Here is a 72,089-nt window from a genome sequence, read left to right on the forward strand (position 1 = left end):
CCTTTGATGTGACTCAAACAACCGACTCCAAATAGAAGCAAGATGAAAACCTTATGAAATCCGATTTTAGAAAAACACACACACAGAGGAAGAAAATAAAACAAAAATGAATGAAGTTTTGTAGACTGTTAGCGATGACTTCTTGACATCGGGGGGGGGGGGGGGGGGGTGCCGGCATGAGAACCAAAGCGTTATCGAACTATTTTTGTGATTCCTTGATGAAACAACGGTGTGCACTCTCTTTTGAGAACCAAACAGCAAAAGCTGTGTGAAGAAGAGGTCTAGCCCCTTTGGTTCCTTTGAATTTCGAGGGATGAAGATGAGAAGAAGGAAGAATTTGGATTTATACCCCGCTTTCCTCTCCTGTAAGGAGACTCAAGGTGGCTTACAAACCCCTTTCCCTTCCTCTCCCCACAACAGACACCTTGTGAGGTAGGTGGGGCTGAGAGAGTTCTGAGAGAACTGTGGCTGTCCAAAATTACCCAACAGGAATGTAGGATTGCGGAAAAATGCCTGGTTCACCAGATAAACCTCCGCCACTCAGGTGGAGGAGTGGGGAATCAAACCAGGTTCTCCAGATTAGAAGCTGCCTGCTCTTAACCACTACAACACATTGGCTCTCTGGGATATGGTCCCAACGCTGCCTACTGTTTGTGCAGGCCCCCTATTGTGTGAGACAGGATGCTGGTCTAGATGTCCCACTGGTCTGATCTAGCAGGGCTTTGCTGATGTTCTTAGGAAGGGCTCAGCCTCTATGCTTTGTGTTGGTGGAGGAACTGGTTGGCCATTGTGCGAGACAGGATGCTGGTCTAGATGTCCTACTAATCTGGTGTTGTAGAGCTTTTCTGGTTTTCTTAGGAAGGCCTTGGCCTTTATGTCTTGCTGTTGGCCTTCCAGAGGATCTCCTGAGGAACTGGTCATTGCATGAAGCAGGGTGCTGATATCCCACTAGTCTGATCTAGCAGGGCTCTTCTGATGTTCTTAGGAAGACCTCAGCCTCTATGCCCCATTGCTGGCCCTCCAGAGGAACTGGTTGACCATCGTGTGAGAAAGGATGATGGTCTAGACGTCCCAGTGGTCTGATCCAGCACAGCTCTTAATATGTTCTTACACTGCTGGTCTTTAAGATGATATTGGACTCCTATTTTGCGTTGCTACCATAGACGAGTGATGGTGAACCTATGGCACTCAGAACCCTCTCTGTGAGCATGCGCAAATAGACTCCCCCCCCCCCACACACACATCTAGGCTGGCCTGAGTCGCTGGGCTTAATTATTAGGGTTAAACCTAAGACCTAGTTTTGGGGAAGCAGTGTAGGTAACCCTGTTAAATGCTGTTAAACCCCACTGATTTTCATACGAAGAACTAAAGTGCAATCCTTTACCTGGAAGTAAGCTCGGTTGCTGGCAATGGGGCTTGCTTCTGAGTAAACCCTCCTAGGGTCGTGATTCACCCATTGGAAGAGTTGCACGGTTGCTTCAAAGCAAAGCCACCAACTACCACCAAGCTTACTCCCGAGTAACGCACGCCTCGGAGCCAACTGTTTTTTCTAAACTAAAACCTCAGTATTCAGGTTACATTGCCGTGTTGGCACTTTGTGATAAATAAGTGGATTTTGTGTTGCAATTTGGGCACTCGGTCTCGAAAAGGTTCACCATCACTGGTCTAGACGTCCCAATGGTCTGATCCAGCAAAGCTCTTAATATATTCTTATGCTGCTGGTCTTTAAGATGACATTGGACTCCTATTTTGCGTTGCTACCATAGACTAACACAGCTACCTCCATGGAATCCTGAGCAGGACTTAGCTCACCTACAGTTTGAAGTCCTGGGAATCTCATTTTAGTTGGGATGAAGTTTGTTTCCACGAACTTCAACAGGACAAACCTGCCATTTGCACAGGCATGTGGTCTTAAGTAATTTGTTGCCCTCACTTTGTCCTCCTAGGGACCGTGCCCTGGTTCCCCCCCACCTTTAGTGGAAAGAAAATTAAATATGATTTTATGATGTGGCAGGGCAACAGCTCCTGCCAGTACATCTGCAGGAACATCAGGCGTACACAGAGCCGGGGAGGGGTGAGCTCCCCCCCTCCCCTGGAAACAGCTGGAACATGAGATCCTCGGTGCTCTTGTATCCCTTCCTAAGTGCCAGAGAGCTATAAAACAAATCCGCGAGAGTTACAGGGAAGAGCATCCAGGAATAATTAGGAGTCTGAAGGGACAGATTTACAAGGAAAGATTTAGCTAGCGGTACACATGCCGCTTTATTGAAAGGATGACAAATGGCCCAGGAACAGATGAGCAGCCCCGGCCCCGAGAGACAAATTATTTGGGGTGCCGCATCAGAGATTGAATAGGAGCAATTAAACGGGAAAGTGCAATTAAGGCAATCTAATTGAGATAAATACCGAGGTAGCCTTCCTGGCCCCTTTCATCATCCCAGGGTCTCCCCAGGGAAACAGCACTACGTTTTGGGGCACTTCCAGATATTCATACCGAGGCTGAGTTGTGCAGAAGGATGCTAAAACTCTGAGGCACGGGGATAGGTCCGTTACCCAGAAGTCAATGGGCATGTTGTTGGATCCTGGTTGCCAATTTCCAGGGGTGGGGCTGGGAACTTTCCCAGAATTTGTTGCCAGAGGATGTAGTGATGGCCACAGGTAGACAACTTTAAAAAGGGATTAGACAAAGTCATGATGGATAGGTCTATCACTGTGGTGGTGAACCTTTGGCACTCCAGATGTTATGGACTACAATTCCCACCAGCCCCTGCCAGCATGGTCAATTGGCCATGCTGGCAGGGGCTGATGGGAATTGTAGTCCATAACATCTGGAGTACACATTCTGATGCAGTAAATACCAGTGTCTTGACCTCTATGCCCTGTTTATAGGCCACTGTGTGTTAGGTCTCGGACCTTCAGCCAATAAACAAACTCTGGATTCTTGACCAGGAATGTTTATCGAAAGGCAACGAAGTACCCAGCTGAGAAAGCCAGTTCTGCCAGACTTGGCTTTTGCTAACCCCTTTATCCAGTGGTGGGATTCAAATAATTTAACGACTGGTTGCTTACAAGCACCATTTTCACAACCAGTTCTGCCAAAGTGGTGCGAACCGGCAGAATCTCACCACTGCCTCTATCCCTGAAGAATCCCCCCTCCCGTTTTCCCAAAGAATGTGTGAAAAGAGCTATTTTGGAGCTTAGGCCCCACAAGGTCAATGACAAGGAAAGATACAGCCATTTGGCTTGTCTACACCTGCAGGGCAACAGACGCTTCCCGTTTTCCCGGGAATAGACCACCAGGGCCAGCACAGAGGTGGGATCCAGCAGGTTCTCACAGGTTCCCGAGAGTAGGTTACTAATTATTTGTGTGTGCCGTGTGTGCCACGTGATTTTTGCCTTAGATTTTTGCCCCTCCTCTCAGTAGTAGCGCGCAGAACTTGAAGCCGTCTAGCAGGAGGTGCACCGGCGTGCGTGGCAGCCTGCGCCTGCGTGCATTCGTCTCCCGCCCAAGGACCGGCGCAGCGGCTGCGTCCTTGCCGCAGCCCCGCCCAGGAATGCCCCGCCCCTGAAATGCCCGGCCACACCCCCATCGTGCCTCGCCCAGCCCCATTGGCGCTACGCCACAGTTTGAATCCCACCACCATGGGAACCTGTTACTAAAATTTTTGGATCCCACCACTGGGCCAGCCTGCTTATCTACAAATGTATGAAGCCATAAAGGTCAGGAGAAAGGAAAGGAAAGTTCCATTGCATATAGCAGGCTGGTTGCATATATCTTGCAACAATTACACTGAAGTTAAAGTACATCTCCACTGCCCAGATGCCATCCCTGTCAATATTATTTGTTACAATATCATTAAGCTAGGAATGCCCCTTAGTCACCAGACGCAGTTTCTGACTGTGTGAGACAGAATACTGGACTAGATGGACCACTGGTCTGACCTAGTAGGGCTCTTATGGGTCATGGGCCATGTCCAGATTCTGGGCCCCGTCCCTCCCTTGCATGTCACCCCTCCCTCCCCTCCCCCTCCCTCTGCTAGGTTGGGTGGGCCATGTCCAGATGCCGGGCTTCCTCCCTCCCTTGCATGCCACCCCTCCCTCCCTCCCTCCCCCCTCCCTCCCTCAGGAACTGCCCATTCCTGGAGGTCCTTCTTCTCCAGGTACAGCTTTCTGGGAGATTCATGGGCTGCTGTGGGAGGGGGAGGCAGGAAACTTTCATTCAGTTAGTGGACAATTTAGTCTGCATCTTTAGTCTGGATTTAGCGACTGCCTCTTTTCACTCTGCACACCCAAAATAAGATGTACGGGCAGAGGTGGGATCCAGCAGGTTCTCACCAGTTCCCGAGAGTGGGTTACTAATTATTTGTGTGTGTCGAGAGGGGGTTACTAATTGGGTCCGCTTTCCCATCTCCATGCCCTCGCCTCCCTGAGAGGCATACTGCCTTTGAACGTGAATGTTCCATATAGCAACTGCGACTAATAATGTCACTCCCTGAACTGGGTTAATCCCTTTCAGGTACTGCAATTCATGGATTCTCAGCCTTTTGTGCCTTTTATCTCACCAGTCTCTATCAAAGAACCTGTGTGTTTCGCCATTGCTGTGTTCAGATTTGTGAGTTGGGGCATTTTCTATAATGTGATGATGATTTAGAAATGACCTGGTGAAAAAAAAATGTTGGGGTCGTGGTGGGGTGGCTGCCCATGGGGGGGTGGCATCCAACTCAGGTTTTTCCCAGGGCTCAGGTTTGCCTAGGTACGCCTCTGCCCCCTTTGCTGAGGCGGGGCTGGCAAGGGAACCTGTTACTAAAAATTTTGGATCCCACCAGTGTGTAAGGGGATGTCTTAAAAGGAGGTGGCTTCTGGGGTGCTTTCCAGACAGCAAAGGCATCAGAGGAGAATAGGGGCTGTTTCCCACCCAACCGTTTTGTCCCCTGGTAAGTTTCACCCTCAGCTTGCACCCAATATTTTGTGGAGTGAAGTGACAGGGAAACCCAAGCTGAGTTTAGGGAATTGGGACCCAACTCTTTATAGACTGTAATGTGTAGTTTGAGCCCAAGGAAGGTGCAACACACACAAAAAAACCCCTGCAATGTGTAGTTTGAATGAACAATAATGTGTAATTTGTATGAACTGTAATGTGTAGTTTGACCCCAAAGGGGTGCAACCGAAAACAGTGTTTTAATTAAAAATGTATTCTGCTGTAATCAGAAGCAAATCCCTGATGCATTTCAGTAATCTTCCGGGAAGGGGAGGGGGGGAATTAGAAAAAGAAAATCTTGAAGAGAAACAAAATCAAAATAACAGAACGAAAATAAGAATGCAAGGTTGCAATTAATTAAGACGGCATTGGGAGTTGGCTGTGTTTGCTGTTGAGAGATTTAGAAATGTATTTTTTTAAAAAATCTTATGTTGTAGCAGTTTAATGTTTTTCCCCCTGATGAGTTATTTTTGAAATGTGTTACGGATTTGTTTCTGATTCTAGCAGAATACATTTCCTTATATTAGCAGCTCCATTTAGGATAGGAAAGAGGAAGAAAGCATGCGGCTGCCTTGCTAGCTTGGAAGAGTCTCTGCAACTCGCTGCTGAGAAGAAGCAAGATATGAGACCTGAGAGTATTTTTATTTATTTATTTTATTTATTTATGGGATTTTTATACCGCCCAACCCCCGAAGACAAGAGGTGACACAAAAGGAGTGTGGTGGAGTCTCCTTCTTTGGAGGTTTTAAGGAGAAGCTGGCCATCTGTCAGGAGCGCTTTGATTGTGTCTTCCCGCATGGCAGGGGGTTGGATTAGATGGCCCTTGGGGGTCTCTTCCAACTCTATGGTTCTATGACTTCAGAGGCAGGACATGCAGTTCAACACTGGGTCCAGCCAGGCCGAGGTCACAGTTTAAAGCTGGACCTGACTATGCCAAGCCCAGTGTTCAACTGTGTGCTCAGTCTGGCTGGGTCCAGCTTTATACTGCTGGCTCTGCCTCCAAAGTCCACATGACTTAAGAAGCAGAGCTTTGGAGGCATAGCACAGAGTTCAAAGCTGGACTTGGCCAGTGTTGAACTGTGCATCCCGTTCTGGTGCTCAGAGTGGCTCGTAGGCACTGAAGGTTGGCACCCCTCTGCCAGGTCCAGGGTGCAGTGGAGTTCTTAGCAGTTCTGTGCAGCCAAGGGCACCCCTTTTCAAGCGGTGCCCAGGGCATTTGCCCTGGCTACTCCACCCTAGATACACCTTTGAATAGAACCCAATGATAATCTTTCTTCAAGACATGGTAGAGTTTCCCATTTTAAAGCCCCTGCTAATATACAACACTAGACTTTCATTAATGCTCTACGGCCATATGCTGTATACATATTTATACCAGTGACACTTGATCCACGAGGCTGCCTCCTGAATTAATAAAGCAAGCAGAACCCGCGTAGAGAGAATTAAAAATTTAAAGCAACAGGAATACATTGGTCTAAAATTTAATAAATGGGAACAGGCTGGGTTTTTTAAAGAGTTCTTTTGCTGTTCTGAGTAATCAAGAGCTGTTCCCCCCCTTGGGAGGATATTATTGGCAAAAGTGCCTTCATCGATCAATCTGGGTCAGGGGACAATTGCAAAGAGGAGGGCGAAGGGCAAGGGGAGAGGGGCGGGTTAGTGTGGAAGCTTCATCTTGAATCAGTAAAACTCATGACACTTAAGAGTTCAGTGTAAGGTACTCTTTGCAGGTGAGGGATGGAGGCCGTGTGTAATGGCTTGCCGGATGATAGAAGTATGTACTGAAGCAATACGTCATGAGTTACCTTCATGGTTCAGCTGCGAATATAGGCATAGAATGGCCATAGAAGGTTTATTATCACCATGTTGTTTGCTGTCTTTTAAAAAGATTAGAAAGTAAATAGGCAAAAAAATTTAGCATAGTAGAAACGTTCCTGGTCAAGTGATGTCCTGGAGAACCAGTGGCGTCCAGAGCAAATCGAGAAGTCAGTGGGCAGGATTGCTGCTGGGCTTTCAAAAGGTTTCTCCACCAGCACTTCTACTTCAATGAGCAGCAGTGGCGTAGGAGGTTAAGAGCTCGTGTATCTAATCTGGAGGAACCGGGTTTGATTCCCAGCTCTGCCACCTGAGCTGTGGAGGCTTATCTGGGGAATTCAGATTAGCCTGTACACTCCCACCGACGCCAGCTGGGTGATCTTGGGCTAGTCACAGCTTCTCGGAGCTCTCTCAGCCCCACCCACCTCACAGGGTGTTTGTTGTGAGGGGGGAAGGGCAAGGAGATTGTCAGCCCCTTTGAGTCTCCTGCAGGAGAGAAAGGCGGGATATAAATCCAAACTCTTCTTCTTCACCGCCTTGAGCCCTCCGGGGGAGGGCGGTATATAAACCTAACCAATAAATAAATAATAAATAAATGTAAGTTCTGTATTCAGGGGGGCAAACTGAGGGTTGTGGGTAGGATTGTGGGTGTCTGCGGCATTGTGTCCCTATGTCACTTCCAGTCACCTGGCCAGAAATTCTAGATCTTGCCAGAGGGATTTTGATAGTGTCAAAGGGTAGCTCTAGGAATTGCCAGCAACTCTATGGTAAAGCATTCCTAGAGCTACCCTCTGTCCCTGCCAATAAGAGCTTCTGGTAAGAACATATTCCTGTACTTTTAAAAAATCTTCTCCCACCATCTTTTGGGCAGCAGAGATCAGCCATTGGTACTTACCCGTGAAGGGCCCTTTTCAGTGCTGGGATTCAAATTACCTACCTACCTACCTACCTACCTACCTACCTACCTACCTACCTACCTACCTACCTACCTACCTACCTACCTACCTACCTACCTACCTACCTACCTGCCTGCCTGCCTGCCTGCCTGCCTGCCTGCCTGCCTGCCTGCCTGCCTGCCTGCCTGCCTGCCTGCCTTCCTGCCTGTCTGTCTGTCTGTCTGTCTGTCTGTCTGTCTATCTATCTATCTATCGTTTAGATTTGTAGATCGCCCCATCCCCAACCTGTTCTGGTGGTGGGATTCAAATAATTTAACAACTGGTTGTTTACAAGCACCATTTTAACAACCGGTTCTGTCGAAGTGGTGTAAATCCCACCACTGGTCCTTTCCTTCTGAGCGTAACAAGGACATCTTGTGAGCTAGAGGACTTCTTGTGGGTTGATTCCCATCATCCCGTTGGGGAGGCAGGAAACAAAATTTCCTCCTCTTCCTGTAGAGAGGGACCACCTGCTTTGCTCCAGTGTAGAGACTCTGGCCTTTTTCGCACACACGGTTTATTCTAGAATTAAAGCAATCTGCCTCGACATCCTGACCTTTTTGTTGTAGTTTCGTCGCTCGATAACATCACCTGGTTGCTACAGATATTCTGGCTGCTTCGAAACTCCTGCGTTTTTGCATCGCCCTGGAATGCGGTGCACGCGACGATTCCGATTGGCTGCCGCGCCGTCCAGGGGCGGGTTCCATGTGACGCTCGGCACCCGTCATCACGTTCTCACGCTGAGAAGCAGTTAGAAACGGAAGAGCCTTGGAGTAGTTAAAAATTCAAACAAAGTAGATCATATGTAACATTGGGTCATCCCAGGATGTGAAGCTGGAATCTAAATAAGGTCATAGGTTGCTGCAACCATTTCGGTGGAAGGAAGTGTGCTCCTTCTGTGGGCGGTTTTTTTGAAGCCGGTTCAGTGATTGGTCTATGCTTTTCTTTGATTACAATTACCATTTTGCCAAAGCTAATTCTCTGAAGTAGCTCGCATTCAATTTAAATATGCAATGAAATCAATAAGATGGATTTATCACACCCAGCTACAGTGGAACAAGAATAGCACAGGTCAACGACAATAGTCGATAAATCATAAAGCGACAGAACAGCACCTAGTAACAATCAACAACTGGTTAGCTCATTATTTACAGATTAGATTTGCCAGCATTTTGTTCTTAAGAACCAACACTGCAGTAGTGAGAGTGCTGGAGTATTTGGATCAGAAAGGTCTGTTGCGAAGAAATGCTTTCCATCAAGGAGATCACATTTACATTTTGGGAGCCAGCGTGGTGTGGTGGTTAAGAGCGGCGGACTCTAATCTGGAGAACTGGGTTTGATTCCCCCACTCCTCCACATGAGCAATGGACTTGAATCTGGAGTCTCCACTCCTACATGTGAAACCTGTTGGGTGACCTTGGGCTAGTCACAGTTCTTTCAGTGCCCTCTCAGCCCCACCTACATCACAAAGTGTCTGTTGTGGGGAGAGGAAGATAAAAGGAGTTTGTAATCCCCTTTGAGACTCCTTATAGCAGTGATGGCGAACCTTTTTGAGACCGAGTGCCCAAATTGCAATCCAAAACCCACTTATTTATCGCAAAGTGCCAACATGGCCATTTAACCTGAATACTGAGGTTTTAGTATAGGAAAAACTGGTTGGCTCCAAGGCACGCGTTACTCGGGAGTAAGCTTGGTGGTAGTCAGTGGCATTGCTTTGAAGCAACTGTGCAACGCTTCGAACGGGTGAATCACGACCCTAGGAGAGTTTACTCAGAAGCAAGCCCCATTGCCAGCAACTGAGCTTACTCCCAGGTAAAGGATCACGCTTTAGTTCTTCCCATGAAAATCAGTAGGGTTTAACAGCACTTAACAGGGTTACCTACGCTGCTTCCCCAAAACTAGGTCTTAGGTTTAATGCTAATAATCTCCCTGAAATAATTACACTATTATCACATGATGAACTCTGTGCACGCGTGCCCACAGAGAGGGCTCTGAGTGCCACCTCTGACACCCGTGCCATAGGTTCGCCACCACTGCCTTATAGAATAAATTCAAACCCTTCTTCAATAATTGGAATGACACTTTGTTTATAAACTGGTGTCTAGTTGCAAGGCTGTAGCTGATAAAGAATAGTACAGAGATTGAGCCATTGTGTCCTAGGGTTGCCAGTTGTAGATTGTGGAAGTGACTCTCGTAATAGGTCAGTCCTCTATAGAGTTGTCCACCTCCAGCTGCGACCTGCAGATCTCCTGGATTTACAACTGATCTCCAAAGATCAGTTTCCCTGGAGTAAATGGCTGTTTAAGAAGATGGACTTCATGACATGTATACTGGGCTGAGGTCCCTACCCACTCCCCCCAAACACCACTATCCCCAGGATCCACCCAGTGGTGGGATTCAAATAATTTAACAACTGGTTCCAGTGGTGGGATTCAAATCTCTCTATATAAAAAGCTAACAGTGTTTTTGTTGATGATAGTATAACTCAGTAACTGCTGGGCCAATTCCTCTGAAAATTCCCAGCCACTATAGTCAGCCAGGTGAGAGTGTTTTTAGATGTTCACATTTCTGAAATTTCACACCTGGCCCAGGTAAACCACCTTTTTCCTGGCGCTCCCTGGTGAAGGACATGCAGCTGCCTGTGTGTAACTGTCACCCTTAGAATGTTCGTGCTGCTTAGAATGTTCACTCAGATGGCCAAATGTGAGCAGTGGAAACAGTACATAGGCAGTAACTCAAGTGGAAGTGAAACACATACACACACACACACACAAGGGAGAGGGAAGGGAGGGAGAGGGAGGGGTGGCATGCAAGGGAAGAGAGGGAGGGAGAGGAAACAGACGGAGTGGGAGCCATGCAAGGGAAGAGAAGTGAGAGAGGGGAGACAGTGAGGGGTGGCATGTAAGGGAGGGGAGGTAGGGGGCCCAGCATCTTGATATGATCCACCCCCTTTAGCGGAGAAAAGGGAAGGGAAGGAGGGGGAGGGGTGGCATGCAAGGGAAGAGAAGGGAGGGAGGAAGAGAGTGAAGGGCGACATGCAAGGGCCGGGAGGGAGGGGCCAGGCACCCTAGATTCCCTGAATACTGCGGTTACAGTTAAGAAAACCAGGCATGCATTACTCAGGAGTAAGCTCGGTACAGCAACCGTGACATACTTTGAATGGCTGCATCGCGCCCCTCAGAGGGTTTCCTCAGAAGCGACACCCATTGCCACCAACCAAACTTACTCCCAGGTAAAGGATCATGACCAGCCAGCCTAGATGCGTGGGAGGGGTGCCTTTCCATCCCCCCCCCAGGGGATGCGGGCACACACATCAATGACATTGTACAGTATCAGGTTGCGTGTTTGCATGAGCATGTACTGGTGGCCTCTGCAATTGATTTGCTGCTACTGTTCCTTTCCCATTTCACCACAATAAGCCACAGCAACACGTGGCCGGGCCCTGCTAGTAATTTAATAATTGGTTGTTTGCAAGCACCATTTTAACAACCGGTTTTGCCAAAGCAGTACGAACTGGCTGAATCCCGTCATTGGTTCCACCCCACATCTCTAGGAATTTCCCAACTCAGAGCAAACAACCATGTGATAATCTGGTCCCTGATTGTTTAGAATCTCACTGGTGTGCTGAAGCACTGAGGTATCTGGTCCAGCCACAAGACAGCTTTCTGGCATCGACTCGCTATTCTTCCAGTTTATCCACTATTTTATTCCAACAAGCTACAAAGAAGGAAAACACCACGACTCTTGTTGAAGCTTTTCATCATGTCGAAAGTCTGACATCTATATCGCCGGGAGATTGGATCATCCTATCGGGATGCCAAACGCCGAGCCTCTTGGATGACTAACTTGGCAGAGTTGAGGGTTGCTACAGAGGTGGTAAATAATAGCATGTTGCTTTCTGCTTGCCCTCCGTGGAGGATGCAGCCTTCAGGGTAGCCATGATAAGATCAAGTTCCTGGAAAGGAGCGAACATGGTATCCTCGTTACAATCTGTTTGCTGACAAAAGTGCAGTCTGAGGAAGAATGACAGGGGTGACCCAGCATGCATCCCATAACAGACCCACAGCGCTATTGCTCCAGGTCCCCCAATCCATCCATCTCAGACTCAGTCAACACACTTGAAACCCCGCCCCTTGTTCCTCCGTCCCTTTTTCAGATGCTCGTTCATAGGAACAAAACTATCATGCTTCAAGGATGCTGCGCACGCTCACTACCACTGTGACAAACAGAACCACATTCTATATTTTCCCTCTGTCAGGCAGAGATCTAACACAGTATGCTGACATCACAGCTAGAGGTTACTCGGGAGAATATGTCACAGGGATGTCATGCGGCAGGAAGCATTGCCCTCGCTTTGAATTACCTTTGCTCGCCCTCAGAGATGTCATTGTTGGGAGAACCACACCTGGTGCGTGTGTTTCCCTTGCAAAAGTAGCAGAGCGGCACAGAGGCCGAACACAGGGAAGCTTACCTGGGCACACACGCGTGGCTGAGCTGGCTAGAGAGAACTTCAGACACAAAAGAAAGTCAGAGTCGTTTGTAGTTTCTAATCTAATAAAAAGAGTATTTATTAGTGAACTCCATTCTGGGTAGAAAGGTGGAGAGATAGGTTCACTATCTAGTCTAATCTAGCTGGATGGAGGTGGATGCGTAGGAGACACATCCTCTCCCTAGGCATGGTGAAGGTAAGGATGGAGAGGTTCAGAGAAGAAGGCGGAAGCAAGGGAGGAAGTCCCTAAGAGTATCAGTCTGCATCAAAGGGATAGAGTCAGCATGATAGAGTAAAGGTGACAAATTCCTAAGTCCCTATCTAGCCATTAGCTCACTAGCAAAAAAACCCTCTGTAGGATGAGACAGGAAACAGCATAAAGTCCCTTTCTTCCAACAGTCATCACATAGTGAAGTCTGATTAGCTATATGATGACATCCCTTCTACTTGGCGAAAAAGAGTTTGGATTCATATTCCCCACTTTTTCTCCTGCAAGGAGACTCAAAGGGGCTTACAGACTCCTTTTCCTTCCCCACCCCCACAACAAAGACCCTGTGAGGTGGGTGGGGCTCTGAAGAGCTGTGACTCGCCCAAGGTCACCCAGCTGGCATGTGTTGGAGTGCACAGACTAATCTGGTTCCCCAGATAAGCCTCCACAGCTCAAGTGGCAGAGCGGGGGATCCAACACACTTCTCCAGATTAGAGTCCACCTGCTCTTAACCACTACACCACGCTGGCTCAATTAAGAAGGAGAGAAGCAGTTTGAAGAAATGAGAAGTGAGACTGGAAGACAAGATAGGCGTTTGTGTATCTGAGTGCCCTGGGATGTTTAGACATAAGAGCGTGGGGGAACTGCGCTTGGGGCACATGCATGCCCTGTGCCCCGCCCAGCCCCTCCACGTCCCCTCCATGCTCCAGCCACATTTCCACACCGGCATGCGTTGGGGGCGTTGCACCCTCCCTTCCCCATTGGCACTACACTTTTGAAAAGCCAACACACATGTCTCCAGGTCCACCAGATGTAGGAAACCTATTTTTCCAAGACTACCTTTTGTGGAAGGTCATGGATAATCTTTCCTACAACCACAACCTCAGACAATCCTGACTAGGATTAAGGAGTGGGGACCATCATAATGACTGCTCAGGTGTATGTAGGTGTGCACGGTGTAGTGGTTAAGAGCAGGTGCACTCTAATCTGGATAATCGGGTTTGATTCCCTGCTCTGCCACTGGAGCTGTGGAGGCTTATCTGGTGAACTAGATTTGCTTGTGCACTTCAACACAACGCCAGCTGGGTGACCTTGGGCTAGTCACAGTTCTTTGGAGCTCTCTCAGTCCCACCTGCGTCACAGGGTGTTTGTTGTGAGGGGGGAAGGAAAATAAGTTTGTAAGTTCCTTTGAGTCTCCTTACAAGGGAGGATATAAATCCACTTCTTCTTCTTCTTCTTCTTCTTCTTCTTCTTCTTCTTCTTCTTCTTCTTCTTCTTCTTCTTCTTCTTCTTCTTCTTCTTCTTCTTCTTCTTCTTCTTCTTCTTCTTCTTCTTCTTCTTCTTCTTCTTCTTCTTCTTCTTCCTTCTCCTCCTCCTCCTCCTCGTCCTCGTCCTCCTCGTCCTCCTCGTCCTCGTCCTCCTCCTCCTCCTCCTCCTCCTCCTCCTCCTCCTCCTCCTCCTCCTCCTCCTCCTCCTCCTCCTCCTTGCCTGGTCTTTCCACAACAATAACACAAATGTCAGGCGGAATAACAATAAAGCCTCCTGCAGGAACCAATACGAGCTCTGCCGATCGAACAAGATGTTGTTTATTTGACTACAATGTATATTTAAAGGTCTGCATTACCACGGGCCCTCGGGCAGCCCCTAACTAGCTGCAGCTGTCCGGACTCTCATTAACTCTAATGGCATCTTCGCGATACATTTCTCTCCCCTTTGGGGTAAGACCTTGTCCCCGCTGTGGCAGCAAGCGCACTAAAACCAAGAGACACCTCACCCTGCAAGGGCAGGCGGCTCTGAACACTGGAGCAATGATAAATGGGCCTCTTGCCCAAAGTGGACAATCCTTTCCTGGAAGAGTCAGCTCTTGTTTATGACAAACTGAGCGTAATTTCCCCTGGCAAAAATCTTTAGACTGGAACCCATTTGCATAAAACAGGTCTGCGCCGGCTATTTTTCCTCCCCCCACCCCTCAATTTGGGATGATAAATTAAGCAACTCGTCACAAAGCAAACCCCTTCCGATGTTTGTTTTTTCCTCGCTGTTAGGGCAACTGATCCTGCAAAGAGTCAGGTGATTTCAAGGATGCCCAGTTGGCTGCACACTAGAGCGATCAAAGAGCGTGGCTGCTTCCCGGCCTGCTGTGTTTTGCGCAGTTTATACTCCATGACAGCAGGTGAGTCCGACAAAGGGACAGCCTCAAAGAAGAAGAAGAAGAGTTTGGATTTATATCCCCCCTTTCTCTCCTGCAGGAGACTCAAAGGGGCTGACAATCTCCTTGCCCTTCCCCCCTCACAACAAACACCCTGTGAGGTGGGTGGGGCTGAGAGAGCTCCGAGAAGCTGTGACTAGCCCAATGTCACCCAGTTGGTGTGTGTGGGAGTGTACAGGCTAATCTGAATTCCCCAGATAAGCCTCCACAGCTCAGGCGGCAGAGCTGGGAATCAAACCCAGTTCCTCCAGATTCGATACACGAGCTCTTAACCTCCTATGCCACTGCTGCTCCAGATAAGAGGACCATTTCAGTTACGACTTGGGTTATTCAGTCCAAGCCGGCGAGTGATTTGTTATGGTCTCCTTACAACTTTATAATTGTGCATTATGCTAGCCTGCCAATTGCACGTGTCAGGACCATGTGAAATGGTATGTCCTTGGAGCAGAAAATATTATTAGTGTCTGTTTCAGGTAAAAATATTATGTGTGCTTATGTGTCATATAGAGAAGAAGAGAAGGAGAGTTTGGATTTATACCCCCATCTTTCTCTCCTGTAAGGAGACTCAAGGTGGCTTACAAGCTCCTTTCAGAGCCATGATGCTCACCAGGTTTAATGTTATGCCTTCTGCCTTGTTACATGGCAGATTGAATAAGCAAGAAAAGGCTAAAAGATTGTGCCTGTGTAATGATGGCTCAGTTGAATCCCTGACCCACCAATTGCTACACTGTCTCAGATTCAAGGAAATCAGATCCAAGTATGTGAATCTTACTCCTTTACATTTACCCAATCTCCCCGATTTAATTAGATTACACTACTTGTTGGACAATCCTGATCCTTCTCTCTGTATGATAGTGGCAGACTTTCTCCTGGAAATTACTAAACGCCAGTAGATTTCCTTCGACCTGTATTGTATATGCTTTTTAATCCGTTTTTATTATTGTTGTACTGTTGTCTATGCCAATAAAGGCTTGCTAAAGTTACAAGCTCCTTTCCCTTCCTCTCCCCACAACAGACACCTTGTGAGGCAGGTGGGGCTGAGAGAGTCCTAAGAAAACTGTCACTGGCCCAAAGTCACCCAGCAAGGATGTAGGAGTGCGGAAACAAAACTTGTTCACCAGATAAGCTTCTTCTCATCCATTTTTATGCATGGGATCTGATCTCCATAGTGTGGAGATGAACTGTAATTCCTGGGAATCCCTAGGTGCCGCCTAGAGTCTGGAAGACCTAAATGGGGGAGATTTCCCGCCCAGGACAGTCTTATAGTTCTGTTACTTTCCCAGCTCTTTAAGACTTCCAGCATTTGTGTCCATTCCTGCAGAGGACTTCAGGAGGAGAAAGGAGGCAGATAATTCTAGGAGGGACCGCATTACCCCATATGCCCCTACTCGCCCTCTGTGTTCAGCAGAGGCTAATTTACTGGTGGTCCCCGACCCCTCCATGATGCGGCTGGCCTCCACACGGGCCAGGGTCTTTACAGCCCTGGCCCTGGCCTGGTGGAACACTCTTCCTCCAGCTGTCCGGGCCCTGCAGGATCTTGGTGAATTCCGCAGGGCCTGTAAGACTGAGTTGTTCTGCCGGGCCTTTGGAGCAACCAGCCGCTGAGTATGGCGCCCCTGCTCGATTACATCTAGATTACCTCCTCCTATGGAGGAGTCCGGCCGCTCCCTAGGGGAGGGTTTTAAGGAAAAGGGTTTACCGGGCGCCTTCTATTATGGTATTACCTCTGTTTTTAATAAAATTTAGTATATTTTAACGATGGAGCTTCTATGGGTTGCTGTTGTTTTAATTGTATAGTTTTGCTCCCGAACTTGTTTTGTATTATTTATTTTTTATTTTATTTATTTATGGGATTTTTATACCGCCCAACCCCCGGAGGGCTCTGGGCGGTGCACAACACAGATTCCATACAATATATATAAACAAAACCCCATTAAATTAAAAATTAAGTTTAAAAATTTAAATATTTAAAACACAGTGGTAATTCAGTAAAAATGGTGTCAGCATACCCCAAATTAAACCCTCCCCAAAGGGGGAAACAAACAGTAACAAAAAGTGGGTCCCCTAGATGACAGGGGACTCAAAACGGAGGAATAGAATAGAAGGGGCACCTTGATCACCGGGCCGACATCTAAAAGCCGGGTGGAACAATCTCAGTCTTACAGGCTCCCAAGGAATTCACTAAGATCTCCCGCAGGGCCCGGACAGCTGGAGGAGAGTGTTCCACCAGGCAGGCCGAAGCTGAAAAGGCCCTGGCCCGCGTGGAGGCCAGCCGCATCATTGAGGGGCCAGGAACCACCAGTAAATTGGCCTCTGCTGGATGCAGAGGCCGAGTAGGGACATATGGGGTGATGCGGTCCCGAAGATACAAGGGTCCCAGGCCGCGTAAGGCCTTAAAGGTCAATACCCACACCTTGAAGATGATGCGGAACTCAACCGGGAGCCAGTGCAAGCTACGAAGCACAGGTTGGTGGTTGATGTATTTCTGTGAGTTTATTGTACACTCGAGCCCCTCGATAGGTATGTATAAAAATCTAAATAAATAAATAAATAAATAAATAAATAAATAAATAAATAAATAAATAAATAAATAAATAAGATTCTGAGTTCTTACTTCCTCAACTCTATTATGTTGTGCCTTTCAAGTCTGTTCGTCTACCTATCCAGCTACAGCACCGGGTAAGAGTGAGCTGCATATTTTTGTGGGCCTGTACCAATTCCTGACATTTTCAAAGCAAAAAGTGCGATTGGGGTGGGTGGCAAGGAAGCTTGCGTGGCCCAGCTCCGTCACAGGAAAGGCCTGCGAGAACAAAGAGTTAGAAGAGGGGAATGCGAGCGGACTGCACAGGCCTACACTGGGCTCCAGTCCCACTGGACTACCAGACACCGTATCTCCTCCTTCCATCTCTCCTCGTGAGAGTTTAAGGGCCGGTCATTAATCATACGAGCCGTCCTCTCCCTGAGAATACAATGACCTTCCTTATCCGACTCTTCAACATATCCGACATGTGCAATAACAATCAGGCTTGGCATATCTATATTGCCCCCCGGGGGGGGGGGGTTATGTTTTAAAGAGAGAGAGAGAGAGAGAAAAAAAAGAAACCTTCACATAATTTCAATCACTCTTTTTTTTTAAAAAATAAAATAAAATAAAACCCACATTATCCCAAACGAGGTTTCTGAAATTTAGATTCATTATCTATCCTTCCCCATTTATCTGGGGATTTTGGCCAGTTGAGGTGCACTTTTTGCAGGGTTGTACTGCGGCCAGCGGTAGAACATCGGCTTGGCATGCGGAAGCAGTGGCGTATCTATGGTAGGGCAGGTGTGGCATGTGCCCTGGGTGCCACTTGAAGGTGGGCGCCATTTCTGCCTGCCATCGCAGCAGCGCTCTCCATGTGCCGTGCCTCACTCCATCCACTATCCAGACCAGTGTTTCCCAACCTTTTCGAGGTCAGGGTACCCTTGACCTCACTCTTCATATCTCATGGTACCCCTGCCATCCCCCCACCTTCCCCTCTCATTGCTCCTGCTTGCCACCCCCCCATCTTCCCCTCCCAGGGTGAAGGGAAGCACTGGGGGGGGGGGAGGTGGCTGCTGACCTTGCAGCAAGCCCTGCCCCATGGGCCAGCTCCATGTCCTTGTTGGCACCGGTGGGAGACACCACAAAAATGAGGGGGGATGGGTGGTAGTGTTGCTGCGGTAGCCCTGGAACATGCTCACAGCACCCCAGGGTACCACGGAACCCTGGTTGAGAATGGCTGATCCAGATCCTTGGTTTTGCTCAGCCACTGGTGGCACCACACCCACGCCGACCTGAGCTTCAGGAAGAGGCTCCTTCCACTACCCTGAGCCAGGAACAAGGCACATGACCAGCCAGCAGAAGGACCGGTTGCCGGGCCAGGTGACTGAGGGGTGTGCCCATGCCATCGGCAGTGTGCACTTCCTATAACTGAAGTGCTTGTCATAGGTGCTGTTTTCTATGGATATGCCCCAGGTTCAATCCCTGGTGTCTCCATTTATATTTCATTGATTATTGTTAATTAATTATTATTTATTTTATAGGATCTGGCAGTAGGTGATGGGAAAGGTCTCCACCTGAGACCCTAGAACGCTGCCGCCAATCTGAGTTGACAATACTGTGTTAGACCAAGGATCTGATTCCTTATAAGTCAGTTTTGTGTCTGTTTATTAGCTCTGCGCCATGATTTCCAGAGGGGGTGAATTTTCTTATTTGGGCAGCCAGAAATATCTACCCGAACACGCTCTTCTCTCCAATGGAGACTCAAAAGCAAAGCAAAGTTCTCTCCGATGGGGACTCAAAGCAAAGCTAACAATATCTTTTATTTATTTATTTATTTTTATTTATTAGTTGGACTTATAGGCCACCTCGTCCCCGAAGGGCGCGAGGCGGCTCACAATACGACTGTTCTACCAAACACCAATCAACAGCATAAAATCAACAACATAAAACACTAAACCCATTAAAATCTATGCAGCGATTGCAAACAGCAAAAAGCTATAAATTAAGACAACCAAAGTTACATAAACAAAAGTTGTTTAAAAGCAGGCGCCTGGTCTAAGGCTAAAAGAAAGGGAGGGAGTAGGCCGGGCCCGCAATGGAATCCATAATCAGGCTCAACCATAATAAAAGATGGAACCCGGCAGCCTCAGTTTCAGTGGGGGGCGGCAGAACCATGGCCGGCCCCCTTTCCTACCTACTTAATATTAATCTTAAAACAAGAACCTGCGAGGTATTTGAGAGAGTTGCCAACTGTAGGTTGGGAAATTCCTGGGAATTTGGGAGGATGGGGTGTGGGGAAGGGAGGGACCTCATCAGGTACTGTGGACTCCACATTCCAAATCCACCCTCGTCTCCAGGGGAGATCAATGGCAGTTCCGGAATATTCCCAGGACCCGCCTCGGGCTTAGCAACATTAGAAACTGACCACATAGCTTACTCAGTGAGCCAAGGCTCTGGAGGGCGGCTAGCAGCCGGGAACAAGCATAGTCAACCCGTAAGAGAGCTTCCAGCAATATAGGGGTCACTCAGCTCAGATCATCAAGCCAATTCTACCTTGAAGTAGGTCTGATCCTCAGCGAACTGGTAAAGCTATTTATGGGCTGAACTATTTCAGGTACAGGTGTATGGGCATTGCTGTGTAAAGCAGTGCCCAAGGCTCACCCTGGGAATGCGCCCCCCCCCACAGCTGCACCCACCCCTCTTCAACTGCACCCCTCCCTCAAACTCCCCATGGAGCTTGGGGCAGGGGCACAGTTGAATACTAGCCAGAGATGTCACCCCAGTTTGGGAGGAGCATGGACCCATTTGATGCTGGCTCCAGTTTACTTGGGTCCAGCTTTAAACAGCAGGGGCTGATGGGAATTGTAGTCCATGAACATCTGAAGCACCAGAATTGGACACCCCTGGGTTAGTGGTAGACTAAGACAGTGGTGGCGAACCTATGGCACGGGTGCCAGAGGTGGCACTCAGAGCCCTCTCTGTGGGCATGCGCAAACAGAGTCTCCCCCCCATCCAATCTGGGCTGGTTTGGGCCACTGGGCTCAATTATTAGCATTAAACCTAAGACCTAGTTTTGGGGAAGCAGTGTAGGTAACCCTATTAAGTGCTGTTAAACCCCACTGATTTTCATGCAGAGAACTAAAGTGTGATGCTTTACCTGGGAGTAAGCTTGTAAGCTTGTAACTTTAGCAAGCCTTTATTGGCATAGACAACAGTACAACAATAATAAAAACGGATTAAAAAGCATATACAATACAGGTCGAAGGAAATCTACTGGCGTTTAGTAATTTCCAGGAGAAAGTCTGCCACTATCATACAGAGAGAAGGATCAGGATTGTCCAACAAGTAGTGTAATCTAATTAAATCGGGGAGATTGGGTAAATGTAAAGGAGTAAGATTCACATACTTGGATCTGATTTCCTTGAATCTGAGACAGTGTAGCAATTGGTGGGTCAGGGATTCAACTGAGCCATCATTACACAGGCACAATCTTTTAGCCTTTTCTTGCTTATTCAATCTGCCATGTAACAAGGCAGAAGGCATCGTTACATGGGCACAATCTTTTAGCCTTTTCTTGCTTATTAAATCTGGTGGGTTTTGGGTTGCAGTTTGGGCACTCGGTCTCGAAAAGGTTCGCCACCACTGGGCTAAGACCAGGAACAGTTTGGAAATACCTGGTTTCACTATTCTGGGCTAACCAATTTGAAGGCTGGAGAAGGGGCAGGTATGTGAAGAATGCTAGTTTCATCGAAGCTAGAAAGGATAGACCAATTATTCATATTTATTGTCACCCTGAAAGAAGAGCGATGTTAATTTGTTTGCCCATGGCACTGATTCCTGGATTACTTGATGAGGGAGGACAGCAACAGCTATGGATGGAGGCAGAAAACAGTCAACATCTTTCATCTCCAACACAAATTAGTCTCTGTGATTGATAGTGCTGTCCAGAGGACAGATTGAAGGGTTCATCCACATAGCTGTCCTTCAGGGCTGGTGACAGCAATCTGGTACTCATAGTCACTTCTTGTCCAAGTGCAAGGGATGATAACGGCTGTACTGATGGTCCATACAGTTAACTAATGGAAAATGGTACAAGTCCAGTCTAGTCCTGGCCAGATCTGTAGGCTGTTTAAGTCTACAGCAGTGGCGTAGGAGGTTAAGAGCTCGTGTATCTAATCTGGAGGAACCGGGTTTGATTCCCAGCTCTGCCGCCTGAGCTGAGGAGGCTTATCTGGGGAATTCAGATTAGCCTGTACACTCCCACACACGCCAGCTGGGTGACATTGGGCTAGTCACAGCTTCTCGGAGCTCTCTCAGCCCCACCCACCTCACAGGGTGTTTGTTGTGAGGGGGGAAGGGCAAGGAGATTGTAAGCCCCTTTGAGTCTCCTGCAGGAGAGAAAGGGGATATAAATCCAAACTCCCTCCCTCCTCCTCCTCCCTCCTCCTCCTCCTCTCTTCTTCTTCTTCTTCTTCTTCTTCTTCTTCTTCTTCTTCTTCTTCTTCTTCTTCTTCTTCTTCTTCTTCTTCTTCTTCTTCTTCTTCTTCTTCTTCTTCTTCTTCTTCTTCTTCATGGCTGACTTCCAGTTCTTTCTCTGAGTACGTTCTGGTGTCAAAGGTTTCTGCCATATGCATGGACAGCTGGACCTTAGAGTTATAATAGAAGATTTGCCCTAACAGAAGCCATTTCTGCACAGACACTTTAAAATGTTTTGAGGCAGGAAATAAAATGTTTCCTCCAAGGAGTTCCACATAGTTTTTACCCAAAAACATTTTATTTCTAGCCTGAAGATGTTTTTTAGTGACTCATTTGCAGAATCATTTTCAAAATGTTTTGACTTGCTGCATAATCTTTTAAAAAATGTTTCCCTTGCCTCTTTGCAGTCCCCAGATTTCCTCCTCGGTGCCATTTTCTGAGCTCCCTCCATTCTGTCTTGCCTGTTTATTTGTATGAGTTCTGCTTTTTTATGTAGGGGGTGAAACCTATGAAATGTCTCCTACACATTCTGGGGCGAATTGCAGCACGAAGCACTGAAGCGTCGAGTCGACAAAATTGTTTTAAAAATGGAAAAAATCACAGCAAATCACTTCTGTTAGTCTCTTGCCTTAAAAACACAGGCATAGGTATCAAACATGCGGCCCTCCAGATGTTATGGACTACAGTTCCCATAATTCCCTGCCAGCATGGGAACTGTAGTCCACAACATCTGGAGGGCCGCAAGTTTGATACCTATGTCTGGGTTGCTCTAAGTCAGGTGTCTTCAAACTATGGCCCTCCAGATGTTCATAGACTACAATTCCCATGAGCCCTACCACTTGGCCATGCTGGCAGGGGCTGATGGGAATGGTAGTCCATGAACATCTGGAGGGCCATAGTTTGAAGACCCCTGCTCTAAGTCGACTTAGACTTGATGGCACTTTACACACACACACACACACACACACACACACACAATGTGGGAAGGCTTTCAGAGAGGATTCTGCTTGCTAAATCCAAACTCCCGGATTTCTTCAAATTTCACAGATGTTTCGTCACTGAAGGAATGCGTCACTTGGTTTAGAATTTCACCTGAGACGCCATCTGATAATTTTATTTATTATGTTTCAATCCATTATCTCTTCCATCATGGAATTCACAGGGTCTAATAGAGGATTCCCCGGAGATCCCCACTCCAGATACTGATCGATTCCGGTCAGCTCCAGCAAAGTTACTGAGTCGGTCTTCAGACCAGACCCCGGAACCCGCTCTAGAGAGAACAGTGTGCCGAATCCATGGAGAAATATCTTATCAAATCCTTTTTTTGGCTTTCCCTCAGAATTCCTCAGGTGTTTTGCCTGGGGATGAATTCCTCGATCCCTGCTAATGGTTTTGGCCCGAAAACCATTTTCTTTCAGCCCAAATGGTTGGCAGGTGGGAAATAATGTTGTGGTTAGCCTCCAGATAATGTGATTTTGGGATAAAGCATAAGTTTTATTGATGGAATATGTAATCAACGTAGAACACAACCTGCATGAAGTCAAGATTCGGCCATTTTTTTTAATACCTTGAGTTTCTGAATTTGGGTTTTCCTTTTGACATCCTTCTTCGAAAGATGTTTTCGGGAGAAACTTAAAGTCTTGGCATTTTTTTAGCACCTCTGTGCTAATTTAATCCCTTTAAATAGCCTAAAATAAAAAAAAAATCCCCGAACCCAGGAATATTCAGAACTGGGCATGCTGAGACTATAACTCAGAAACTATATGCTGGGATTTTTATAAACAAATTTCAGTTATTGTCGGTTGCTTTCACTGCCGATCATTTGTTGAGTTTCAAGGGTTGCATTCTAGTATTCTCCTGACGCGTTTCAAAATTCGTGGCTGGCATCTTCAGAGGATCTGAAGATGCCAGCCACAGATGCAGGCGAAACGTCAGGAGAGAATGCTGCTAGAACACGGCCATACAGCCCGGAAACCACACAGCACCCAAATTTCAGTTAACTGAATTTACCTCAGAATTTCTCTCTCCAGCCTGCCATTTACTTCAGTTCTAATAATAATGTTAAATATATGTGATCAATTGTACACTTTTTAAAAAGGAACTCAACATCTAGCAAATTTCATGGGAACGTTGGGAGTGGGGGAAACGAACAAAAATTGACTTATAAAAACTGACGTATAGAAGTTGGCCACAGAGAAACCAGTCCAACCACAATGTATTAATTTATCAGGATTGATATCTTGCCCTACCCCCAAGGCCTTGGATGGGTAAAATATGTTAATTATCCTGTTTTTCTGCTTACTTTGGCAACTACGTACTATAATGGGAACATTATAAAGAAGATTGGCCCAGCACCTTCACAAGGATGACAGGCAAAGCTGTGAAGAGTTTTAGATCTGGGGAGAGGCCAGAACTCAGTGATGGTTGTGAAGTTTTGCATCCATAGGTCTAGTGTTCAATCCCCGTCGTCTCCACTGAAAGGAACTCGAGGAGGAAAACTTCAAAAAAAATGCCAAAGACTATGGATAGGTGCTGTTGGTTAGAGTAGTCAATGCTGGCCTAGCTAGAAGAAGAAGAAGACGAAGAGTTTGGATTTATATCCCCCCTTTCTCTCCTGTAGGAGACTCAAAGGGGCTGACAATCTCCTTGCCCTTCCCCCCTCACAACAAACACCCTGTGAGGTAGGTGGGGCTGAGAGAGCTCCGAGAAGCTGTGACTAGCCCAAGGTCACCCAGCTGGCGTGTGTGGGAGTGTACAGGCTAATCTGAATTCCCCAGATCAGCCTCCACAGCTCAGGCGGCAGAGCGGGGAATCAAACCCGGTTCCTCCAGATTAGATACACGAGCTCTTAACCTCCTACGCCACTGCTGCTCCAGCTAGATGGATCGATGCCTGACTCAGTATGAAGCAGCCTCCCCCCCTCAAATCCCCCCTTCCCAGATTCCACCCCCCAGGATTTCTGAACTTGGAGAAGACAGCCATAAGAGCGGCTCCACTTCAGATGAGGAGTCTGTTCTTGGGTCCAGATCTGGGAGGCAAAGAAAGAGGCAATCTCTGGTCCCGGCCCAGGCTGTTGAGGTCCTCATGAGTCAACAGTGAGTCAGCTGCAAGACCCAGGACATTTAGAGGCCTCTGGTGGGCCACCAAAGAAGACCACAGGGCTCTCTTCCACTTGGTGGGTGGGTCACATGTTGTGCAAATAAAAATTTATAAACATGGATATTGGGAACCTGATTCGTTCCAGCTGTTGGGTCTAGCGTCTCGGCTCTGTCCGTTTGCTGGAGCTGCATAAGGCATGCCCTTCGGACCCTGTGGTGTTGGGGCTCTTTCTCACAAGACGGCGGTGGAGCGCAAGCAGCTCTTAGGCTGAGGGAGGTAGTTTTTCATGGGATGGAGCAGACGTTGCTCAGAAGAAAGTGTAGCCTGCGGCTAAAGATTATATGATGTTTTCTTTGCGCTAATCACTAAATGCCTCTCAGAAAAGGGGACAAGTTTGTACAGAGCACCGAGTGTGTGGCCTGGCCTTTGTCCAGCATCAGGATGAAGATATTGTTCTGACCTCTCCAAGGTTTTTGGAGCTTAAAGGCTTCGTTAAGCTTGTTAAGCTCCGGTTTTTTTCGGATGGGAAGGGTGTAGCCAAAAGGTCTTGGCAACAGGCTCTACAGCGGAGCCAAGGCACTTCACCTCTCTGCGAACAAGGGGTTACAAGCGCAACTTGGACTCCTTGGCGAGGAAGTGAGCTGGCTTTTTCCTGGTCCCAAAGTGGCAGTTTTTCCGTGGGTGTGTTGGCAGGGAATAGGGTTGCCAGCCTCCAGGTGGGGCCGGGAGATCTCTCAGAATTAGAACTCATCCACAGAAGACAAAAGTTAGTTCCCCTGGAGAAAACGACTGCTTTAGACGACTGCACTTTAGAAGAAGAAGAAGAAGAAGAAGAAGAAGAAGAAGAAGAAGAAGAAGAAGAAGAAGAAGAAGAAGAAGAAGAAGAAGAAGAGGATGAGGAGGAGGAGTTTGGATTTATATCCCCCCTTTCTCTCCTGCAGGAGACTCAAAGGGGCTTACAATCTCCTTGCCCTTCCCCCCTCACAACAAACACCCTGTGAGGTGGGCGGGGCTGAGAGAGCTCCGAGAAGCTGTGACTAGCCCAAGCTGGCGTGTGTGGGAGTGTACAGGCTAATCTTTACACATCCAAAGTCCATTCCCTCCCTAAAGTGCTGCTATAATGTATTTTAATGTATTTTAATGTTTTATCGCTATATTGTATTTATGAGACCTTATATTGTATTTGTTTTATGTCTCATTGTACACCGCCCAGAGCAGTGGTTGGGCGGTCTATCAAGTCTAACAACAACAACAACAACAACAACAACAACAACAACAACAACAACAACAACAAAACCCTGTTCTCCCCAGCCTCCATTCCCAAATCTCCCAATCTGGAGTTGGCAACTGTATAATAGATCTGGGCGTTAGGGTTGCTGACTGCCTGGGGGCGTTTAAAGATTTCCCGGAATTACAATGGATCTCCAGCAGTGGAGAAGCTCAAGGGGAAAGTGGGTGCACCGTGCACAGGGCGTATGCCTGGGGTGGTGGAAAATCATCCCCTGGCCCCTCCCCCTTTCCCTCGCACACCCAAATCCCTCCCTCCCCCATGGCTCCCCCCACCACCATTCCGTCACTTACCTTAGCTCCTTTTCTTTTTCTAGAACTTTTTCAGGCTGAAAAAAGCAGCCTGTTCACAGTGCAGGCTGGAAAACGGCCTGATGGGAACTACAGTTCCCTGGAGACGTTGAGGCTCACGTGGGGGCCATGTGGGGACAGAAAACACAGAGCACACACCGGGCACAGTTTGGCCCAGCTACGCCTTCTGATCTCCAGGCTACAGAAATCAGTTCCACTGGAGAAAATGGGCCTTTCCCCACTTACCTTAAGCCCCGCACTACTCTCCTCAAGTAGCGCGGGGTCCTGGGGCACTCCCCACTACAGGGGCAGTGACAACACAGCTGCCCTGACGACGACGCTCTCGCGCCCCCTCAGCAGGCGGCATCCCTGGCGCTCCTCGAAACGGCGCCTTTTGATGACCCGGGCGCGTGCCAGAGATGCTGCGCGCTGAGAGTAGCGCGCAGCAAAGGCCAGCAAAGGTAAGTGGGGAAACACCCAAAGACTGTTTTGGAGGGTCAACACCATGACATTGTGCCCTTTTAAGGTTTCTCCCCTTCCCAAACCTGTCCCACCTCCAAGATCTTCCGCCTCAAGGCAACCCTATGGATCGATTACTTCCAAAATGATTACTCGGGTCTTACAAACCCAGAGCTGTGGTTTCCTTGATTGAATCAGTGCCTCTTACAGGGGGTGTTCCTCTTTTCTTGCCGCCTTCAACTTTCTCTGTCATTACTGCCTTTCCAGGGATTCTTGTCTTCTCATGATGTGACCAAACATCTGATAGCCCCAGTTCAATCATTTCAGCTTCCGTGGACAGTTCAGGCTTGATTTGATCTAGAACCCAATACCGATTTGCTTTTTGGGCAGTCCGTGGCCGATTACCCACCAGCGCTCTGGCGTGCAGTGGGAGCGGAAGCACATCAGGGCAAGAAATCTTGTCCCGGTGTGCCTCCTCTTTGTAGCTTGCCAAGAGAAAAGGCACTTTGGGTCAAAAAAATCTTGAACTTCTTGAAAATGTTTTTTTTTACACACTGTGTCTGTGTATCACAGAGAGAAGTCTGTGACAGTGTGCAACAGACTTCTCTCTGTGATACACCTCTGAAGATGCCACCACAGATGCAGGCGAAACGTTAGAAACAAGATCTACCAGACCACGGCCACACAGCCTGGAAAACCCACCACAACCAAAAAGTGTTAAGACCAGAGGTGGGATCCAGCAGGTTCTCACCAGTTCCCGAGAGTGGGTTACTCATTATTTGTGTGTGCCGAGAGGGGGTTGCTTAATACTGGGTCCGGCTTTTCCTCGCCTCTCCATGCCCTCACTCCCTCCCCGAGTGCATCCAGTTCTGCCTTTGAACGTGAAGGTTCCATATAGCAATGGCGACTAAGAATGTCATTCCCTGAACGGGGTTAATCCCTTCCAGGTACAGCACTTCATGAATTCTCAGCCTTTCCTACCTTTTTTCTCACCAGTCTCTCGCAAAGAGCCTGTGTGTTTCACCATTGCTGTGTTCAGATTTGTGAGTTGGGGCATTTTCTATAATGTGATGATGATTTAGAAATGACCTGGTGCAAAAAAATTTTTTTGGGGTTGTGGTGGGGTGGCTGCCCATGGGGGGGTGGCATCCAACTCAGGTTTTGCCCAGGGCTCAGGTTTGCCTAGGTACGCCTCTGCCCCCTTTGCTGAGGCGGGGCTGGTGAGGGAACCTGTTACTAAAATTTTTGGATCCCACCACTGGTTAAGGCAGGAAATAAAATGTTTCAGGCTAAAAACCATGCAGAACTCCTTTCAGGAAATGTTTTATTTCCTGCCTAAAAACGTGTTATTTGGTTTGTGCAGAAAGGGCTGTTGTGATTTCACTGTGTTTTTCTGTTGTTCTGTAATTGTGATGGTCCCCTTGAATATTTGGGGAAAGGCAGGATGCAAATAGTTAAACAAACGCTAATAAACAAACACCAGAAACTTGTGTTCTGTGCCTCAAGGTACATCTGCGTTAAGGCTCTGACGAAATTGGTTTTATTTTCCTGACTCTGGACTCTCCCTGAGAAAAAAGCATGAGAACGGGATTTTTGTTCGTGTCCAGTTACAGTCTCCTTCATAGACCTCCTTAGATGAAAAGGCCGGGTGATCGTTGCAGAAACCGTGGGGTGATTTCAGCGCACGGTTGCTCCGGCCCACAGAATATGAGAAGCCATTTATGGGGAAGGATTTGCAATGTGGTCTAGTGAGCTAAATGCTTGCCTTGACTTCCTCTCCCGTCCACCTTGAAGGCATTAAGCCAGCCGGGGCAGGGGGGGAGGGAGGAACAATTTCTGAAATGTTTGCCATGAAACTAATTGTTCCATCATTTTATAGTTTCTCAGCCACCTGATGAAAAATTGGAACAGTCAAAAGACGAGGAAACATAGCTTTATATTCTCCAGTCGCGGAGCAGTTTGGCACGAACGGGCTCCTGCATTCCTGAGTACTGGAAACAAGAAAGGGAATAATTTCTTCTGTAATGTCTGAGGATGCAAGGCATTATTGGGAAAATAAGGAAGCAAAAAAAATAAGCTTTTGTTCTTTTGTTTTGTCCTCCTAATGGAAACAATCATGCTGAGAATATCTTTCGGAGGTCTGCTCCTTATTGTATTAGTAAGGGAAGTATCAAAGAATCTCAGAAACTGAGAAACTGAGGATTCAGCATCAAGCTCTGCACTGTCCCCCACTACAAATTATTTTATTTATTTGAAACATTTCTGTGCCACTTTCCACCCAATAGGCTCCCCAACAAGGCAAAGATAGAATCATAGAGTTGGAAGAAACCCCAAGGGTCATCAAGTCCAACCAGTGGTGGGATCCAAAAATTTTAGTAACAGGTTCCCATGGTGGTGGGATTCAAACTGTGGCATAGCACCAATGGGGCTGGGCGGGGCACGACGGGGGTGTAGCTGGGCATTCTGGGGGCGGGGCATTCCTGGGCGGGGCTGTGGCAAGGACGCAGCCGCTGTGCCGGTCCTTGGGTGGGAAACGAATGCACATAGGTGCAGGCTGCCACGCACACCGGTGCACCTCCTGCTAGACTGCTTCAAGTTCTGCATGCTACTGCTGAGAGGAGGGGCGTAACTAAGGCAAAAATCACGTGGCAAAATCACCAATTAGTAACCCCCTCTCGGCACACACAAATAATTAGTCACCTACTCTTGGGAACCTGTGAGAACCTGCTGGATCCCACCTCTGAGTCCAACCCCCTGCAATGCAGGAGCACACAATCAAAGCACTCCTGACAGATGGCCATCCAGTCTCTGTTTAAAAACCTCCAAATAAGAAGACTTCACCACACTCCAAGGTAGTGCATTCCACTGTCAAACAGCCCTTACTGTCAGGACGTTTTTCTTGATATTTAGGTGGAATCTCTTTTCCCTCACCTTGAACCCATGACTCCTGGTCCTAGTCTCTGGAGCAGCAGAAAACAAGCTTGCTCCCTCACCAACATGACAGCCCTTCAAATATCTAAATATGGCTATCATGTCACCTCTTAACCTTCTCTTCACCAAACTAAACATGCCCAGCTCCCTAAGTCTCTCCTCGTAGGGCATGGATTCCAGATCTTTGACCATTTCGGTTGCCCTCCTCTGGACCCGTTCCAGCTTGTCAATATCCTTCTAGAATTGCAGTGCCCAGAATTGTACACAATATTCCAGGTGAGGTCTAACCAGTGGTGGGATTCAAATAATTTAACAACCAGTTCTGATGGTGGGATTCAAATAATTTAACAACTGGTTGTTTACAAGCACCATTTTAACAACCGGTTCTGCCGAAGTGGTGTGAACCTGCTGAATCCCACCACTGGGTCTAACATAAAAACATTAAAATACTACAATGTGTTTTTTGGGGGGAGGGGGTCTTTCACAGATTTATTTATACTTCATTTATATCTTACCTTTCTCCCTAGTGGGGACCCAAAGCAGTTTGTATCATTCTGTTCTCCTCCATTTTATCCTCACAACCACCCTGTGAAGTAGACTGAAGAGTGTGACTGAACCAAGGTCACCGAGTGATCTCCCAGAACGAAGTGAGCAATTCAAACTCAACTCACCTTCTGGCTTTTCCTCAGCTACTTCATTTGTGGCAGCATTTTTCCTGGCATTGCTACATCCCTGTGAAATGGTCGCCAAGATACATTAAAATAATATGTTTATAAAAAGTACTATTTTAAAAAAGGCTTCTCACCATATTTTAAGAAGTCAACCATGTGGGCGGGGGGGATCCCCCTTCCTGTACATGACCCTGGGGATCATTAGGAAAGGAATTGAGAATAAAACTGCAAAGATTGTCATGCCCTTATATAAAGCAGTGGTGCGACCGCACTTGGAGTCCTGTGTCCAGTTCTGGTCGCCGCATCTCAAAAAGGATATTGAGGAGATAGAAAAAGTGCAGAGAAGGGCAACGAGGATGATTGAAAGACTGGAGCACCTTCCCTATGAGGAGAGGCTGCAGCGTTTGGGACTCTTTAGTTTGGAGAGGAGGCAGCTGAGGGGGGATATGATTGAAGTCTATAAAATTATGCATGGGGTAGAAAATGTGGACAGAGAGAAATTGTTCTCTCTTTCTCACAATACTAGAACCAAGGGGCATTCATTGAAAATGCTGGGGGGAAGAATTAGGACTAATAAAAGGAAACACTTCTTCACGCAACGTGTGATTGGTGTTTGGAATATGCTGCCACAGGAGGTGGTGATGGCCACTAACCTGGATAGCTTTAAAAGGGGCTTGGACAGATTTATGGAGGAGAAGTCAATTTATGGCTACCAATCTTGATCCTCTTTGATCTGAGATTGCAAATGCCTTAACAGACCAGGTGCTCGGGAGCAACAGCCGCAGAAGGCCATTGCTTTCACATCCTACATGTGAGCTCCCAATGGCACCTGGTGGGCCACTGCGAGTAGCAGAGAGCTGGACTAGATGGACTCTGGTCTGATCCAGCTGGCTTGTTCTTATGTTCTTATGTTCTTATGACCCAATTGTGTGGATTTTTGATCCACACTCTGGACCATGTTCAGTACTGGGTGTAAAAATACAAAACATTCTGACTTTTTCTTAATTATTTCATCTGTGGCAGCCTATTGCTACATCAGACTCAAGACAGACAAAATGAAATGGTGACTGAGATACGTTGAAATCATTTGTTTATGAACTTTTTTAAAAATGATATTTTAAAAGATTCTTTTCACCATTTTTTTTTAAAAAATACAGGCATGTGGGGGAACAAAAGTTCCTGCTTGCTATGTAATTTATGGACTTATAATGCAATATGGATAACACTTGCGTCTCTAAGATTTGCACTACAAACATTTATATGGATGCTTTCTGTTAATCTACATATATAAAAAGCAAACCGTCTGTTTGTGAGTCGTGCTCTAACTCCGAAACCACTGGACGAATTGCTTTCAAATTTTCACTCAGCGTGCCTTTCCAATGCAGGCAGGTTTTTGGATATTCACATTACTGAAATTCAATACCTGAGCCAGGTAAAACATCTTTTTTCCTGGTGCACCAGACCATGAAACTGGTTGTGTAACTGTCACCCTTAGAATGTTCGTGCAGCATGTCTGTGGCCTGAGGGGTTGGTATGCCCTTACAATGTTCGCGCAGATGGCCACAGATGAGCATTGAAAACAGTAAATAGGTAATACTTTTAGGTAATAAGAGTGGAAGGGAAACACATACACACTTTGCCGTGTGAGACATCAGGTGGGGATCCCCCCTCAAACGCAGGTAACTTTCACTCTCTGTGCCTCACCCACTACTACCACACAACACACATACTCTCATACACATCCAGCTCATCCTCACACACCTCACTCTGCCCTCCCTCACATCCAACCACCACTTACCCACTTCCTCACCCATATTCGCCACAGCTCTCTTTTACTAAAAGCGAGCTGGAGTTTGCCTTTTTCTTCTAAGAAAATCTGCGGGGTGGGGGCGAACCAACACTACTGGCTCCGCTTCTTTTGCACATGGCCCTTTAAGAACCCAGGGAGCTGGCCTCGATCTGAGCGTCTCACCACCCTGCCTCTGCTGCCTGACTGGGATAGCCTGCTTGCCCTAGTTCTGCCTTACCCAAGCCAGGACTGTGAATGTCAACCAGCCTCATGGACAGGGGGATTCGCACTCTGGACAGTTCCGTTGTGGAATGGGAAGGGTTACCTTATACTAAAAAAACAAGACACCACCATAAAACAATGTGAATTGAAAAGGGAAAGAGGGATTCCATTTGACCACCCCAAAAGGCTATGTTGGGGATCATTGGACCTGCATGGACATCTGTGTGGGTTGCGGACTGTGATGAGAAGGGCAATTGCCACAGCAACGCGTGGCCGGGCCCCGCTAGTATTAAATATAGGTGAATTAGCACAAATACATTATATCTTTACTTTCAGCCAGTGTATGGTGGTTTGGGCTTGTTTGTTCCTTGATATATTGGTCCCTCCCTGCATCGTACTTCTTCTTTTTTCTCTCGTCATTTAAAATGGGATTAGGCAGATCTGTGGAGAAGAAGTCACAGAATCATAGAGTTGGAAGAGACCTCAAGGGCCATCAAGTCCAACCCCCTGCAATGCAGGAACACACAATCAAAGCACTCTTGACAGATGGCCATCCAGCCTCTCTTTAAAAACCTCCCAAGAAGGAGACTCCACCACACTCGAGGTTGTGCACATTCCATTGTTCCAAAGAACTGTGACTTACTGTCAAGAAGGTTTTCCTGATGTTCAGGTGGACTCTCTTTTCCTTCACCTTGAACCCATGACTCCTGGTCCTAATCTCTGGAGCCACAGAAAACAAGCGTGTTCCCTCATTATAAAATCCATCTATGGCTACTAGCCATGATGACTAATGGAAATTTCCTGAGTCAGAGACTGAAAACTTATAAATACCAGTTCTGGGAGACAGCAGCAGATAAGGGCCTTTATACCCTCTTTGTGGGTGCTCCAGAAGAACTCGTTGGCCACTGATTAAAGCAGGCTGCTGGATTTGATAGACCACTCGTCTGATCCAGTTCTTATGCCTTGCTTTCACCCATGACACACAAAAACCATCTCGGAGTCTTTCCTGTGGAATTTGTGCCTACGTGTGGCTAATGCAAGCCAGAAAGCAAAAGAGCCGGGGTTGTTTTTTTTTCAAAACAGAGCCCACATTCTAGCCTACATACATAATACATTTGAATTGTAGATGCAGGACGGATCCAGCGATGCGTGAGCGGAAAGGAAAATATACTTAGCACGGTTCCGCTTGCGCAAGCCGCAGCGCAAGGGCTGCAGCAATGCTTCGCATTTCAATATAATTTTTAACTGTATAACGATGAGTTATCTGGAACAACGGAATGAATGGCGGACGGTTTGCATGATGTTGTTTAACTTCCTTTGGAAACTATAGCAGAAGAAAGGCCTTGTTCTATATCTTGTGCATGCGGGACAGATCACGGGGTTGAAGTCACTTCCACTTAGCACAGGCCGAGAGTGAGGAGGAGGCTCTGCTCGAGGACCATTGCACATGCGGAAATCTTCCATCAGAATCCAGCCCAAAACTCATAACAGTGGACTCTCCAATGATGCGGCTGGCCTCCACTCGAGCCAGGGCCTTCACGGCTCTGGCGCCGGCCTGGTGGAACACTCTCCCTCCAGCTGTCCGGGCCCTACGGGACCTTGGGGATTTCCGCAGGGCCTGTAAGACTGAGTTGTTCCACCGGGCCTTTGGAAAGACCGGCCGCTGAGGGTGCCCCTGCTCCCTAATCTGGAGGAACCGGGTTTGATTCCCAGCTCTGCTGCCTGAGCTGTGGAGGCTTATCTGGGGAATTCAGATTAGCCTGTACACTCCCACCGATGCCAGCTGGGTGACCTTGGGCTAGTCACAGTTCTTCGGAGCTCTCTCAGCCCCACCCACCTCACAGGGTGTTTGTTGTGAGGGGGGAAGGGCAAGGAGATTATCAGCCCCTTTGAGTCTCCTGCAGGAGAGAAAGGGGGGATATAAATCCAAACTCTTCTTCTTCTTCTTCTCTTTACCCCCATGGGCCCTAATACCATCAGGACCCACTATTTCACATTAGGAGGGTTTCGTAAGGGCGCGGGCGATGTTTTTAAGATATTACTGTTGTTTTAATTATATGTATGTTTTTAGCTGATGTTTTAACTGTACACTGCCCTGAGTCCTTCGGGGATAGAGCGGTATACTAAATTTAATAAATAATAATAATAAATAAATAATCCTGGGGACAAGGTGACCATCTCTGGAGCAAAATGTGCGATGACACTTGTGGGCTGTGGTACTGGAGAAGAGCAGTAACTCAGTGGTAGAATATCTTCTGGGCATACAGAAAGTCCCAAGTTCAATACACAGCAGTTTAAGTTAAAAGGAACCAGGGTGATGTGAATCATAAGAACATAAGAACATAAGAACAAGCCAGCTGGATCAGACCGGAGTCCATCTAGTCCAGCTCTCTGCTACTCGCAGTGGCCCACCAGGTGCCTTTGGGAGCTCACATGCAGGAGGTGAAAGCAATGGCCTTCTGCTGTTGCTGCTCCTGAGCACCCGGTCTGCTAAGGCATTTGCAATCTCAGATCAAGGAGGATCAAGATTGGTAGCCATAAATCGACTTCTCCTCCGTAAATCTGTCCAAGCCCTACCAGGAGAGACTTAGGGAGCTGGGCATGCTTAGCTGGGTTAAGAGAAGGTGAAGAGGTGACATGATCGCCATGTTTAGATATTTGAAGGGATGTACTATTGGTGAGGGAGCAAGCTTGTTTTCTGCGGCTCCAGAGGCTAGGACCAGGAGTCATGGGTTCAAGGTGCAGGAAAAGAGATTCCACTTAAACATCAGGAAAAACTTCATGACTGTAAGGGCTGTTCAACTGTGGAACGCACTCCCTCGGAGTGTGAAGTCTCCTTCTTTGGAGGTTTTTAAAGAGTGGCTGGATGGCCATCTGTCAGGAGTGCTTTGATTGTGTGTTCCTGCATTGCAGGGGGTTGGACTTGATAACCCTTGGGGCCTCTTCCAACTCTATGATCCTATGCAACATCTCCATCTGAGACCTTGGAGAGCAGCTGCCAGTCTGAGTCGACAGTACTGAACTGGATGGACCAATGTTCTGATGCGTTATTAGGCAGATTCATGTGTTCAACTGGTGAGGACAATGTCATAGGAACCAGGACCTACATATGTGTGTCTATCTATGCAACCCCTACATAGGAATGGGATGAGCCAGGAAGCAGGGAGTCTCTAGAGGCAGAAGGGTGCAGAATGTATGGAAAGCAGAAGAAGGACCCAAGGCTGCCCGGCTGGGAGCCTGAAATTTAATTATAGGCTCTTAACACTTTGCTTAAGGTAACAATGCTGAACCAAATGAGAAGGCGCCTTTTTAAAAGACATCCTGCAGGACGTCTTTAAAAAAGTGTGCAGAGTGGAAAGAGCAAGTCGCCTCTTGTTAGAAAGAGTGAAGAAGAGTTTTGGATTTATACCCACCTTTCTCTCCTGTAAGGAGGCTCAAGGTGGCTTACAAACTCCTTTTTCCCCCCCTCACAACAAACACCCTGTGAGGTAGGTGTGGCTGAGAGAGCTCCAGAGAACTGTGACTAGCCCAAGGTCACCCAGCAGGAATGTAGGAGTGCGGAAACACATCTGTTTCACCAGATAAGAGTCTTCCACTCAGGTGGAGGAGTGGGGAATCAAACCCAGTTCTCCAGATTAGAATTAGATGTCCCACAGAAATCTTTTTTGCCTGGGAGAAATGGACCTAAGATATTTGTATGGGAACTAGTAAGGGAGGGAGACGGTTGTTCTGAATTGTAATTTTTGGAATTTGTTGTTTCAGAGCTGTGTTTCTTTGGTGAGAGTTCTCTCGGGACCCTCATCTTTTGACTCCACCTGGAGACTTCCTTGGCCACCTACAAGAGAAGAGAAATGGACTTTGGGGTTGGCAAGCTGTGAAAAAGAAAAAAAGTTAATTAAACTTGAATAAGGTCTAAGAACTAAGAGTAAGATCTAAGAAAAAGATCTAAGAATAAGATCTAAGAACACAGAATTAAGCTCTGTGTTGATGTATGATTTGTTAAGTGAAAAGTAAAAAAAAAGAACATTTGTTTTAAATTGATAGCAAGCTGAGGATACACGTATGTATGAGGGTACAAATATCAGGCAGTTTATCCAGATGCAAAGGGAAAGATGGGGAATCTGAACCTTAGGGGAAAAAATATAACTCTCATCAAAATAATTCCAATCGTTCCTTTGAAAACTCCTACAGCAATTTGGCCAGAGCAAACCACTGACACTGAATTTGAATTGTGGTTTCCATTAAATTTGAAGGCACATCATGAGAACTGTTAGTTTATCCTCCATGAGCCTATAATGTTTTCCCTTCTGGTTATAAATCTCTGAAGAAGGAGACTCCGCCATACTCCGAGGTAATGCATTCCACTGTCGAACAGCTCTGACTGTCAGGAAGTTCTTCCTCATGTTTAGGTGAGATCTCTTGTCCTTCATCTTGAACCAGCTGTGGAATTCAGTAGGTTCACACCACTTCGGCAGAACCAGTTGTTAAAATGGTGCTTGTAAACAACTAGTTGTTAAATGATTTGAATCTCACCACCGGAACTGGTTGTTAAATTATTTGAATCCCACCACTGCCTTGAACCCATTACTCCTTGTCCTAGCCTCTGGAGCAGCAGAAAACAAGCTTGCTCCATCTTCATGACATGATCCAGAGGTGGGATCCAGCAGGTTCTCACAGGTTCCCGAGAGTAGGTTACTAATTATTTGTGTGTGCCAAGAGGGGGTTACTAATTGTTGATTTTGCCACGTGATTTTTGCCTTAGTTACGCCCCTCCTCTCAGCAGCAGTGCGCAGAACTTGAAGCAGTCTAGCAGGAGGTGCACCGGCGTGCGTGGCAGCCTGCGCTTGCATGCATTCGTTTCCCGCCCAAGGACCGGCGCAGCGGTTGTGTCCTTGCCACAGCCCTGCCCAGGAATACCCCGCTCCCGGAATGCCCGGCCATGCCCCCGTCATGCCCCGCCCAGCCCCATTGGCGCTATGCCACAGTTTGAACCCCACCACCATGGGAACCTGTTACTAAAATTTTTGGATCCCACCACTGGACATGATCCCTTCAAATACTGAAACATGGCTATCATGTCACCCATTAACCTTCTCTTCTCCAGACTAAACATACCCAGCTCCCCAAGCTGCTCATCATACAGCATGGAAACTAGATTTCTACCATTTTGGTTGCCCTCCTTTGGACCCATTCCAGTTCCTCTGCTCCAAGTAATAACCAGGCCGTCCCTGCTTAGCTTCTGAGATCTCATCAGATTGGGTTAGCCTGGGCAATCCAAGTCAGGGCCTCGATGGGCTTAGAAAGGTAAAGTTTCCCCTTCCTCGTGTCCGACCCTGGGGTACCACTGCGAGCAGTGATTTCAAAGGCAAGCCATTGCTTTCCCCGGCTATTCTTTACCCCCTAGCTATGAGCTAGGTACTCATTTACCGACCAAGAAATGGATGGATGGCTGAGTTGACCATGAGCCAGCTGCCAGGGATATCTGACCCACAGGGGACTCGAACTCCTGACCATGTGAGTGGCAGTGCAAGCAGTGGCGTAGGAGGTTAAGAGCTTGTGTATCTAATCTGGAGGAACTGGGTTTGATTCCCAGCTCTGCCGCCTGAGCTGTGGAGGCTTATCTTGGGAATTCAGATTAGCCTGTGCACTCCCACACACGCCAGCTGGGTGACCTTGGGCTAGTCACAGCTTCTCAGAGCTCTCTCAGCCCCACCTACCTCACAGGGTGTTTGTTGTGAGGGGGGAAGGGCAAGGAGATTGTGAGCCCCTTTGAGTCTCCTGCAGGAGAGAAAGGGGGGGATATAAATCCAAACTCCTCTTCTTCTTCTTCTTCTTCTTCTTCTTCTTCTTCTTCTTCTTCTTCTTCTTCTTCTTCTTCTTCTTCTTCTTCTTCTTCTTCTTCTTCTTCTTCTTCTTCACCACTATGCCATGCGGCTCCTCGGCTTAGAAAGGTGTCATTCAGCTAAGAATTGCACCTTTGGGCATCCACAAGTTTACGCAGTTTTAAAGAGCCATATTTTGTCAGAAATTGAGCTACGTTTGGCTCAGGAGCTGCCATTTGTCAACCCTGGGTAGGAAGCAACGACGTCTATGGGCTTACGCCTCTGAATCGCAGCCCCAGGACTGCAGGTTTAAGCCCCAGAACTTTCTACCGCCTTTACCCCTGCACTTCCTCTCGGTGCCGAAATAATGCTTCCAGAAGAGAAGACGAAGAAAGCCCAGAGCCTTGCATGTTTTTCTCATTAATGCAATTAACAAAATTAAAGGTTTTTTTTGGGGGGGGAGGGAGGGAGGGAGGGAGGGAGGGATAGAGGCTTTTCATTTGCCTTTTATTTGATTAGATATATTCCCACTGCAACGGCCCGCGCAAATGAAACCCAGACTGCGCTCCATTGTTCTGGAGTCCTCCGAGAGTGTGTTACCTTTCAATCTCTCACACAAATGCATTTATAGTTAAAACACTTTCTCTCCCCGCCCCCATCCGCACATGCACGCCACTTCCACGATGCTGAGCCTTCCCCCCCCCACCCCTCAGGCAGTTGCTGGGGAAAACAAAATCCCCCAAGAGTCTTGATTAAAGCAGAAGTTCCCTTGTAATAAATGCTCAGATTCCTTAGTGGGGGGGGGGGGCAGGGTAGATACTGGCATGTGGACAACCAGGAACCACAATGCTTTCCCATTGTGCTGTGATGTTGATCTCCTTGCCTGGGGAGGCTCCTGATCTAAGAGTTTCCAGTAGGGCAGAGGCGTTCCTCCCATTGGGAAAAGTGGGCAGTTGCCCTGGGCGCAGCCTTGTGGGGAGGGGGGGGGGCGTAGGTTCGTTTGTGGGATTTTTTGTATTTTCAGTGTTTTTTCAATTTTTGGCCTGCAGGGGATGCAGTTTTTAGGCTAGCAGCACCAAAATTTCAGGGATTCTTTGGAGGACTCTCCTGATGATATCACCCAGGTTTGGTGAGGTTTGGTTTAGGGAGTCCAAAGTTATGGACTCCCAAAGGGAGTGCCCCCATCCTCCATTGTTTCCAATGGGAGCTAATAGGAGATGAGGGCTACATCTTTGAGGGTCCATCACGTTGGACCCCCTGAACCAAACTTCACCAAACCTGGGTGGTATCATCAGTAGGGTCTCACGAAGATACTCTGAAATTTTGGTGCTGCTATCTTAATAATTGCACCCCTGACAGGAGGCACCCCCTAAATTTCCCGATTCTCTTTTTAAATCCACCCCCTTCCTGCCAATGCTTGTTTTCTTTCTTTCTTTTATTCTCTCAATGCCTAATGAAGGTTATTATTATTATTATTAAATCCATCCCCTTCGGCATAGATTTAAAGGGAGAATCTGAGGTCCCCGGTTTAAACATTGAAAGTGATGCTGTTTCAGGGTGGGGGAGAATCCACCCCAAAAAGAGCATCACTTTCAATGCCAGTTCAGGGGACCCCAGATTCTCCCTTTAAGGTGGATTTAAAAGGAGAATCTGGGCTCCCTAGTTTAAACACCATTGAAAATAATGCTGTTTGGGAGTGGATTCCAGCATCACTTGTTTAAACTAGGGGTCCCCTGTTTAAATAACATTGAAAGTGATGCTGTTTTCCCCAATTGGGGGAATTGGATACAACACCATAAAATGTTTTCATAGCAGTAATAAAACATTTCGAAAGCATTTTGAAAATGTTTTCAAAAAATATTTCTGCTGTGTTCAGATTTGTGAGTTGGGGCATGTTCTATAATGTGATGGTGACTTTGAAACAACCTGGTGGAAAAAATCATTGTTTGGTTACCATGGGAGAGGTTGGCCACCCATGGGAGGGGGCATCAAACTCAGGTTTTGCCCAGGGCTCCAGTTTGCCTAGGTACGCCCCTGCAGTAGGGGGCGCATCCAGGGCAACTGAGGAGGAGCGATGGCTTTTTCATGCCATCGCTAGCCATTATGGATCAGATAGGCTGGCCTCTGGGGTGAGAGGAGCTGCTAGGTGGGTGGGTTGTGAAGGCTATGCAGTATGCAGCACAGGGCCTGTAATGATAGTGCAAACTACAGGCCTAGTGAGGGCAGTGCAGTCTCGTGTGCAGGGCTAGTGAGGGCTGTGCAAGTGTGCAGCTAAGGGCTGAAGAGGGTGATGCAGTCTCCCATCCAGGGCTAGCAAAGGCAGTACAATTTACAGCTTACAGCAACACAGTCTCCAATGCAGGGGTAAGGAGGACAGTGCGGTCTCCCATGCATAGCGATGCATTCTCCAGCGCATGGCCAATGAGGGCAGTGCAAACTGCAGTGCAGGAAAGTGCAAATAAGGGTCAGTGAAGGCAGTGCAGTGTTCTGCTTAGGGCTGGTGAGAGTGGAGCAGTGAGCAAAGGACAGTGCAGTCCCAAATACAGGACAGTGCAGCTTATAGCTAATGGAGGCTGTGCAGAGTTGGTGAGGAGGGTGGAGCCTCCAGCGCAGGGCTAGTGATGGCAGTGCAATATTTGGTGCAAAGGCTAGTGCGGACAGTGCGGTCCCAGTGCAGGGCAGTGCAGCTTAGGGCTAGTGAGGACTGTGCAGTGTCCAGCTTAGGGCTGGTGAAGGTGGTGGCCTCTATCACAAGGCTAGTGAGGGCAGTGCAATCTCCAGTGCAAAGGTTAGTGAGGGCAGTGCAGTCCCAGTGAAGTTTAGGGCTAGTGAGGGCTGTGCAATGTCCAGCTTAGGGCTGGTGAGGGTAGTGCAGTCCCCAGGGCAGGAGCTCAATAATTGCACATCCTGTGCCCTGAACATACAGGTGTCCCCAGGGGGAAAGGCTCTTAGCTCTCATTATGACTCCTTCTGGGCTGTTCTGGTTCCCACTGAGATGTTCAGCAGGCCTGGGCTTAGCCCAGTGGGAGATATCCTGAGATGTTTGCTGTTTAGATCACCTCTCTGGGGGAAAGGATGTGATAAAAATCAAGCCTCGGGCAGGCTGTCAATATCTGTTCAGAGCTGAGTCATTCGCCTTCTCATCCTTAGCTCCCTGCCTTGGTTCAGATCCTGCAAGCGCTGTGCCTGTCCTGACAAATCTCACCCCCATCGGAAGAGGCACGGCTACTTCTGTTTTCCCTGGGGAAACTCAGTGGGTTTATTGGCAACACACAGAGACCCGATGATTCATGGATTCATAAAGTAGAGCACAGGTGTCAAAGTCGCGGCCCTCCAGATGTTATGGACTACAGTTCCCATCACCCCCTGCCAGCATCATGTTGGCAGGGGATGATGGGAACTGTAGTCCACAACATCTGGAGGGCCGCGACTTTGACACCTATGAAGTAGAGGAGTGACGTGTAGAATGAGCAGCCAACAAGAACATGAGTTTGCTGGATCAGACCAAAGTCCATCTAGTCCAGCATTCTGCTACTCGCAGTGGCCCACCAGGTGCCTTGGGGAGCTCACATGCAGGAGGTGAAAGCAGTGGCCTTCGGCTGCTGCTGCTGCTCCCCCCGAGAACCTGGTCTGCTGAGGCATTTGGAAGAGCTCTGAATGGAAGACCCAGATAAATGCGACCTTAGTGTAGCAAAACCTTCCCACATGGAACTTCCTGAACAACATGGAAAATTGGCCTTAAATGTTTACTGTCATCTGGAAACCGATTGATCTTCCTATTGCTATAAAACAGGTCCTATGGTGACAATTGCCCTGACCTGGATGACCCAGGCTAGCCTTATCTTGTCAGATCTTGGAAGCGAAGCGAGGCCAACCCTGGCCCATATTTGGGTGACAGACCACTAAAGAACCAGAGTCTTCTACTTATTTACTTCCTAAAAATCCCACCGTCATAGAGTCTGCAATGGAGAAACCCAGAGTTACTTTCTTCGCTTTCCTTGACTTCATTTGTATCTTCACAACAGCCCTGTGGAGTAGATTAGACTAAACCTCTACAAATGGCCCATGGACACTCAGCAAGTTTCCATAGCAGAGTGGGGATTCGAACTTGGGTCTCTGAGATTCTAGTTTGACCTTCTAACCAAGGTGCCTCGCTGGTTTTCTGGTGTTTGAGCTGTAATTGTAAGAGACGTTTTGTGGACAGAAATAATGAAATGTGGAACCGTCTTGAATACTGATCCTTGGAACCCATCGTATCTCTGTTCTGCGATAAGTCTTTTGGGCTGGCCATAGTGGGATTCAGGATGATCACTGAATGGAGTCTGGTAGGATCCACCAGGACAACGTCTCTTTTCTTAGGACAATCAAGTTGATGTTGAAATTGATGCTTGTTTTTTAGCATATAAATGGTGTGAAAATGCCATGCGGTATCTAAATGCTTTAAGCCCCAGCACAATGGTATAAAATGAATGGAATGGGGACATTGGCAAAGGAAACGGGTGGAATGAAAAGAAACAAAACCTGGTACCTTCGCCCATCCCTACAACAATCCCACGAAACACGTCATGCCAATAAATGTACATGGAAAGTTTGTTTTAGTATGAAATGTATCCATGCTCATATCAATGCAAACATGAAGATGAGGCCACAGTTGTAACAGCAGTGGTGGGATCCAAAAGTTTTAGTAACAGGTTCCCATGGTGGTGGGATTCAAACTGTGGTGTAGCGCCAATGGGGCTGGGCGGGGCATGACGGGGGCATGGTGGGCAGTCTGAGGCGGGGCATTCCTGGGCAGGGCTGTGGCAAGGATGCAGCCACTGCGCCGGTCCTTGGGCGGGAAACGAATGCACGCAGGCGCAGGCTGCCACGCACGCCGGTGCACCTCCTGCTAGACTGCTTCAAGTTCTGTGCGCTACTGCTGAGAGGAGGGGCGTAACTAAGGCAAAAATCACGTGGCAAAATCACCAATTAGTAACTCCCTCTCGGCACACACAAATAACCTACTCTCGGGAACCTGTGAGAACCTGCTGGATCCCACCTCTGTGTAACAGGATCAGTATTATCTGTCTCTCCCATTCCCTACCACCTGAGCTTTTCACCTGGATACACCAGGGTCTGAACATGGGAAATTCTGTGGGCAAAGCAGGTGCTCAACGACTGAATCATAGCTTCTTCCCAAATTTCAATTTACGAGCTTATCTAAATTACGAATCTGGCTATAAAAGGAGGAGGAAAATACACTACATTGCACGGAGCAGTTACTGTGTCAGAGTTAAGGATTCCAATCCACTCGTATCAATATTGGATCTCATTTCACAAGGTTAATAAAAAGGGAAGCCCACGCTGAAAAAGAAGGCGGGGCCTTTCTGCTTCCTTCACTTTTTACTTTGCATGTATTCCATAAATGTAAACACTTCTGCTTTTTTCAAGATACATCAAAGCAGTTTCTTGTCGAAGGGTGTTTTCCCACTTACCTTTTGCTGCGCGTAAGTAGCGTGGGGTCCCTCGTGCCTCCCCACTACAGGGGCGACGCTACAACGCAGCCGACCCAGCCCTGCTGCTGTCGCGCCCCCTCAGCGCGCGTCTTTCCAGGTGCTCTTTGCAACGGCGACTTTTGATGACCCCAGGCAGGGGTCGTGGGGAAGCCGGGGCGCGCACCTGGAAGGACGCGCGCTGAGAGAAGCGTGCAGCAAAGCGGATGTGAGGTAGGTGGGAAAATGCCCAGAGAGGGGAGCCAGAGTAATTTGAGGATTTGGCAACTTGATTTGGGCCAATTCATGATATTTATCAGTGCAGACAAATCTGGGTTCAGTGAGTGCTGTCTAGGCATATGCCAGTTTCCAGGTGGAATCTGGAGACCCCCATAAATAAAAACTTACCTCCAGAACACAAAAATCAGTTCCCCTGGAGAAAACAGATGCTTTGGAGGAGGGACTCTTTGGCTAGTTCTTATGTTCATATGTTCTTATGTTCTATACTTCACAGACCAAACCGAAAAATGCAGGAAAACCCCCACAGCAAAGCCAGCACCGAAGCCAACAGCCACGTGGTAAGTATAGTATGCATAATGGGCCACTACCTAAAAGCTGTGAAACCAAAACATGAACATAAGAACATAAGAACGAGCCTGCTGGATCAGACCAGAGTCCATCTAGTCCAGCACTCTGCTACTCGCAGTGGCCCACCAGGTGCCTTTGGGAGCTCACGTGCAGGAGGTGAAAGCAATGGCCTTCAGAACATAAGAACGAGCCTGCTGGATCAGACCAGAGTCCATCTAGTCCAGCACTCTGCTACTCGCAGTGGCCCACCAGGTGCCTTTGGGAGCTCACGTGCAGGAGGTGAAAGCAATGGCCTTAAGAACATAAGAACTAGCCTGCTGGATCAGACCAGAGTCCATCTAGTCCAGCACTCTGCTACTCTGCAGTGGCCCACCAGGTGCCTTTGGGAGTTTCACGCAAGGAGGTGAAAGCAATGGCTCTTCTAGAATATACAAGAATCGAGCCTCATGGATCAGACCAGAGTCCATCTAGTCCAGCACTCTGCTACTCGCAGTGGCCCACCAGGTGCCTTTGGGAGCTCACTTGCAGGAGGTGAAAGCAATGGCCTTCAGTGAACATAAGAACAAGCCTGCTGGATCAGACCAGAGTCCATCTAGTCCAGCACTTCTGCTACTCTAGTGGCCCACCAGGTGCCTTTGGGAGCTCACGTGCAGGAGGTGAAAGCAATGGCCGTAAGAACATAAGAAAGAGCCTGCTGGATCAGACCAGAGTCCATCTTGGTCCAGCACTCCCTGCTACTGCAGTGGCCCACCAGGTGCCTTTTGGGAGCTCACGCGGGCAGGAGGTGGAAAGCAATGGCCTTCAAGAATATAAAGAACGAAAGCCTGTTGGATTCTCCACTAGAGTCCACCTAGGTCCAGCACTCTGCTACTCGCAGTGGCCCACCAGGTGCCTTTGGGAGCTCACGTGCAGGAGGTGAAAGCAATGGCCTTAAGAACATAAGAAAGAGCCTGCTGGATCAGACCAGACTCCATCTGGTCCAGCACTCTGCTACTCGCAGTGGCCCACCAGGTGCCTTTGGGAGCTCACGTGCAGGATGTGAAAGCAATGGCCTTCTGCTGCTGCTGCTCCTGACCACCTGGACTGTTAAGGCATTTGCAATCTCAGATCAAGAAGGATCAAGATTGATAGCCATAGATTGACTTCTCCTCCATAAATCTGTCCAAGCCCCTTTTAAAGCTATCCAGGTTAGTGGCCATCACCACCTCCTGTGGCAGCATATTCCAAACCCCAATCACACGTTGCGTGAAGAAGTGTTTCCTTTTATTAGTCCTAATTCTTCCCCCCAGCCTTTTCAATGGATGCCCCCCTGGTTCTAGTGTTGTGAGAAAGAGAGAAAAATGTCTCTCTGTCAACATTTTCTACCCCATGCATAATTTTATAGACTTCAATCATATCCCTCCTCAGACATCTCCTCTCCAAAGAGTCCCAAACGCTGCAGCCTCTCCTCATAAGGAAGGTGCTCCAGTCCCTCAATCACCCTCATTGCCCTCCTCTGCCCTTTTTCTATCTCTTCAATATCCTTTTTGAAATGTGGCGACCAGAACTGGACACAGTACTCCAAGTGCGGTCGCACCACGGCTTTATATAAGGGCATGACAATCTTTCCAGCTTTATTATCAATTCCTTTCCTAATGATCCCCAACATCATCAAAAAACAAAACACATGTGGATGCCTGAATATGGAGTACAAGGTTCATGCCTTGGGATCCTGGATGGGAGCCCGAAAAGGGTGGCAGCAATTCGAGACGAACAAACGGATTGTAAGGAGGCGTTATCGTTGGCGTGGGATGACCTTGGCAACACCACGTTCACTGTCCCAAACCTCCTGCAAGGCGACGGTTGCTCACTTACAGGTAGGCGTGGAGACCTCCTGGAATTCCAGCCGATTTCCAACTGAGTCAGATCATTTCCCCTGGAGAAAGTAACAGTTTTGGAGAGGGGGCACTATGGAATTATGCCCCTAAAGTCCCTCCTAAATTCCCAACCTCTCCCTAGCTACTCCTCATCCCATATTCAAGTGGGAACGTCCCAATCAGGACCACATGTACGCTTGAGAATAGCAGTTCCTAAAGTCTTGGGGGGTCAAGGTCTTGGTTCTATAAACTCATTTATAGAACCAGTGGCGTAGGGGGTAAGAGCAGCAGTGGTGTAGTGGCTAAGAGCAGGTGCACTCTGATCTGGAGGAACCGGGTTTGATTCCCAGCTCTGCTGCCTGAGCTGCAGAGGCTTATCTGGGGGATTCAGATTAGCCTGTGCACTCCCACACATGCCAGCTGGGTGACCTTGGGCTAGTCACAGCTTTCCGGAGCTCTCTCAGCCCCACCTACCTCACAGGGTGTTTGTTGTGAGGGGGGAAGGGCAAGGAGATTGTAAGCCCCTTTGAGTCTCCTGCAGGAGAGAAAGGGGGGATATAGTCCAAACTTCCTTCCTCCCTTCCTCCTCCTCCTCCTCCTCCTCCTCCTCCTCCTCCTCCTCCTCCTCTTCTTCTTCTTCTTCTTCTTCTTCTTCTTCTTCTTCTTCTTCTTCTTCTTCTTCTTCTTCTTCTTCATTCCCAATGTTTCCGACCTCACCCTATAGAAAGCATGATTCAAAACAGTGGCTTTCATGGCTCGCTGAGGAAGATAATAACAGTTAAATTAAAAACCGTAACAATTAATTGCGCATCTATTCAAACCCAAATCAAAACTTTTTAGTTTGATGTGTTTCGCAGAGTGGATGAACTTGACCCTGTGATCCTGGTTTTTCAAAATCGGGGGGGAAATTCCGATAGTTTTCACCGGATTTGCCAGCACTGTTCCATAGCTCGATCTATTGTTAATGAGTAAAAAACACAATGGAAGGGGCCCAATTCCAGCGCCGCCCTGCGGTCCCCTTGCCTCTTAGTGCCCCCCCAAGTAATCCCACCCCCTCCAAGGAGGCAACACCACCCATTTTGGGAATCACTGCTGAAGAATCAGAATCAGAATCAGAAGAGGAGGAGGAGGAGGAGAAAGAGGAGTTTAGATTTATGCTCTACTTTTATATCCTGTAAGGAGTCTCAAAGCAGCTTACAAACTCTTCCCTTCCTCTCCCCACAAGGTAGGTAGGGATGTGAGGTAGGTAGAGCTGACAGAGTTCAGAAAGAACTGTGATTAGCCCAGAAGACTGCAACCTGTGGCTTTCCAGATATTCATGGACTACAATTCCCATCAGCCCCTGCCAGCATGGCCAATTGGCCATGCTGGTGTAACCCCCATGCTCAGAATGGGTTGACCCAGAAAGGGGTGGAGACTCAAAGCAGCAGAAGGCTGCAAAGCTCATGTAGTTTGGAGGAGACAAGGCTACCAGACTCAGACCTTGATTTGTATAAGCCCTTAACACCTTGTTTAGGGTTTTTTGTGTGTTTGTAATGGGTGAGAGTTCTCCTGGAAACCTTCATCATGTTGAGTCCTGTTCATCAAGCCCTTGGAGTCTTCAGGAGCCAACCCACTTGCAGAGAAGAATTGGACTTGGCAGTATCAGTAGACTGTAAATAGAAGGACTTGAAAATGCAACCTGAACAGGACCTTGAAGTGTGATGTTAAATGTTGATGTTATATGTTATATGTTATATGTTATATGTTATATGTTATATGTTAAGAAAGTAAACCATTTTGTTTTTAAAATTTGTTGTTGCAAACTCCTTCCAAGTTCTGCCCCACAGAACCCACAGATAGAGGTTACACTGGCAGGGGCTGATGGGAATTGTAGCCCATGAACATCTGGAGAGCCACAGGTTGCAGACCCCTGGACTAGCCCAAGGTCATTCAGAAGGCTTCATGTGTAGGGGGAACAAATCCAGCTCACCAGATAAGTGTCTGCTTCTCATGTGGAGGAATGGGGAATTAAACCTGGTTCTCCAGATTAGAGTCTACCGCTCTGAACCACTACTACGCCAAGCTGGCTCTCCAAGTGTCTCCCTAGGTGGTCTTCAGCAAGCACGACCTGTTAAGGGATTTCAAGCAGTGTTAAGAACTGTTAAGACAGCTTGAGTAACTGTTAAGAGATCTTGAGCGGTGTCCTGAGTAGGAACATTTCTGACCTTCCTCGTGAGGTTATTGAGCTGGATTCTGTCATCCATCCCACTAGCGAGGCATGTTGCTCTGGTCGGGCCTCCATCAGCCGAGAGACACCATGCGGCGAATTCCTTGCAAGAAGCAGACCAACAAGTCATTACGACCGACTGTGCGATTAACATCTGACTACATTTCATAGGAGCAGCAAGGAACAGACCATAAACGCAGAGGTTTTCAGTTCAAATGTCGGCTTGACCGCAAATTGACTCTCACCTCAACTCCGAGGTGGGGAATAACATGTACTTTAATCATTTGAAAGCACCATATAAATGCAGGATCCGTTGCACATTAGATATAAGACTTTTACATAGTAATCATGTTTCGTTTAATGGCGAGCAAAGCCGGTAATAAAAAGACATTCTTACATGTAATGAGTTGAAGTATACATTACAGATATTAAAAGTGTTTCCAAGAGGAGTAGTCTGATCCTGACCTAGCAGTATTCATTTTCATGTCAGAGAGTCTGCAGCAGACTCATACAGTATGCCAAGAACAGAAGGTAAGGTTGCCAATTTATTTTTCAGGCAGTGCTCCAGTGCCTTTAACAGCGGCCTTGTATCCAGACACTCATCAGGAGATGACACTTTTCCTAGCCTGGGGTTGGAAGGGAGATGTCTGTAGAAGGGAGGAGAAGAGAATGGAGTTTGTAGGCCTCCTTGAGACTCCTTAAAGGAGAGAAAGGTGGGGTATAAATCCAAATCACTCCTTCCTTCCTTCCTTCCTTCCTTCCTTCCTTCCTTCCTTCCTTCCTTCCTTCCTTCCTTCCTTCCTTCCTTCCCTTCCTTCCTTCCTTCCTTCCTTCCTTCCCTTCCTTCCTTCCTTCCTCCCTCCCTTCCTTCCCTCCCTCCCTCCTTCCTTCCTCCATCATCATCATCATCATCATCATCTTCTTCTTCTTCTTCTTCTTCTTCTTCTTCTTCTTCTTCTTCTTCTTCTTCTTTTTCTTCTTCTTCTTCCTTCCTTCCTTCCTTCCTTCCTTCCTTCCTTCCTTCCTTCCTTCCTTCCTTCCTTCCTTCCTTCCTTCCTTCCTTCTCCTCCTCCGCTTTCTCCTCTTCCTCCATCATCATCATCATCATCATCATCATCATCTTCTTCTTCTTCTTCTTCTTCTTCTTCCTTCCTTCCTTCCTTCCTTCCTTCCTTCCTTCCTTCCTTCCTTCCTTCCTTCCTTCCTTCCTTCCTTCCTTCCTTCCTTCCTTCCTTCCTTCCTTCCTTCCTTCCTTCTCCTCCTCCGCTTTCTCCTCTTCCTCCATCATCATCATCATCATCATCATCATCATCATCATCATCATCATCATCATCATCATCATCATCATCATCATCATCATCATCATCATCATCATCATCATCATCATCATCATCATCATCATCATCATCATCTTCTCCTCCTCCTCCTCCTCCTCCTCCTCCTCCTCCTCCTCCTCCTCCTCCTCCTTCCTTCCTTCCTTCCTTCCTTCCTTCCTTTTCTCCTTCTTCTAGTCAAAATTTCCCCCTCCCTTCCCAAGTGTTGGCCAGCTGCTGTCCTGGGAAAAAATGTCCAGCCACCTTGCTTTTGGGCTCTGCAAATGGAGACTGAAATGCCATCTCTTGAGAAGGGAGCCGGCAGCCCTCAAAGGTATCCAAAGCCAAGTGGCCAAGTTGGTGCTTTCAGAGGTGACCGTGGCCTCCTCCTTCCCCGTGAACCCTCGGGACTCGATAACCTCTGCAAACCTCTAATATAACTCGCAGAGATGTCGACCGAGATACGATGATGAAAGAGGTCAAAAGCGAGGAGGGAACGTGCCCATTTTAAATTAAGTTTGCTCTCCCCGTCCAAGAAAGCAGCGCGGCAAAGCGTTTTTCCCCTTCTCTTTCTTTCTTTCTTTTTTTTTTGCGAGGCCTGATTTTAATTTGGATATGATCAAGAGAGCTGCCAGACAGCCTGAATTCGGAAAAGCCTTTGAGGGCAAAGGTGATCGGAACATCTGCGGAAAACCAGAAATAAAGGCTGCTGGAAACCCGTGCGAAGCGAAGGCCGGCGCTCTGTCGCGTTCGGTTTCAAGTTCTGCCTGCAGGAAACAACAAATTCCTTGTTTGATCTCTGGTGGAACAGGCAGAACATGTCGTGATGAAGTGGAGGGGGGCGGTTATCAGTGAGCGAGGACTCGGCCATGGCAGGGTGGGGCGCCCAAACATCATAATTGCAAGCTCGAGTCAGAACACATGGCCGGTGGGTATGATAAGAATTCGCACCCAGGATGTACCTAATCAACAGGGCAAAAACTGTATGATTCCGTTAAGAGAACTTCTTTACTAATGCTAATGTAACAACCATTATTCCAACCAAAAGTCACCTTTTTAGAGCATGTAAGCTTTACACAAAAGTAGACGAAAGTAAGGCAATGTTCTCAATGAAACATGCATAAAGTGTAGTCAAATCTCTTTATAGTATATCAGCTTTTCACAAAAGTAAATGGAAGTTTTAAAAAAGCAATGTTCTCAATGAGACATACATGAAGTTTAGTCAAAGATGCCAACTCTGGATTGTTGTAGCATTTCAAATACTCTTCTCCAAGTTTGACGAACTATGGGGTAAGGGTGCCCTGGGTGCGAATTCTGATCATAGGTAAGCTCAAGCACTCTTCCCCCTTTTCATTGCCATTGAGACTTACTGTGGAACTATAGGGCTTTCCCCACTACAGAAGGGAGCTAAGGTCGACTCGGTTCCCATCAGTGGAGGGCGATTCCAGGCTGTCCCCACAGCAACTGAGTTGGCCCCCCTGGAACCGAGATAAGTGGGCGGGATCATCTTGGTGCCTGTTTCGCTCCTCGATCGTAATTGGCGCTTGTGTTACCACGGGAAACGGGAGAGTTCTTTTTTTTTTTACAGTTTTTACAGTTTACAGTTTACAGTTACATGCGCTTTTCTGCCACGCACTTCTCCTATTTCAAGATGCCACAAAAGCAGCTCGTGATTGGTTGAATGGATGAGGTGTCGTTTCAGTGCTTCCCCACTTCAAGCTTCGAAGTGGTATCGATCTTGTTCCGGCAGAAAAAAATGACAACCTCTAGGCAGGACCTGGAGATCTGGCATGACAACTGATCCCCAGACTACAGAGATCCCTTCTCCCGGAGGACTGCTCTGGAAGATGCACTCTATGGTATTATACTCCACTGAGGTCCCTCCTCTCCCCAAACCCCACCCCCTGCAGGCTCCACCCCCAAATCTCCAGGAATTTCCCAATTCAGAACTGGTACATATAATAAATTTCCAATGACCTTGGAGGGCATAGGTGTCAAACTCGCGGCCCTCCAGATGCTATGGACTACAGTTCCCATTATCCCCTGCCAGCATCATGCTGGCAAGGGATGATGGGAGCTGTAGTCCATAACATCTGGAGAGCTGCAAGTTTGACACCTGTGTTGTAGGGCATATATAACCCACCTTAGCATCACAACTCACAAATGTTTTGATGTAATGTTTTATTTATTGTCATTTTTTTTAAAAAAAATTGTACTCTCGAGCTATTTATTTATTTGCATTATTTATTTATAGGGTGGCCACCTGTGGATAAGAGACCCAAAAGTGGCTTACAAACTCCTTCACTTCCTCACCCCACCACAGACACCTTGTGAGGTTCTTTGGGCTGAGAGAGTTCGGAGAGAACTGGGAATGGCCCAAGATCAACTGGCAGGAGATTTATGTACAGGAGTGGGGAAACAAGCCTCCGCAGCTCAAGTGGCAGAACAGGGAATCAAACCCAGTTCCCAATATTGGAGTCTACCTGCTCTTAACCACTACACCAGGCTGCTCTTACCTACTACACCAATATTGGAGTCTACCTGCTCTTAACCACTACACCAGGCTGCTCTTAACTACTACACCAATATTGGAGTCTACCTGCTCTTAACCACTACACCAGGCTGCTCTTAACTACTACACCAATATTGGAGTCTACCTGCTCTTAACCACTACACCAGGCTGCTCTTAACTACTACACCAATATTATTGGAGTTCACCTGCTCTTAACCAATTTCACCAGGTTGCTTCTGTAACTACTACACCAATATTGGAGTCTACCTGCTCTTAACCACTACACCAGGCTGCTCTTAACTACTACACCAATATTGGAGTCTACCTGCTCTTAACCACTACACCAGGCTGCACTTAACTACTACACCAATATTGGAGTCTACCTGCTCTTAACCACTACACCAGGCTGCTCTTAACTACTACACCAATATTGGAGTCTACCCGCTCTTAACCACTATACTACACTCTTAACCACTACACGACATCTTCTCATATAGAAGATGGAGCAGACATGTTCTCTCTGGCTCCCCGGTGCAGAACTAGAACAAATGAGTGAAAATATCTAGGAAGTAGATTTCATCCCAATATTAGGAAAGACTTAGGAGCTGTTCAGTGGTGGAACTGACTGCCATGAAATGGTATAGGTGTTTATTCAGAGACGGGCTGGTAGGTCTGCAAACTCTGGATTGGGAGATTCCTGGATATTTGTGGGTGAAGTTTGGGAGGGAATTCAGGGATATAATAGAATCCACCCACTAGAGCAGGGGTAGGGAACTCCATGCCTCGAGACGCGACATGTGCTCTTCTGCCCTTGCACTGTGGTTCACTCCACGGTTTGAGCCGGCCAGTCTTCATTCTTGTTCCTTTCGCCTCTGGCAGGTGCAGGGCGGGCGCCACTTCAACTGCTTCACGGTCGGGCTGGCTGCGCCACAGGCTTCCCTCTTGCCCGCCTTCATTGGAGCAGGGTGGGCGCCGCGTCGGGCGGGCAGGCTGGGCCAAGCCGTCTTCTGTCATCCTTTTGCCCATCCTGCAGGCAGCGGCGCATGATCCATGCCTTCAGAATGAGAGCCGAGTAAAAGGTAAAAAACCTATATATATATAGTGTTATTCTTTTATTTTAAAATGTCGTACCATTATTTGCGGCTCCAAGTGTTTTCTTTTCTCGTGGAAAACGGGTCCAAATGGCTCTTTGAGTGTTAAAGGTTCCCTACCCCTGCACTAGAGTAGCCAATATTCCAAGGGGAACTGATCTCTGGCAGGGAATCTGCAGCTCCCAACTGAAGATTGAGAACTGCATTGGATGATCATCTGTGAAGAATTCTGTAATTGCACTGAGAAAGGGGGAGCAGATTATCTTGAATGGTGATTTCTTGAATGGTGATGTAGCCCTATATGTTGAGCCGTGAATGGATCCAGTTAGACCCAATTTTGATCTCTGCTGACGACTCATAACTCTATTCTACTCTCCTACCGTCCTACTGTCCTTCCATCCTTCCGTCTTTCCGTCCTTCCTCCTCTTCCTCCTCCTCCTCCTCCTCCTCCTCCATCATCATCATCATCATCATCATCAACATCATCATCATCATCATCTTCTTCTTCTTCTTCTTCTTCTTCTTCTTCTTCTTCTTCTTCTTCTTCTTCTTCTTCTTCTTCTTCTTCTTCTTCTCCTTCCTTCCTTCCTTCCTTCCTTCCTTCCTTCCTTCCTTCCTTCCTTCCTTCCTTCCTTCCTTCCTTCCTTCCTTCCTTCCTTCCTTCCTTCCTTCCTTCCTTCCTTCCCTCCCTCCCTGTAAAATGCTGACAGTCCTTATTCATCTTCCCTGTTCTACTAACCGCTCCTTATGCCACACTCTGGTTTTTTTAAAGAGGTTAAACAGCATTCTTTATTTCTGCATGAAAATGTGCACTTTTCACAGCGTGGTGGGAGGGGAGGGGACGGCATATTGAGACAATTTCGTAAACATCCCCTCCCCAATTAAACAAGTACACATTCTAGAAAATAGTTTTGTGCCATAGGATAGATTTTCTCAGTAGAGATTCTATTAAAAAGGAAATTGTGTGTGTGTATGTGTGTGTGTGTGGAATTCCCTACCTTAATTATAGGCTAAAACAACAGTGATATTTAGACGTAGGCATGAAACGGTGCACCAGTACTAAGTACATAATCTTAACTGCTGTGATGCTATCATTAGGAAAATCACATTTTATAGTCACAATAAAAGTGTTTTGGGTTCTGTAAATTTTAGCATTTCTAGGCTCCTCTCTGGCTCCCTGCCACGCTCGCTTCGAGTGCTCCATAAATAATAATAATCATGTTCATGATAGCTCCAGCACTCTCTACGCATGAATCTCCATTACCCAGCGCAAGCTGTGAGATGCGCAGCAGTGGACTTTCGTTCACATAAAGCAGGGGTCTTCAAACTATGGTCCTCCAGATGTTCATGGACTACAATTCCCATCAGCCCCTGCCAGCATGGCCAAGTGGCAGGGCTGATGGGAATTGTGGTCCATGAATATCTGGAGGGCCATAGTTTGAAGATCCCTGACATAAAGCTTGGCCCGTTCACCTGTCATGGCTGCATCATGACAATGATTGGTTGACAACTGGACCAACCGGGGCAGAGCACAGGAGGAAGATACTCAAGGTAGGGCAATACAGGGCATTTTCAGACAGTTGCAACATGGACGACGCTGCAAAAGGAGCATCACAGAGCGTGCAATTTGTTGAAGATAAATTAACTAGCAAAGTGAGTGGCTCAGCAGTAGAGTATCTGCTTGGCATGGAGGAGTTCAGTCCCCAACGTGATCCAGGTTCAGTCCCCAACCAGTGGTGGGATCCAAAAATTTTAACAACAGGTTCCGATGGTGGTGGGATTCAAACAGTGGCGCCGCCGCACACACGCGCCTCCAGTCCCTATTGGGCAGGGAGGCTGCTTTAGTAACCCCTTCTCGGCACAGAAAAAAACTAGTAACCACTTCAAGAGAAGTGGTGAGAACTGGTTGGATCCCATCCCTGTTCTCAACATAGTCACAGTTTTAAAAAAATAAGAAGGTAGTAGTAGTAGTAGTAGTAGTAGTAGTAGTAGTAGTAGTAGTAGTAATAGTAGTAGAAGAAGGAGAAGGAGAAGGAGAAGGAGAAGAAGAAGGAGAAGAAGAAGAAGAAGAAGAAGAAGAAGAAGAAGAAGAAGAAGAAGAAGAAGAAGAAGAAGAAGAAGAAGAAGAAGAAGAAGAAGAAGAAGAGTTTGGATTTATATCCCCCCTTTCTCTCCTGCAGGAGACTCAAAGGGGCTTACAATCTCCTTGCCCTTCCCCCCTCACAACAAACACCCTGTGAGGTAGATGGGGTTGAGAGAGCTCCGAGAAGCTGTGACTAGCCCAAGGTCACCCAGCTGGTGTGTGTGGGAGTGCCCAGGCTAATCTGAATTCCCCAGATAAGCCTCCACAAGTCAAGTGGCCGAGCTGGGAATCAAACCCGGTTCCTCCAGATCAGAGTGCACCTGCTCTTAGCCACTACGCCACTGCTGCTCCGAAGAAGAAGAAGAAGGAGGAGGAGGAGGAGGAGGAGCAGCAGCAGCTTGGATTTATACCCTGCTTGTCTCAAATATTTATACCCTGCCAAAGCCTCTTACAAACTCCTTCCCTTCCTCCCCACACAACAGACACTTGTGAGGCAGGTGATGTGAAAGACCTCCACCTGAGACCCTGGATGGACTCTGCCAGACAGTGTTGATGGACCAAAAAAGATCTGATTCAGCGTACGGCAGATTCAGCTGTTTGTAGGTAAAACAGCCCCAGAATGATTCTATAACTGTGTACAGAGATAATACAAGCAGAGGAATTCCCTACTGGCATGCTCTTGGTTATAATCAATCACGAACAAAAAGCTACACCTGGGCTACATACAACGCCAGAAGTGCAAAATGTAATACAATAAGAAGCGAGCAAGCATCTCAGAAGGCCTTTCAGCTTCCGAGTGTGAAATGTCTTAGCCTAATGGAAATTGTCACATCTATGAATTCATTATAAATGCACAACATATCCTATGATAATGACTTCTGAATATACAGGCGCGATTAAGATCCGCTGCGGAAGGAAGTGGAATAATTTTACCATGAAACTGGCAACGGCAGCAAGCTTTTTCCACGGTCGAGCCCTTTGCACAGTTGTGGACTCTTGAATTGTCTTAGACATTCTGGATGGTTCTGAGATGCTTGTGCTTTTCTCTTTGTATTAAATTTTGCCCTTTTGGCATTCTATGTAGCCTGGCATTGTATGTAGGGTTTTTTTGTTTAGCATTGGCCCTTTCCCCACTTACCTTAAGCTCTCCTCAAGTAGCGCAGGGTCCAGCTGCACTCCCCACTCCAGGGGCGGCGAGAACGCAGTCGCCCCGACGCTGCCTCTCTCGTGCCCCCTCAGCGCGTGTAATTCCTGGCGCCTTTTGAAATGGTGCCTTTTGATGACCCCACGCAGAGGGCGGGGTCGTGGGGAAGCCGGGGCGCGCGCCAGGAATTGCGCGCAGCAACCCTCGGACAAAGGTAAGTGGGGAAAGGGCCATTGACTGTCTGTACACAGTAACTATGCTCTGGGTTATAAGCAGAGAACGTGAACATGGAATGTGTCTTGACACAAGAGCTGCCCTGAAGTTTTGTGGAGTTCAGTTTTTTGATCCAGGTTGGGAAACCCCTACAGGTTTGTGGGTGGCACAGTGAGAAAGAAAAACATCTTACGATGACATTCCTCCACCTGAGTGGCAGCGGCTTCTCTGGTGAACCAGATGTGTTTCAAGACTTACACGCCAGCTGGGTGACCTTGGAGCTAATTCACAGCTTCTCGGAGCTCTCTCAGCCCCCACCCACCTCACAGGGTGTCTGAGAGGGAGACAGCACTTGAGTCTCCTTGCAGGAGAGAAAGCTGGGGTATAAATCCAAACACTTCTTCCAAACTTTTCTCTTCTAAACCGCACCCTGAACCTCAAAGCTGTCTCTCACTGATGGCAACCAATTCAGTAGGGATGGTCACCAGCATCTCCATCTAAGATACTATTCGTTCCACCGCGTTTTGGAGGGAGGAGATGGCTTTTGAGCTACAATGCAGCTTAAAGCACCACCAGCTTAAGCAGCCGCCCTATGCCCATGTCTCTGTTGATCTCGATAACTACCTGCTTAGTCCTTCCACAATGTTAGGACTCATCTCCTCAGTCAATAAACAGACTCTGGATTCTCAGTCAGTAGCGTTTATTGGAAGGTTGCCAAGTACCCAGCTTGAGAAAGCCAGTTGAGCCCTACTTGGCTTTCTTGGAGTCCTTTATTCCCAATCGATCCCTCCCTCCTTTTTCCCAGAGAAAGCGTGAAGAGAGTTGTTTAGAGGCTGAGGTGCCTCAAGGGCACGCAAAGGGAGAGGAATTGTCAGCTACCCTTGGAGGTCTCCTCCCTCGGGGCAATAGGCACATCCTGTTTCTCTTGGGAAATGACCCTCCAGGGTCACTTAGCCTAGTTATCTACAATCCGTGTTAAAATCATAAAGATCAGAAGAGAGGAAGAGGAAAGACCCTTTACATATATCAATCAGGTTACATCAATCAGGCCCCCAAGCCCTTTTTAAACCTATGTCCAAGCCCTTTTTAGCTTGGACATAGCTTTAAAAAGGGCTTGGACATAGCTTTAAAAAGGGCTTGGACAGATTTATGGAGGAGAAGTCGATCTATGGCTACCAATCTTGATCCTCCTTGATCTGAGGTTGCAAATGCCTTAGCAGACCAGGTGCTCAGGAGCAGCAGCAGCAGAAGGCCATTGCTTCCACATCCTGCACGTGAGTTCCCAAAGGCATCTGGTGGGCCACTGCGAGTAGCAGAGAGCTGGATTAGATGGACTCTGGTCTGATCCAACAGGCTAGTTCTTATGTTCTTATGTACATATATCTTGCACCAATTACACTGAAGTGAAAGTTAGGCTTGGAGATTTGGGTACAACAAATAACAGATTTGGCCCAAAAACAAATACCAGATTCAGGGATCATCATCAGGAACGTCCCCGAATCATACCCTGAAATTTCGGTGCTGCTAGCGTTAAAAATGCACCCCCTGCAGGCCAAAATGTGAAAAAACAATACAAAAATACAAAAAAATTCAACGATCTGACGAGACAGATCTATTCTAATATCTCGAATATCCTATCAGATTATTTAGTCTTATTCCAGGTATATAGATAATTCTGAGAATCTGAAGAATCTGAATCTGAATTCTTTACTAGAATTTTTTAGGGTATTTACTAACTGCAGGAGCACCAATCACCAGGCGTTTCAGGTCCTGACACACAATCCCATTGCACAGTAGCTTCAACAAGAGTGTAGGCTGGTTCGCAGTCACACTACCATGTGATGGACTTGGGGAAACATGTGATGGAAATCGTCACTGATTGCTGCATTCTATCCCATTTTGTTTGTTTTGGGGCATGGAAAATTGACATATGTTCTCCCCTGCAGTGGTTCCTGCCCTCCCACCAGAGGCCCGCCAGATGCTGACTCTCCTGGAGTCTTGGCGCCTGGTGAAGACCAGCATCTTCACCCGGGCTTTTATTGACCCCTTCATTGAGAGAGATGGTCCCAAACTCTTCTTCTTCTCTCTTTGGGGGTGGTTGGGGGTGGGGATTTTAGAGTCTAGAATGTTTTATAATTTTAGGTTTCGATTTAAAGTGGTTTTACTTTTGTATTGTATGGGATTTTTTTTACGGTTTTTATTGTAACCCGCCCTGAGACTGTCATAAAAAGTGGGGAACAAACCTAAATAATAAATAAATACAAGGGGGGAGGGGGGTAGCCAGACGCCATCCACATTTTTAAATGGGTTCTGTTTTTATGTAACTAATGTAATTAATATGTTTTAATGTAATTAATGTAATTAATATGTTTTAATGTATGTTTTAACCTTGTTGTAAACCGCCCTGAGCCCTCAGGGGGAGGGCGGTATATAAAACAAACAAACAAACAAACAAACAAACAAACAAACAAACAAACAAACAAACAAACAAACAAACAAACAAACAAACAACAACAACAACAACAGTAGTAGTAGTAATAATAATAATAATAATAATAATAATAATAATAATAATAATAATAATAATAATAATAATAATAATAATAATAATAATTGTGCTTTCAAGGTTTAGGTAAAATCTTGGGGGGGCTTAGCATGGACAGCTGGTAAGACAGGTCAGTTTCTTTGTGAGTCGTTCAATGGCTCAGTGCCATGCATTAAGTTTCTCCACAGCCTAAGACAGGTAGAAGAAGAAACGACAGGAGTTAGGGTCCCCGGCTCCCGGTTGGAAAACACCAAGAGGTTATGAGGATGGAGCCTCGGGAAGGCAGTTTTTGGGCAATGGAGGGAACTCAGCAGGATATTACCCCATCACATTCATCCTCCAGAGCAGTCATTTTCTCAAGGTGAACTGATCTCTGTCACCTGGAGATCAGTTATAACAGTCGTCGAATCCCCACTTGAAATTTGCATGGAGATCCAAACCTGTTTGTTGTGAAACTGTGTCCTCCTCATGGGAGTTTCTCCCTTCTCCCCAATCAAGAGCTTGTTACCACAGGTTAGCAGACACACCCAGTTTCAGAACCTTGCAGCTGTAACCTCCCACCACCAGTACGCATCTCGCCACCAGTCTCCCCTGATTGGCTGGCGTGCCTTGATGGGGTGGGACCTTTTCCCACTGTGGAAACATACATTGTAGGGGTGTGATCAAAAAACCAGCGTGTAAAAGTTTAACGTTTAACTGTTTAACTGTGCAAACAGTTAATCGTTACCTGTGTAAACTATGAACGATTCAAAGTTACACATTTGACTGCTTAACGTTTGCGTCCCCTTCTGCTGGCCAATCGAAAAAGTGGAAATGAAACCAATGAAAGACTGCATGTGCATCGCAGTGCTGATTGGTTGCCCAAATTCTGCATCACACTCCAGGGCGGGAAACGAGTCAGGGTTTCAACCCTCATCCCTCCCCTCGGATCAGCTCTGAACCTTGTTAATGGGGTCTATGCCACTTGCAAACTGTGGTCCCGCTGAACGGATTAACGGGAGAATCACTTAGAAACGGAATCTACACAAGAAGTTAATGGGGAGTCCTCAAACCTGGTTAGTTTGTGTTCTGAAACCTGGCTAAGACGGTAGTGGGGATTCGACCAGTGAGAGTCAACACCTGAAGGTTAGGAATCCTAACTTGGCACTGAAAAGCAGCAGCCACCAGAAGGAGTTGGTTTTGTTTTGTAAATAGTCTTTGAGTAGAAATAGTCTATCTGAACAGCAAAAATTCCTCTCCATAGTTGGCAGACATTTTGGAAGCATTGGCTTGACAGATGGGAAAGTTTCAAATGGATTACCCAGTGGAGTCTCCAAGGATCCTGGGGACAAGGTAAGCATCGGCCCCCACCTCTGGAGCAAAATGTGTGATGACAATTGTGGGCTGTGGTACTGGAGAAGAGCAGTAACTCAGTGGTAGAATATCTTCTGGGCGTACAGAAAATCCCAAGTTCAATACACAGCAGTTTCAGTTAAAAAGCACCAGGGACTAGGTGATGTGAATCCACGCCCTACGAGGAGAGACTTAGGGAGCTGGGTATGTTTAGTTTGGTGAAGAGAAGGTGAAGAGGTGACATGATAGCCCTGTTTGGATAGTTGAAGGGATGTCATGTTGGTGAGGGAGCAAGCTTGTTTTCTGCTGCTCCAGAGACTAGGACCAGAAGTCATGGGTTCGAGGTGCAGGAAAAGAGATTCTACCTAAACATCAGGAAAAAAAAACTTCCTGACAGTCAGGGCTGTTCGACAGTGGAATGCACTACCCCAGAGTGTGGTGGAGTCTCCTTCTTTGGAGGTTTTCAAACAGAGGCTGAACGGCCATCGGACAGGAGTGCTTTGATTGTATATTTCTGCATTGAAGGAGTTGGACTTGATGGCCCTTGGGGTCTCTTCCAACTCTGTCATTCCATGATTCTACCGTCTGGTCCTTTAAACTGGATATGCTGGGGATTGAACTCGGAATGTTCTGCATGCTGAGCAGATACTCTTCCACAGAGCCATGGTCCCACCCTGGCCCTGCTGGGACTCCTGGGGGCTGTTTTTCACAAGTCCAGGGTAAGGGAGCCCTAGCTGATTCTGCCTCTGTTGAGAGTACATAAGACTCTCCTTGCCCAATACCTGCTTGTTACATTCAGTTGACATCTTCTGTGCTTTAAACATATCTTTAGCCCTAGGAGCAGCAGTGGCACAGGAGGTTAAGAGCTCATGTATCTAATCTGGAGGAACCGGGTTTGATTCCCCGCTCTGCTGCCTGAGCTGTGGAGGCTTATCTGGGGAATTCAGATTAGCCTGTGCACTCCCACACACGCCAGCTGGGTGACCTTGGGCTAGTCACAGCTTCTTGGAGCTCTCTCAGCCCCACCTACCTCACAGGGTGTTTGTTGGGGGGGGGGGAAGGGCAAGGAGATTGTTAGCCCCTTTGAGTCTCCTGCAGGAGAGAAAGGGGGATATAAATCCAAACACTTCTCCTTCTTCTTTTTGCGCATTACATTTTACATATCACCAACGTAAAACGTAATGTGCAAAGAGGCCCTTGGAATCGTGCTCCCAATCCCTCTGGCTCTCGCCGCCTTTAATGAACAAAGCAGAGCTTTCTTGGCCCCGCTAACAATAATCGGAGTGATTTAATTCAAGATTTACCGTGGCCAAATGCTTGCCAGCCTTCAAAATGCATCTGGCGCTCAGGAAAGGAACGCTTCCCGTTCATTATATGCATAGCACAGTTGCAGCCTCTGTAAACAGCCTTCAGTGTTTTCCGAGGAAGATTGTTTTTAATTTTTAATACGGAGAAGTTGTTGGGGGGGGGGGGGAGTTGGATTCTTGGATGGCAACATGGAAAATCCCAAACTTGCTTGGTTGGTTCCCCACCCCCTTTTCCTTGCAGGGCAGGCTCTTTAAGGGTCCTTCGCAGACAGAATAGGGTAGGGGGAGAGGAGAAAGAGGGGGTGGGTGGGTCGGTAGAGGACAGCCCTGTGGTTCTCGAAAGCTGTTATGCTAAAAGGTCTGCAGGGGGCGGTGTGGCCATATGCTTAGGAAGGCCTCCCAGCAATGGAGCTGGAGATGAGGTCATGCGGTGAGCTTTTCTCTCCACGAAACAAAACACACTAAAAAGAAGGGAAAAAACCCAGAGATTCAACTAGATGCTGCTTTAGGAAAATATTTTATTAATAAGAACAAGGCAGGAGGGGGCGGGGATTCAGAGGCTGCTAATAAATCCCCTACAGTTTAGCGCTGACTGGACCTCTCTTTCCAATTGACAGGGAGCAAACCTACTATACTCTTTGTCAAAATGCTCAATTGTGCACATTTGCTGAGGGAGCGTAAAGAAACTTGCAGGTCGTACCTCCCGGATTCCCAGGTTTGCTGTGGGGCAAATCCGGCTGCGGGGTTGTTGTGCTGCAGAGGATCCACCTGCAGCTGTTTGGCCAGAACGGGCGGCAGGGGTAGGAATCTCTGAAATCCAGTCCACACATTATTGAAGTTAGGCCTGGGGTCTCCCCACTTCAACAGGCAGACCTGAGTTAGAAGTTTGTGGCAATTCTGGCGGGTGCCATGCCCAGGTCAGATTAGAACCATGGTGTGCATGGAGGCAGAACTTTGTTACACCTGGTTCCTAACCTGAAACAGACCCTATGGGCAGTGGTGGGATCCAAAAATTGTAGTAACAGGTTCCCATGGTGGTGGGATTCAAACTGTGGCATAGTGCCAACGAGACTGGGCGGGGCACAACGAGGGCGTGGCCGGGCATTCCAGGGGCGGGGAATTCCTGGGCGGGGCTGTGGCAAGGACGCAGCCACTGCGCCGGTCCTTGGGTGGGAAACGAATGCATGCAAGCACAGGCTGCCATGCACGCCGGTGCACCTCCTGCTAGACTGCTTCAAGTTCTGCGCGCTACTGCTGAGAGGAGGGGCGTAACTAAGGCAAAAATTAAAGTTCTCTCAGGACTTTCTCAGCTCCACTCCTTTCCCTTCCTCTCCCCACAACAGACACCTTGTGAGGTAGGCAGAGCTGAGAAAGTCCTGAGAGAACTGTGACTAACCCAAGGTCACCCAGCAGGCTTCATATGGAGGAACAGGAGAACAAATCCAATTCTACAGATTAGTCTGCTGCTCACGTGGAAAAGTGGGGAATCAAACCTGGTTCTCCAGGTTAGAATCCACTGCTCTTAATCACTACACTACTCTGACTCTCAGGAGTCCTAATAGTATTTCAGGGACCATTCCACCTGGTTTTCCCCTGGGTGGTTTTAGTTTCCCAGTCCACCTGTGAAGCATAGAAACTGGCCACATCAGGTCTCTTGCTAGACCAAGCTCAGTCTATACCAGAAAACCAGAATCGCTTCCCCAGCGAGTAAGCACGACGCATAAAGACCAAGTGCTACGGATCATGGACCCAGTAAGGATCTTTAAAGGTCTACCCAGCAGTTTGGTATTTGGAATTAAAACCACACTGTTGTGGCCTGCAAAATCCAGTCCAGGACTGATCTGGAGACACTATGGTGCCATTTTTCTCTTTCCATAGCTTGTCATCGGGACTTACGCGACCAATCAGGAAAGCTTTGGGAGCGCCGCCCGTCACTATTTATTTATTTAGATAATCTATACGTTGCCTCTTCAGAAAGCTGCCCAAGGTGGCTCACAAGAATAAATAATGCTGTACGCTCGTAAAAAAGCAACATAACTTGTCAATATTAAAAACAAGTTGTTGAAAACACTTCTGCCTGGAGGCATCTCAATTCCCTCTCCTCAGTCTCAAGCTATACAACGGTCACAAATCTGTTCTTCAAACCGGTAGGTGCGTATTATTTATTATTAACTTTATTTATATCATGCCTTTCTCCCCAGTGGGGACCTGAAGCAGTTTGCAAAGTTCTCCTCTCCTCTGTTTTATCCAATCAACAACTTTGTGAGGTAAATTAGGCCCGGGATGGGAGCGAGGGGATTATTGCCGTAAAGGTGACCAGATCGATCTCCGGCTTTGGCGTGGACAGTCCCAGCCTTTAAACTAATCTGTCCGTTCATGCCCGGGTTTTTTTAACTGTCCCGATTTTGCCTTCTGGGGCGCTCCCAGTTCTCGCCCTGTGACAGGGCGGGAAACCGGGGAGCGCCCCAAACAGTGCGGTCCTGCGGCCGTGCATGCACACGCCCCCATCCCAGTTTAAAAAGGTGACAATCTGGTCACTTTAGGATTGCCAGATTTAGGTTGGGAAAGTCCTGAAGATCTGGGTAGGACAGGCAACTCAGGAGGGATCTCAGTCCACCTTCTAAAGCATCCTTTTACTCCACGGTCCAAATATCCTGGGTTGAGTAGGAGAAATACCCTGTTCCTCACAAGAATTTCGCGTGGTTCCTGGTCCTCAAGCGTGTTTGCCATGCGATATTTCCCTCATTCTGGGGTATTTTAAAAATTGTCAAATTGGCGATTCTTTTCCAAAATCCTGGGGTGAGCCTGCTACCGTGAGAACACCACGGGAGCAGAACCAGTTTATTTTTCCTGCCCAGCCACCTGATCTCCCCGCCCCTCTGCTCGCCCCCCTGATCTCCCTGCCTGATGTTCATTCAAGCTGCCACTCAAAAACAACAGCCAATCAGGACGCGGGACACTGGGCATGGGCAGATACACTTGTGGTATAAATACAAAAGACTTGGGCCTGTGCAAAACAAACTGGAGTATTCCCCCCCCCCCACACACACACACATCTTCCCTTGATTTCTTCACAGAAACAGGCAGCTATGCGAAGGGAGAAACTGGGATAAAACAGATCCGGATTGTAGGAAACCAGTTGTAAGCTGGTATGATTGTGCCACATGAAAACGACCTCTGTAGTGTGGAGATGATGTGTAATTCAGGGGGGTTCCCCGGAAAAAACTATCTGATAAAAATGTCTTCCACCATTGAATTTTTCCAAAATACCAGAGTGTTTCTGTAACCTCAGCTTGTGGGTTCTGTGGGGCAGTACTTGGAATGAGTTGCAACAACAATTTTTAAACAACAAAATGGTTTACTTTTTCTTTACAATTAACACTTTTAAAACATCAACATTTAACGTTACAATTCAAGGTCCTGTTCAGGTTGCATTTCAAGTCCTTCTATTTACAGTCTACTGATATTGCCAAGTCCAAATTCTCCTTTGCAAGTTGGCTGGCTCCTGAAGACTCCAAGGGCTTGATGAACAGGTTGCAACATGATGAAGGTCTCCAGGAGAACTCTCACCCATTACAATACTGGCCAAAAATAGAAACCCCTAGAAACGAATAAACTCCATAACATTTACAACATAGCAAAACAACAGCTACCTTCCCAGTGGTTCCCAACAATATTGAAGTGCCTTAACAAGATTGTTGGAGACTTATAGAAATCAAGGTCGAGGGAGTCTGGTAGCCTTGGTTCTTCTACAAAGAGCTTCCTTTCAGCCTCTGCTACTCTAGAGTCCCACCCCTTACTGGAATTTAGTACATTCTGGAGCTAACTGACTCTGGGCATGGGGGTTACATTCTCCCCCACTACCAATTACAATAAGTCTGACAGTAATTTACCAATGCAACTTTTGAAATCATTAAACAATGATTTCCCCAAAGATGTACTTGGAGGGACCACATTTTGGTGCATCTGAATACAGAACATTGTCTTTCCATGAAGCTTAGCTGCACTGGCCCGTTTTGCAAAACTCTTTGCAACAATTGTTGCAATTCCAGCCAACCAGTTTGCAGAAGGGATGGGGAGTTACAGCTGGAATCCCTTCCTTTATGCGCTTCCAAACAGTGTTTCAAATTAACACAGCAACATCTCTTAGAACTTACATCCCTTAATACAGAAACAATTGTATGGGGATCAAACCCCCAACTTGCTGCACACTTCCATTTGCAAGCAATTTATATTTGCAATCTCACTTCCAAGCCGCACGCTGGTTTGAAGCCATTTGTAACTTTCTCAGCTTGTGGGTTCTGTGGGGCAGTACTTGGAATGAGTTGCAACTAGCAATTTTTAAATAATAAAATGGTTTACTTTTTCTTTACAATTAACACTTTGAAAAAATCAACATTTAAACTTACAATTCAAGGTCCCTGTGGGTTGCATTTCAAGTCCTTCTATTTACAGTCTACTGATATTGCCAAGTCCAAATTCTCCTTTGCAAGTTGGCTGGCTCCTGAAGACTCCAAGGGCTTGATGAACAGGTTGCAACATGATGAAGGTCTCCAGGAGAACTCTCACCCATTACAACCACAAAAGAAACCCTGAAACAATAAACTCCAACATTTACAACATAGCAAAAACAACAACTTTGTACTAACCATGTTGAGTACCTTAACAAGGTGTTAAGGAACAGAAATCAAAGTTCAGGTCTGGTAGCCTTGTTCTTCTGCAAAAGAGCTCTTTCAGCCTCTCTGCTGCTCCGAGTCTCCACCCCTTACTGGGTCAACCCATTCTGGGCCAACCCATTCTGGGCATGGGGGTTACATTTCCTCATCACCAGTGATGTGATGACGTCAGTTCTGGTTGGGAGCATCTATGTTCTTATGTTCTTATGTTCTTAGGTGTCTGTTGTGGGGAAAGGAAGGGAAAGGAATTTGTAAGCCGCTTTGAGACTCCTTATGGTTGAGAAAAGTGGGGCATAAATCCAAACTCTTCTTTTTCTTTGACAGAAATAAAGTCTTAGTCATGTGGGCAGTTTTTGTGCTGTTGTTTGGCAATCGCTTCAGAAGCAAGCTCCGACACAGGTGTGGGACAGGTGCATCGCAACTCCCAGTCCCACCAAAATCAAACTGATAATATCGTTCCTATTAAGATCGGGCTGTCCTCTTCTAGCCTCAACTCTGCAGCAGCTTCTACTGTCTACCGCTATTTCTTTGGGGTGTTTTTTTTATTGCGGCCATAACGAATTAGCACTAGAAGGACAAAGAATCAGTGCTAATAGATATGTCGGCGGGTAATGGCATCCAAAAATTGTCCACAGGGGAAGCAAACAATGGCAGTGCTGGAAATGGCAAAAAGAAGGAAGAGAGACTCATGATTACTGCCCCCCCCCCCTGCTGTGAGTGGGGAAAGACAGCATAAAACACAATTGAGATGCCATAATGAATTGATGCTATAAGAAAGGGGTAAAATCTGGTCGTAATGGAGATGTTCAGAGCTGGGACGATTCCCCACTGCTGCTGCTGCAGTAAAACCGGATGGAGCTAATATCACGAGAGCAAAGACAGGGCTGAGGGGAACAGCTCGGGGGCCAAACAGGAGAATGTAAGACGAAGAACATAAGAGCCCTCCGGATCAGAGAAATGGTCCGTTGAGTCCAGCGTTCTGTCTCATACAGCGGCCAACCAGTTATTTATTAACTTATTTACTTCTGTTGTACCCTGAACTGAAATCAGCTTACACCGTTCTTTTCTTATCCATTTTAACTTCACAACAATCTTACGAGGTAGGTTAGGTTGGTAATTCTCTCTCCGGGAAGAATTACCTTTTCATTACAGCAGAGCACCCAGGGACAAAACACAGAGGAGCTTAGAGGAAGAAGAGAAGAAGAGTTTGGATTGATACCCCCCCCCCTTTCTCTCCTGCAGGAGACTCAAAGGGGCTAACAATCTCCTTGCCCTTCCCCCCTCACAACAAACACTCTGTGAGGTAGGTGGGGCTGAGAGAGCTCCGAGAAGCTGTGACTAGCCCAAGGTCACCCAGCTGGCATGTGTGGGAGTGCACAGGCTAATCTGAATTCCCAGTATACAGCCTCGATGACTTAGTAAGGCAGAGCTGAATCAAGCCCGGAACTCCTCCAGATTAGATACATGAGCTCTTAACCTCCTATGCCACTGCTGCTTACCCAGGCGTGTGTGTGTGTGTGTGTGTGTGTGTGCTGACAACAAAAGAAACTTGAAGCCAATTCACAGTTTCTAGCTTATGAGAGGAGTCTTTATTAGTGAACTCCATTCTGGATGGAAAGGTGGAGAGATAGGTTCTGTGTTCTAATCTTACTAGCTGGATGTCGAGGGATGCTGTCTGCATCTCTCTGCACACATGGCACAAGATGGAGGAGTAGAATCGTAGAATCATAGAGTTGGAAGAGACGACAAGGGCCATCAGGTCCAACCCCCATGCAAGAATAATGGAGAGTGGAAGAGAAGCAGGAAGAAAGCTCCCTGAGAGTTGTAGTCTACACATCTAGAGTTGCCGATTTCCTGGTGGGGTCTGGAGAGGAGACTTCCTGATATTACAATGGATCTCTCGGGGGTCAGAGTTGAGTTCCCCTCGAGAAAATGGTGGCTTCGGAAGGTGGCCTCTATAGTGTTTTATTCTACTGAAGTCCCTCCCATCCACAAATCCCATCCTTGCCATCAAATCTCCAGTTATTTCCCAGCCTAAAACTGTTGACCCCCTATTGGTTCCCTGCTCATGACCCACAATGGGAAGTGGGCCCAGGCCCAATGGAGATTCAGACCTTTCTGAGGGCCTTTAAGCACACTTCTGGTCCGCTCAGATCAAGCGCACATTACCTTTGGGTCAGATTCTCAACTGCACACATTTTCCTCTCTTCAGAACTCATTGCACTGCAGATCAGAGAAGCCGTGTGGTTTCTCAGAGCAGGCAAAGTATATAAACTGTGTCAGCCAAGTGCCAGCTTTTACCAGACTCAGGGGGTGATAGGATAATTAAGTACATTTCGTTTGGAACAACACCGTGATAGAAAGGGTCATCCAGTTGCAGCCGTTGGGTTTTCGAGACAAGAGGGGTTCCGAGATGGTTTGCCACTGCCTGCCTCTGGACTCTTCTTTCCCATCCAGATGCTAACCAGGGACAATGTTGCTGAGCTTCTGAAATCTGATGGGATTAGGCTACGTGGGGCTATTTGGGTTTGGAAAGTGCGTTCCAGTTGCAGTTGACTTACAGCAACCCTGTAGGTTAAAGCGAGAGATGAACCCAGGTGGTTTCCCATTGCCTGCATCTGCAGAGCAACCCTGGACTTCCTGGGCATTCTCCAGGAGGGTGGGATCAACAAGATTCTCACGGGTTAAAGAGTAGGTTGCTATTTGTTTGCAGTGTGCTTCTAGGGGCTGACACCCCGGTGCTTTGCCCGCGTGGATTTTTGCACGCCTTTAGTTACGCCCCTCCTCTCAGGCGGGCAGAACTTGAAACAGCTCTGGCAGGAGGTTGCACCGGCATCTTGCTGGCAGCTACTTCGCCTCTGCGTGCATTCAAGTTTCCCGCCCAAGGTTGAGCGCAGCAATAACGATCACTTGCCACCAGCCCTGCCCAGGAATGCCCGGCCACGCCCCCGTTGTGCCCCACCCAGTCCCATTGGTGCTACGCCACAGTTTAAATCCCGCCACCATGGGAACCTGTTACTAAAATTTTTGGATCCCACCACTGGTGGTCTCCCATTCAAGTACTAACCAGGGCCGACCCTGTTTAGCTTCCAAGGACTGATGAAATCAGGCTAGCACAAGATTTATTGAGATCGTGGAATGGATGATACACGCCTTTTTAGCAAACCACGCAAGATTCAACTTCGCAGAAGCCCAACAACACTTATCACCTATAGTAACTCAACATAGATGGTAAGCGTTGCATGCTTCAACAAAGCTGAATCCTGCAGGCACGCACACACATGTGTAATGGTATAATTATATTACGCATGTGCAATTGTGTAATTGTATTATATACTGTTTTGTTTTTTAAATTGTGCTTTTATGACTGTATCCCATCCAGGGACTCCGGTGACGGGCGGGAAATAAATTTACAGAAATAATTAAATCAATAAATGTGCACACGCATTATGTGCAGAGGAAGTCTCTGAATGCCCCATTCAAAAAAATTAGGAAGGTCTAGGACCAAAAAGTTTAAGAGACAAATGAGCTCTTACACATTCCTGCTCCAAATAACATGGACATTTTAAGCTGTGGATTCAGGCAACTCGGCACTGTGCTGGCAGTAAAGGCAGGTTCCTTTTTCACAATTGAGGCCCCTGTGCAGCAGTGGCGTAGGAGGTTAAGAGCTCGTGTATCTAATCTGGAGGAACCGGGTTTGATTCCCCGCTCTGCCGCCTGAGCTGTGGAGGCTTATCTGGGGAATTCAGATTAGCCTGTGCACTCCCCTTTGAGTCTCCTGCAGGAGAGAAAGGGGAGATCTCAAATCCAAGCTCTCTCCCTCCTCCTCCTCTCTCCTCCTTCTTCTTCTTTTTCTTCCTCTTCTTCTTCTTTCTCTTCTTCTTCTTCTTCTTCTTCTTCTTCTTCTTCTTCTTCTTCTTCTTCTTCTTCTTCTTCTTCTTCTTCTTCTTCTTCTTATTCTTCTTCTTCCAGGGTCCCTAACGGGATTTGGTTTGCCAGGGCCGAAAAATAAGAAAATTTATATCTATACTCTCCTGTAAAGGGACTCCAAAGGGGGTCTTGAATCTCTTTCTCCTTCCTCCCATGCACGCCCTGCTTAGAATGCTGGTGCAGACAGGGCTCTGGAAGAACTCAGGCATTGCCCAGGGTGCTATCCATCTGGCATGAGGGTGGGAGCGCTGGGATTGCTAACCTGGTTCTCCGGATGGCTTCCTCACCCAGCTCAGAGTGGCAGGAGGCTGGGAATCAAACCCAGTTCCCCAGATTAGAGTCCACCTGTTCTTAACCACTACGCCACACTGGCTCTGAGAATTGGATCTGAGATACTTGGGTTCAAATCCATACCTGGCCATGGAAGCTTGCTGGGTGGTGCAGGGGCATCCTCTCAGCGCCTTGGTGGCGAACCTTTGGCACTCCAGGTGCTATGGACTACAATTCCCATCAGCCCCTGCCAGCATGGCCAATTGTAGGGGCTGATTGGAATTGTAGTCCATAACATCTGGAGGGCTAAAGGTTCACCACCACGGTATATCTCACAGGGCTGTTGCAAAGATAAAATGGAGGAGAGGAGAACTATGTAAAACCTCTTGGGTCCCTAGTGGTATATGTGAAGCAAATAATAGCAAATTATTATAATGTCTAAGCTTTCAATTGTAACCACAAACATCTTGCCAATTTTATCTTAGTGTAGAGACTGTAAAAACGCTACACATCCTAATCAAAAGTCAAACCACAAAGTAACTATCTGGGCATTGTTAGAACATCAGACTTGTATTGCTCTAATTGTAAATGCTGAAGATTTAATATGTTGGTTTGCAGGAGAGCCACCCTCTTGGTAAGCCCAACCCTACGCATCAGTGGCGTAGCAGGTGCTCAATGCACTGGACATGCGCCAGTGCAGGGGCATGGCGGAGGCATTCTGGGGTGGCGCAGGGGTGTTCCAGGGCGAGGCAGGGACACAGGGCACAAGCGTGCCCCAGGCACCGTTCCCTTTCGCTCTGGCCCTGCTACGCATGTTCACTGTTAAAGTCGGGTTGCCTTTTATGTGTTGGGCCACCTCTGCATGTTACAGATGTTTGCCCTCGTGGTCAGCTCGTGTGTCCCCATCTCTGTCATTCATCTGTGGACCTTATTAGTCCCATAAATAGCCCATTGCCAAAGTGAATATAGCCCAGTGCATGTAAGCCCCCTTCACGTTGACTGAACATTTTGGGCGGGATCAGTGGTGGGATCCAACAATTTCAGTAACAGGTTCCCATGGTGGTGGGATTCAAACTGTGGCGTAGCGCCAATGGGGCTGGGCGGGGCATTCCAGGGTGGGGCATTCCTGGGCGGGGCTGTGGCAAGGACGCAGCCGCTGCGCCGGTCCTTGGGTGGGAAACGAATGCACGCAGGCGCAGGCTGCCACGCACGCCGGTGCACCTCCTGCTAGACTGCTTCAAGTTCTGCGCGCTACTGCTAAGAGGAGGGCGTAACTAAGGCCAAAACCACGTGGCAAAATCACCAATGAGTCACCCCCCCTCGGCACACACAAATAATGAGTAACCT

The sequence above is a fragment of the Sphaerodactylus townsendi genome, linkage group LG08 (genome assembly GCF_021028975.2).
Source record: "Sphaerodactylus townsendi isolate TG3544 linkage group LG08, MPM_Stown_v2.3, whole genome shotgun sequence".
NCBI classification, from domain to species: Eukaryota; Metazoa; Chordata; class Lepidosauria; order Squamata; family Sphaerodactylidae; genus Sphaerodactylus; species Sphaerodactylus townsendi.